The sequence below is a fragment of the Alosa alosa genome, chromosome 1, assembly GCF_017589495.1.
Source record: "Alosa alosa isolate M-15738 ecotype Scorff River chromosome 1, AALO_Geno_1.1, whole genome shotgun sequence".
NCBI classification, from domain to species: domain Eukaryota; kingdom Metazoa; phylum Chordata; class Actinopteri; order Clupeiformes; family Clupeidae; genus Alosa; species Alosa alosa.
Window position 1 is genome coordinate 29817525 of NC_063189.1, and position 71596 is coordinate 29889120.

Consider the following 71596-nt stretch of genomic DNA (forward strand, 5'->3'; position numbering starts at 1 on the left):
ACCTTCTGAAGATGGACGACTTGTCTACTCAGGGGAAATCTCCAAGTCTGTCCTTGGTTGGTATATCCTTACATTATTATGTCACTCATGAAATGTCCATATAGCTTTTAGCTCTGGGAAATTGAAAAGTCATACACTCAGTTTGGTCAGAGTAATCTATAGAGCACTTTGGTCATAATGTATTTCTCTGTCGACAGGTGTGAAGTTTTTTTCCTACTCCTGCAGCATGTTCAGTATCTGTGCCATGCCATATGTGTTGATGAAGACCGGCCTTGGTGTTCAGAGTTTGCCCTTACAGGTGGCATTCTGTGGAGTCATCGGTTTTTTCACCTTCATCACCCCTGTTCTCCTTCACTTGGTCACAAAAGGCTACGTTGTGCGCCTGTATCACAATGAGGGAACAGATTTGTATACAGCCGTCACATACAATGCTCTACTAGCAGAGAAAAAGACTGTGTTTCATCAGAGTGACGTAAAGGTACCGGAAATCAGCAAGATGTTCACCACTTTCTATGCAAAGAACCACTCCATGCTCGTGAACCCTGATTCCTTCACTTTGCCTCATGATTACAACCACCTAATGGGCTATGACCAACCTTTCACATTTGAAGTGGATGACCACAAACCAGATAAAAAATAGACCAAATGTTCAAAACTACAACATGTGTCCCCTTCAGGATGTAGTCGTACATTAAAGTTGAAGTTGAAGACATTGTTTTAATATGGGTAATTCATGACTAAAAGAAGGACTGTATAGTTAAGGCTGAAGAACTTTACTTTTCTGCATTTTAACGGTGTACCCTTTGCATTTGGCACAGCCTTCATTAAAAGAATCAATGGCCTCTCTTTTCTCCACCAGTCAAATGTTGGTGCTTAAAGACTTGGACTAGGTTTTTAACTAAAGGACAATTCAAACTACACCTGTTTCTGCTGTTGCTGACAGACAAGTAACTAAGGTATGACAGAAAAAGGAGGATGTACCCAGTCCATTTCCAGAAACCACAAAATTGGTATCTTACATCTATTAAAGTTAAAGCTGCAATATTGTTTTGAGGATGCTTTCACTGCTTTGAATCACATTTTTGTAAAGAGTTGGCTATGAAGTTATCTTATGCTGTAGCCTACGTGTTTGACTTCTGGGATGCATGGAATAAAATTGTTTATTAGGTTGTTGTTAACATGGTTTAGTTGTTGAATATCTACATGAGGTTTGCATGTCATGAAAAAGGAAAAAAAAACATGTTTAATAGAGGAAGTGACCCTCTGACTTCCTCTCTGAAAAATACCCACACTTCCCTTTTGGCACAAATGTCATATGTAACAATAGGTCTTTTCAGACATATGGAGGATGTTTGGAATCCAAAACACTGCACAAGTTAAGTCATAATTTGTTCACACTATGTGCACTATGTTACGAAAGGTGGCCATCTTGGTCTCATGTATCGCATATGTTTTTGGAAAGAAGTTGTTATGCTCTTCAGACTCTGTCACAATCTGGTATACCTATGAGGGTAAGTTAATTATCTGGTTATTACTTGACATTGATGCTTTGCCTGTATATCTTAGACCTTTGTCTGTGGGTTGACTGAATATTGTATGAAGTGTAGAGGAATACTGAGATTAATTGTTTTTTCAGGATCAGGAATTTAGTAGACAGGGATGGATAAAAATACATAAAAATGTATTTTAAAATAAATTGCCAAATACCTTCATTTTTAAATGTATTAGTATAATACAAAATACAGCTGCCATGCCATGTATCAAAATAAAATAGGCCTACTATATTTTTGTAGTTTGAAAATGCTCAGAATACTTTTTTCAAAAGAAGCCTGATAACCCTTTGCAAAACTAAATCTCAAAATTTCATTAAGGCTACATTTATACCAAAACGATTCAAAGTTCTACTAAAACAGGCAAACCTGTGTTTGAGCAAGTAACTGGATTGAGTGAGTGTGGGGAAGGGAGTGTATCTATGTGTGCCCATGGCCTTCACTGCAGGGGGCTTTTTAGCTTGATACCTTTTGAGCACAACCAACTTTTTGAAATGTCTGCCATCTAGATGTCGTCGATGAAGCCTGTTGATCAATCTAGCAAAATAAGGTGCTCTACTGGAGTAGAGCATGTGAGGATGGTGGTAAATTGTTGCCACATGGCAACAGTGTGCAATGTGGAAAATGTTGTAAAATCCATTTTTTCTTTTAAAACGTATTTTTATTCCATTAAAAGAAAGTGAAGGATCACTGCACACTGGTGGATTTTCTTTGCTGTTTTTTTTTCCAGTGAACAACGTGTTTCGCCAATGCTTCATCAGGTTCACTCTTAATCGTAATTAAAAGTATTTTTAATCCATTACAAGTCTTAAAATATGAACTTGGCTTGAATAGGTTTAAAACTATCAGAGCATGGCTTATGCTCTGATAGTTTTAAACCTATTCAACTGTATTTTGGGTGATATCATATTGTCGTGTAATTCGCCTTGGAAGAGAAATAGTATTCCTGAAGAGACGTAAAGTAATTGTTATCTTTGGAACAGGTAACCTCAAGCACCTTTTTGTGACCACCATCCTCACAAAGTATATATTTGGTGTCAGATATGATAATCTGGAAATCAAATCTTTTTTACAAGAACTTTGAGGCTGACACTGCAAAAAGCAAACAAGAACCTGAGCAATCAAATACATTTACTATATTTGATTTAGTGCATCTTAATGTGTCCTCATATTTCAGTGACTGAAAATGAAATGCATCCAAATTATTGAATATTTTTTCTTTATCTACAGGAGAGTTCATGGATGCTTTTTTGAGTGTATCACCGTGTTTATTAGGACAGAGTGAATATCATGTGATATTATCAGGAATCTTAAGTGAGATTAATCTTTCTTTTCAAATACACATATTTTTTCCCCTATAAATACACTCACTTTGAGTTCACAAATTTTTGCAAGGCTTTATCCCATTGACAGCTATATTTTAATGCTCTTGCTGTTTGCAGTGAGTCCTGTGAGTTCTATTGGAGCGACTGTGTCTGTGTGGTCTAAAGGTGTAAAGTGGTTTGAGGTCCATCACAGGACAGAGCCCTGTGAATACTTCAAAATATGCCAGCTCATCAAAGGGGGTAGGTGTAGTCTAGTGTTTCCCAACCTTTTTTCCTTGAAGACCCCCTTGCCTGTGTCTAAGACATGGCCTCCTACCCGCATACACACACAAAAAGTATAAAGTGATTAATTACAAACTTATAAGGTCAGAGGTAATAAATAGCTACATGAATTTAAATGTGGAACAAAAATATGTTTTAATTTGGATTATAGAGAATTTTGATTATCCAATCGGGTGTGTTATTGGGATTTTATACATTTAATGTGCGCAAATATAATTGTGGTAACCTTACAACGTCAGCCCTGGCAACATTGTGCGGACCCCCTGCAATCTCTGGTGACCCCTAGTGGGGTCCGTGGACCCCAGGTTGAGATCCACTGGTCTAGATGAACAGGATGCATGATGAAACATGATGAAAAACTCACATATGTTGTTGTTGTAACAGGAGCTACCTCATATTTGCAATGAGAAAATCTAAGTCACATCTAATAAAAACTAAATTATGTGTAAAAGTTTAGTGTTGACACTGGAATGTTAGTTTTAACAACACACTCGCTTCCCTTGTTCCAGCACCAAGGCATTAAAGATTTGTTACAGTTGTTAAACTTGAATGAATATTGAATGAATAATGTCAACTTTTTAATGTTTCCTTATATCCTCAGAGTCTTTCCGTGACACAATTCCTTTATACACCAAATCATTCCATCAACAACTAACTCCAGTAAGTATCTGGTAAAATATAGGCTACCAAAATACACCGAGCAGATTAAAGAAGTTTTGACTCTTGTCTTTTTTGCCCCATAGGGGACCTACTTGGTTTTTGTGAAGCTGTTTCGTCCAGAAACTTTTCTCCAGTTGAATATCACAGTGGACATAAAAGAAAAATAGTCTACAGCCCTTGTGCCATCTCTATTGAATTTCTCCTTGGGCTTGAATTTTCCCTTGGGGATCAATAAAGTATCTATCTATCTATCTATCTATCTATCTATCAATTCACCATCTATCTATTCACCATCATCCATCACTAAAAAGAGAAATGGAGTAATTAGCACAGCATTTAAAATCCACACCTAGGCTATCCTTTTTAATGTTAATTTTTGAATCAGTCACTGTGACAAGATTGAAGAACAATATGAGTTATAAGCAATTCTCCAGATAAAGAGACCTCTTGCTGAGTTCTGTCTTTGTATGTTAGATAATAGCCATATTTATTTGATCTGATTTATTTTCCTTCACAAATAATTGAAGTTTTCCTCGATTGTTTTGATCTGCTTAAAGAAACTGGTATCCACTTGACTTGGTCTTCATTAACACCTTCTTTGCACAGCATAAGTCAAACTCTTGCAAATGTGTTCACACCTTTTCATTGGGTTTACACATTTTTCACACCCTTTTGTAAAACAGTTAACAGATGTCATTCAAAGACCCCAAACTGTCTCACTTCAAACTCACTCAAATGAAAAATCTACACACACACACACACTAAAGGTAACAAAACCTTAAATTAAGTAGTCTATGGTAACCTATACCAGCAAATTTCGGAATGAATCGAGTCGAGTCGGCGTTTCTTTAATATCGAGGCTCCATAGTTTGTTTCTTGTATGATTGTTATACTGGTATAATTAAGCAATATAGCACGAGTGAAAGTGGGGTTGGTCATGGATATTCCCACGGGTGTTGTTCGGCCGTAGCCACGAGGCCGAGTGGCGCAGGCAACAACAGCCATGGGAATATCCATGACCAATCCCACGATCACGAGTGCTATATTGCTTTTATACAACAATTCTACCACAAACTAAATAATCTGAAAACACCCCATTATTGTTTAAAAATGTTAATTTCGACATCGTTCTTACGCATCAAAACATAGTTCCCTTTTCAATAGACAGCGTCTTGGTTGCTAGGTAACCAACATTCCAGATCCCTCGTTACGGTCTTTGTGGTTTAAATGTCTTCATGAAAGAAATGTTAAAAGTCGGGCTGAAATCACATTCATATCTAGGTTTGCTGCATGCATGTTACAAGGACACTGGGCCATGTCATGTAAGGGACATGGTACTGCAAAAAAACGGAAACATAGTCTACATTGCAGAACCACTCAACTTTATTAATTTATGGTGAATAAATGCACAGCCTGACGTGACGATGCTAGCACGTTAGCAGCGGTTAGCTAATTATGCTAACGTTATCTACAAGTCTCCTCCAAGTGACAATTATATTATACACAATGCTGGCAATGCTGAGAGCATCCTCGTTTATCTTACTTACATTGAGTTGACTGTGTGGCTTAATCCACAGATGTGGTGAAGCACTGTTTCGTTATGGTTTGCTAAGGAGTAACCCATTGCTTGAAATAGTGGAGAGCTGGGATGAGAACATTGTGTCATCGTCGCATTGTATCGCGGAGTGATTTATTATTAGCTGTGCAAAGTCTGAGTTGAAATGTCCAGGGATATTCCAACTCATGGAACGTCTCTCGGCCAATCAGAAACAAATAAATAGTTCCATAGAACCCAATTGTTGTATAAAATGAATTGCACTATCTGCCTGAAAAAGACGCGCTCTTTTCCCATGCAGTCAAAATTAATGGGAGTCTTCAGAACAGGCTCGTCCTAGTCATCAACCTGATATGACAGTGGATAGAGTTAATTAACCTATAATGTGAATGACATATTATTATTTTATTCAGGCTTTCTTTCTTTTTGCAAAAAAATAAAGTGCAAAGGCATTAATTAGTAGGTATAGCAGCATGTTGAAATTATGTGCCAAATTGCGTTTTTTATTACAATTATAAAAAATGGTCAAGTAAGGTGATGTTTGCCGATGTGCATTTTATGTAGTCTATTTATTTATTTTTGTCCCTACCGATCGGAGACGGAGTTCACTGCTGATATTCTGGGGATACAACATAGCCAAAAGGCTATACTATTAACTTTACTAGCCTTTAAATATCTTTGCTGCATTGGATCAGTCTCTTTTCTAGAACAAGCAAGAGCTTTAGCCTCGTGTCAGCGCTTTGCATTGCCCATAGACCTTAAAAAAACAGTGGATGGAGGGCGGAGGGGGATAACCCATCCAAACATTTCTAGTGTGTGTGTGCGTGTGCGTGCGTGCCTGCGTGCATGCGTTTATGTGTGTGTGTGTGTGTGCGTGCGTGCGTGTGTGCATGTGTGTGTTTGTGTGACCGTGTACACTTTTGTGTGTCTATACAAACTGGAGAGAAAATATATGTTGGTGACATCCCAATGCATATCAGCTTATGTTTATTTGTGTTTACGTGTGTGTGTGTGTGTGTACAAATTTGTGCACCTGTGTGCACTGCCAGTGTGTATGTGTGTGTGTGTGCATGTGTGGAAAAACTGCCAATGCAGGTAAGCGTCAGGTTTTCTGGACTAGATGCTCCACCAGCAGAGGCTGCTCTACAGCAAGCTATAGAAAGACTGAGCTATATAGACTGAGCTTTCTTACCACATCCCAACAAGCCATGTGGCTTTTTGCCTTGTCTTACTTAAGAATGTAGTGATTCCTTTGCCATCTGACTAATACCCAGTCATCTTAAAACTTTATAAGTACAAGTAAGTATATATACTTTTTTGATCCCGTGAGGGAAATTTGGTCTCTGCATTTATCCCAATCCGTGAATTAGTGAAACACACAGTGAGGTGAAGCAATCACTAATCCCGGCACAGTGAGCTGCCTGCAACAACAGTGGCGCACGTTGAGCAGTGAGGGGTTAGGTGCCTTGCTCAAGGGCACTTCAGCCATGCCTACTGGTCGGAGTTCGAACCGGCAACCCTCTGGATACACGTCCGAGGCGCTAACCAGTAGCCCCTTTAGATATTTTTAGGTCGAAACACTATGATTGATTACAGAAAGACGAATATGAGAATCATGTATACAATTTATTATTGCCTGTAAACATCCATCCTAATGTGTTCAAGGGAATGTCCTTACCAGGCGGAGTGTGAGCTGTGGTGGGGAAGGTAGAAAGCAGTAGCCCAATAGGAGGGAGCAGCCCTCTATACTCCTCTGGGCCAGTGCATTAGCCCAAAAGGAGGGAGCAGCCCTCTATACTCCTCGGGGACAGTGCATTAGCCCAATAGGAGGGAGCAGCCCTCTATACTCCTCTGGGCCAGTGCATTAGCCCAATAGGAGGGAGCAGCCCTCTATACTCCCGAGGGGGACAGTGCATTAGCCCAATAGGAGGGAGCAGCCCTCTATACTCCTCGGGGACAGTGCATTAGCCCAATAGGAGGGAGCAGCCCTCTATACTCCTCGGGGACAGTGCATTAGCCCAATAGGAGGGAGCAGCCCTCTATACTCCTCGGGGACAGTGCAGTAGCCCAATAGGAGGGAGCAGCCCTCTATACTCCTCGGGGACAGTGCAGTAGCCCAATAGGAGGGAGCAGCCCTCTATACTCCTCGGGACAGTGCAGTAGCCCAATAGGAGGGAGCAGCCCTCTATACTCCTCGGGGACAGTGCAGTAGCCCAATAGGAGGGAGCAGCCCTCTATACTCCTCGGGGACAGTGCAGTAGCCCAATAGGAGGGAGCAGCCCTCTATACCCTCGGGGGACAGTGCATTAGCCCAATAGGGAGGGAGCAGCCCTCTATACTCCTGAGGGGACAGTGCATTAGCCCAATAGGAGGGAGCAGCCCTCTATACTCCTCTGGGCCAGTGCATTAGCCCAATAGGAGGGAGCAGCCCTCTATACTCCTCGGGGACAGTGCAGTAGCCCAATAGGAGGGAGCAGCCCTCTATACTCCTTTGGGACAGTGCAGTAGCCCAATAGGAGGGAGCAGCCCTCTATACTCCTCGGGGACAGTGCAGTAGCCCAATAGGAGGGAGCAGCCCTCTATACTCCTCGGGGACAGTGCAGTAGCCCAATAGGGAGGGAGCAGCCCTCTATACTCCCTCGGGACAGTGCATTAGCCCAATAGGGAGGGAGCAGCCCTCTATACTCCTCGGGGACAGTGCAGTAGCCCAATAGGAGGGAGCAGCCCTCTATACTCCTCGGGGAGGGAGCAGCCCTCTATACTCCTCGGGGACAGTGCATTAGCCCAATAGGAGGGAGCAGTCCTCTACTCCTCTGGGCCAGTGTAGCATTTAGGATCTTGGCTCTGACTCACGGGCCAAGCACATCATCAGCTGCTGAGCATTGTCATTCATTGAGGAACTGGCGACGTATCTTATTTCTGTGCTTAAACAGGCCAGGGAAAGATGCTGCTCTTTGAAACCATAAGCCAACTCTCCATGTCATCCATGGGAACCAAGGTCTCTGCTTTCTGAGGGATTGTCTCCGACACAACCTGGGAGTACCGTATTAGAATTCTGTGTGTGTATGTGAGAGAGAGAGAGAGAGAAAGAGAGAGTTTTGTTGACACATATTCACTCATTTTTCTCCAATGGTTTTATCAAACCACTACTGTTCAAATAAGTTAGGGAAAGAAAATATTTTTTTATATGATGAACTAGAACACAGTAGTCAGACAGTAGTGGTAAGTGTCTTTGCTGTTGTTATTTTATTTGTAAATGAATAGCTTGATGACATGACATGAATTATTGATTTCAGGCCCACTGTCAAACACAGTTGCTTTATGAGCGACATAGTAGACTTTTTTAGGATTTTGTAGGATTTTTTTCACGCAATAGAAAAGGGAGGCATGCACAGCATGGGGGTTGAAGGTGCTGCTTGCTTTTTAATGAGCCACTTAGCATTACTGATTACAAGCTAGTGAATTAGAAACTGATTTTGTCACGTATTGTCACTTAAATAAGTGTCCACCAAGTTAACACCACCTGCTGACAAAATGTGCAAACTCAACTGTGAAACTACAAGACTACTGATATGCAAACTGCAAACTACATTTGTAACCTGAAGTAGGCTCGGTTAAGCTGTGCTTATGTGCAGATGTCGTGTATCCAAACGCCGAGTTGAGAGTTGCGCATGACTCATTTTTTATTCTTTGATATGGAGAGGAAATTCATTATTTTGGGGTGCTATATTACAAAGTTTGGCAGTGTGTGCATCCATGGCAAGCTGTTTGAACATTTAATGGCTAAACATCATAACATATGGCAAGCCATATGCAATTATGATTATGCCTAGAAGCAATGAAACTACAGAATATAGTTACATTTCATGTACAAATTTGTTTGTTCGACTTATCAATCGAAAAAAAAAGCTATTTAATGTTTTCAACCATTGGTTTGGGCATTTGGTTCCCTTTATTTTCTTCTGAGAGTATGCTTCATACATCAATTTGATGTCTCCATACCAGCTTATAGCCTACTGCCACTTTTTTCTCCACTGCACTGATTGCTCTGTAGCACTGATTACTCTGTATGTATGTTAAACATTTGTGCATTTGTTCTGTCTCTTGACACTTTATGCTGAGGCTATTGTACATACATACATCTTCACTGAGCCATGTTGTTAGTATAGAAGTATAGGTTCTTGATGACAGCGACTTTGCGATTGTTGCTTTGGGGTGTGGGTGGGGGGCCTTGAGTCTTGTTGCCCAGGGCACAGGAAATTATTAATCCGCTCCTGTCCCCCAGCCTCCCCATAGACACGTCCCTGATTCAGGGCATTGTATCCATACCACACACTGCCTGCATGACAACATTTACTGACATGGACATCACCGTAGGTTATTCGTGAATAAACCTGCCAAACAGGTTTTGTGTGTTTTTTTCTCTCTCAGAAATGCCAACACCCAAGGCCAACTGTAAATGTGTGTGGGGGGTTAGTTAGAATTTCATCCCATTCAAACCACTTATTTCTTAGGAATAACAAAACCTGTTTCAACACAGTTTTACAAAATGCTCTGACGCTAATGTTTTTTCTTCCTCTGAATTCCTCTGTAACAGTTTTTCTCGATTGCTTTTACCTCCTTAAGTAAACTGGAACCCACTTGGTCTTCATGACTACTTTCTTTGCACAGCAGAAGTCATCTCTTGCGAATGTGTTCACACATTTTCATTGGGTTCACACATTTCTCACACCCTTTTGCAAAACAGTTAGCAGAGGTGTCATTCAAAAGCCCCAAACTCTATTGGTTTTCCCATGCTAAACAAAAGGAAAACATCTTTTCACAGGTGGTATAGATTCCTTGCATAAGTCTGAATCTCTGATACACCTGTGTGAAACTCCTTTGCACAATTCTTCAATCAGCAATTATTCATTTTACATAAGAGATGTCTGTTTTGTGTTGCTATTTGCAAGTATGGATCTAATGCACATTTAGACAAAGTACTGTATTGCCTATTTGGTGGAGAAAACAGTACAAAAGGTGTTTACTGTAGGTCTATTTCGATGAAAGTTGTAGTTCAATGAAATGTACAGTACAGGTGTTTGCTGTATGTCTTACATGTCAATGACAGTTACATCTAGGGAGGAATGAATAAATTATTTTTTTATTCAGTACATTTTTTCTTTTCACAGTTTTTTTCTGATACCAGAAAAATGAAAAGTAATGGAACAGACATAGCAAAAATGCTCATTTTGAGAACTAGATTTTGCATTTTGTTGTCAAGTGTGTAATGATTGATTAAAGAGTGTTTTTGAATTGGCAACAAGTTGTAGTGTTTGAAGGCAAGATTTGCTTTTGCTGCATGTTTTAAGTGTTTTGAGAGAGTAACAGCCTTTTGCAAGCAAAATGTGTCATTTTGTCCAGAGTGCTTTTGTTCAGACACGGGTGTTAACTGTTTTGAGAACGTGATGTCAGAGTTGACACAGGTATCAAAACGATCGAGAAAAACTGTAATATTATTAAAGGTGCTCTTACACGGTTTCTAAGCTAAAACATTTTTTATCACACAACAAACATCTCCTTATGACCCACTAGCTGTCTGTCCTCTGAATACACTGGAACCGGAAAACGTGGTCTCTGTAGACAGCCCAGGCTCCAAAAACAAAACAGAACAACAATAAAAACAACCTGGTCCAGCCTGGACCATGAAACATAACAAACTGTTCCAGCTCATCACCGACGACATGCATGTTCATGTCAGTTTCAAATGCATGGGAGGGAGGGGTGAGCAAGCTCTCTGTTTTATTTGAAACGTCAACAGAAGTGGCATTACCCAACCATGCTTAGAGAACCTTTAAATACGAGTTGAACTGACAACGAAATCCGTTCATTTTGTACAGTTGCGTAGACTGTATAAATTAAGTAGTATTGGTATGGTATGGTGTTAGAACAATAAATGTCCCATCAACAATTGATGGAATTGGGAACATTAACGAATCCTACATTTACGTGATGCGCTGTTGGCTAGTTACTTAGACCTATAGAATTTATTCTAGTTAACAGTTGTTAAAGGTGCAGTCAGTGATTGTGCAGGAAGTCACATTTGTTTGTGTTTATATTTATGCAGACACTTTTGTCCAAAACAACGTAGGCCTACATTGTATTTGAACCAAGGACCAAACAAAACACGCCAGAGAGGAAGTTCACCCCAACCTTCAGTATTCCCATAGAAATTCCACGTAGAGTTTTGTTTTTGTTATGGAGACAGTCTGCCCCCACTTTGTTTGTTTCCAGTTTTTGGAGCCTGGGCTGCCTACAAAGACCGGGTTCTTTTTTCCAGTGTGCTCACGGAATGGACAGCTAGCGGTCGTGGGGAGATGAATGCTGAATGTGACAAAAAATTGTATGCGCTTGAAATTGCATAAATTCGCTGACTGTACCTCGGCAGGTCATTTGGGACAACGGTGAGGATAAGGGTATTTGGGGGAGATTACGGCCTTAGTAGTCACACTTAGCTCCATTCAGCAATGTAAATCACCCTCATTAAAAATATAAAAATAAAATAAAGATGTCTCCTGTTGTTGTGTCCTGAGCTCTAAGCCGGCAATCCCAGGAAGCAGGTCTTCCTCTGCTCTGAGGAGTTTTTAAACTGCTCTTTAAATCACCAGAGGCCTCAGCCATGGCAGGTGGACCCGCCGGCCTGGGGCAGTGTAACGGCAGCCCTTTGCCATAGTGTCATGCTTGCTATATATACACCATGGGCATGGGTGGAGCGTGGAGCGGAAAGACCCTGGGGGCTGGAGTGGCATCCGCCAGTGGGCACAGTGTTGCTGGGTTCCCTGACGAGAGGCAACAGGTGCCCACGGACAAGCCCATCTCTGAGCTCTGACCCTGGGGGCCTGTCAATCTAGCTCTAATGGCAAGGGGGGGGTGGGGGGGGGGGGGGGTTCGAGGGGTTAATCAAGGAGCCACTAGCATGTTCCAAAGGTGAATGGGGAGGCGTAGGTGCAGGGTGGGAGGATATGTCTGTGTGTGTCTGTATATGTGTGTCTATATGTGTGTGTGTGTCTGTGCGTGCTTCTAACATACTCCAAAGGTGAATGTGGAGGCATAGGTGCAGGGTGGGGGTTTGGGGGTGTTGGGCTAGGGGCCATTTGTACTATGTGTGTGTGTGTGCATGCATGTGTGTGTGTGTGCGCGCGCGCATATGATAATCCTGTTCAATTAGAGTTTGTAATGGACTTGAACATGTTTTCTGTGGTCTGGTTCTGCCAATATGAGTCCCTGAGTTTGGACAGGCATGAGATGCCTTTGAGTTTGTTAATGGGAGTGTCCTAGCCTGAATATTTATGATTGTTTACCTCTGTTCAGAGTCATGTGGTGGCTTTAACATTGATTAAAAATAAAAGAGACCATGCATGCATGTCCCACACATATTAACATTGGAAAATGGATATAACAGTTTCTATAAAGGGAGTGTGTCCGTTCTTTGGTCTGCAGGAAGGTGTCCAGTTGCCATGCATGGGGGAGCAGTAAACGTGGCTTGTATCTTCCCCAATGTTAGATTCCTTCCCTCTTCTTGTGAGGGGCCTTTTATATGAAAGAAGCTATGACCTGTGAAACATGAGATTGTGTATGTAGTCGGAGATGTTTGAGGTTTGTCGCTGTCTCGCATTCGCATGCCTCACATGGTCTGGTCACCAGTGTTGTCTGACCTTGGCCATTCCCCCAGAAATGTTTCTGAAACTGTTCAGCCTCTAAGTTTACCCCCCTTCCTCTCTGTTGGTTCAAAAGAACCTTTAAAAATAAATGCCATGTTTATTGTGAGATTTGAGAGAAATCAGATAGCTTGGTATTTGAAGTGACTGGCGGCGCATTTCGAGAGGGAAGGGGAGTAACTAATGTGAGGAGAGCAGTTATCAAGGGAAATACAACCAGCTCTGTGTGATTCTGTAATGGCACTGTAGATCTCCAGCTGCCTCTATATTTAAAGATGATGGCTCACTGTCATGGAAAACAGTTGGACAGCAAAACTACAATGACACTTTCTGTTTGGGTCCTCACCTTTCTGTCCCTTTGTGGTGCAGTTACATCAGCCCTATACAGTTGGCTCATTTCCCATGAGCTTCATTGGTACCTTTTACACATGCATATCCCATTACATCACACCAAAGGTTGAGTTTAATTAAATAGCAACTGTTTGAAAAGCCTTGATTAATTTGTTGCTAAAACAACGGCTCCACTTAATCTTGGCATGTCCCTTTGATTGATTAATGAGTTTTCTTTTTTGTTATATACACGTTATGAACACCTTATGAACTGAAAAACATATTTTTAACACAATTCATAGAATCTGTATAGAGAACAGACATGTGTTAGTCATGCAATAACCAGTTTTTTGCAGTATGTTCTTTTGCTCACTGTGATTGTTGTATGGGATTAAGCTATGGTAGCCCTGTGCTCATGGGAGGGTGGGGTGGGGTGGGGTTGGGTTGGGGAGGGGTAAAGTGTGTTGGGGACAGGGGGAGCTACACTCTCTGCTCTCAAATATGACACTCCCTGCCGCAGCTGTTGTTCACTATTTTGGTCACAGGATCACCACAGCAATCCTCCAGACAAGGGGGCAGTTTTGACACCCAAGTGTGTGTGGTAGGGTGAACTGCTCTTAAATAAAGCACCACATACCTGCTGCCATGGCTGGGGTGTAGGCTATAGCAAGGGGACTTCCCTTCCCAATCTGAACCTAGGTTTTGGTCCTGGTGTTGTTAAATGCTTTTGCATTTTAGCAGAATTAATACAGATGATGAGCATTTGCCAAGTGACATATTATACACACACATTAATTAAAAATATCTTAATGTCATAAAATCACATTTTTAATCATAATTTAACAGAAGCAATATTCCAAAAAATACAGACACAAGAGTATTAATCAAGGCTTGAGGGGTAGTGTGTATCAAAAATTTTATCAACACATTCTCATTGTTTTGTCAATTATTGAAATAGTACAATCACATCAACAGTTCAAAGTTTTGACTGCATCAGCACAAATTAATTTGACTGTAAAAAGTATAATATGCGTTACATTTTCTAACAACTTCGTTATGGCATACAATCAGTGTTGCTTCTTTTTAGAAAAATACCCAAACAAGTTCATTTATTGTGTGTAAAAATTACTAGAAACATGACATACGTTTGTTTATTGGCACATAAACATTACCAAAAAGGGGGTTTTACCTTTCAATAACAATATTTCTTTGGAGAAGGCCAGTGGGGTACGCTTAAAAAATAGCCATGTACATAGCCACAAATGGGTCTTGCACCCACAAAATTCCCACATTAAAAATAAAAGCCTTCACCTTGAAAAAGAGTTCATTTGAAAAAGAAAAAAGAACAAAACAAAAAAAAACATTCTTGTTGCCATTTCTCCCTCTGGGAAACTCCTCGGGTGATCCCCATCATTTTCCACATACCGCGGCAGTCAGTACAACCCTCTGTAAAATATGCCACCTTGCCGTTACTGCCCCTTAATTCTTCATCTACAGCCATTATCTCAAACACAACACTTCCTCCAGTCTATCAGTGTCAAAACAAGTTTATATGCAAACAAATGTCTCAAATCAAGTAGCTTCAGAGGTGTTAGCACGATTAATACCTTTTTAATGTCTAGCACTGAGCTAAATAGAACTCTGTAAAATATATAAAATATATATGTATATTATTCTGTCCCTGGTGCAAAAATAACAAGTTTTCTCTTTTAAATTTAAATTAAATAAAATCCAAATCCCTTGTGCTCTACCTAACAAAAAGATCAATGACACATTAAATAGTGATGGCAGATATAAATACAAATAAATAAATTCTTCTAATGATGAAAATTGTCTGGTAAGACAAAAACAAAAATGAAATGACTTCTGTAATTTTTCTGAGGTAAACACTGACAGTGGTTCATGATTTTTTAAGGCATCTGTCTCTGCATATTCTAGTCTCTCAGAATCAGGAGCTCTACCTGAATATTCTCAAAACAATACTCTCAAGCATTCTGAATGATGGCCATACACAACCCCACAACTCTAGGGGCATAAAAGGTGAGTGGGTAACTTTCAGCGATTAAAGAATTAAAGGTGCAAATTCAAATGCAACAGGTCATTCCCCAAACCAAAAAGAAGTAAATACACTAAAGAAAAAAATCCATGCAATACACCCTACTGTTATATTACAAGAACAAACAAGATCAAGTATTTGTTTTCTGAGACATGATGTTATATCACCTCTTACACCCATGTCAAAATGTTTTAAAACCAAACCACACTATTATTTCAGATACTGGTATAAATTAATTATTCACCAATTCATAACATCAACAAAAATAATTCAAAGGAGTCATTTCTACAACACTAAATGTACTTGGAAACATAATATCTTTGTTCGGTAAACAATGTCCTGTCTATTGGCTAGTGTTATTTTTGTGAAGATTATATTCATATCATATTTAGAGTTAGGATTTTTAAAAAATGAAACCAAATAAAACAAAACAAAAACAGCATGATTGTAAAGTTGTTGCTCACAACAGAATATGAACAGTAGTAAAAATAACATTAAAACAAAAAAATTTAAGAAACGGACACAATTCAGACACCGTCATAACTCCAGTCCTACGCGTGGCCATATCATGAGTGACCCTCCCCAAGTGTCAGCGGAGAGAGATGTAGGACAGGGCTGTCCATTTGCAGGTAATGGAATAAGACTGAGTGACTCTTATCTTTATAAATATGCCCAGCCTCTTCAACTCTGGGACGAGAAGGACACGGGCACACACACACAAACATACACACATACACACACACACACACACACACACACACACACACACACACACACACACACACACACACACACACACACACACAAATACATACACACACAAACACACACGCACACAAATACATACACACACACACACACACACACACACACACACAGAGAGAGAGAGACACATAGACAGACACACAAACACAAACTCACACAGACAGAGACAGACACACATAGACAGACACACAAACTCACACACACATTCATACACACACACTTACACATTCTGCCACAGAGAAATGGCAGTTAGCTCTGTTCACACACACTCACACACAGACACAGTCACACACATACATACACATACACACACACATATACACACACACACAGATACACGTGTGCACACACATACACACTCTGGCAGCTCAAGCGCCGCACATCTCCCTCCGCAAACGTCAGATGGCAAAATAGTAAGGCAGCTGTTAGCTTCTGTCATCTAAAAGTGCATCTCCGAACATACCCAGTTAAGCCCTTTCCCCTATCTCGCCCCCACCCCCTTCTCAAAGCGCCACTGGAGGGGCCATGCACGGAGGGGCCATGCATACTGGCTTGGATCAGCAGAATTCTCTTTTTTTCTCTCTTTTATTTACTTATGATTCTTTTTTTTTCATTTTTCTTTTTCTTTTTTTAATTATTATTTTTCATTTTTGGCTCTCCCCAACATCTGCTTCCTTCAGCTCTAGTGGGCACCAAGAGAGACACGAATCATAACCAGAGAGATTGTTGGGAAAATCTCTGGCCCAACAGCTCCAGGTGTCTTCTCTCTCTCTCTCTTTCTCACACACTTTTCCTTCTTTCTGTTTCGCTCTAAGTCCAGTCGTCCAGTTGCCTGAGTCTGCCTGCCGCCATTTTGTTTTTAAGGCCGTCGACGTAACTGCAGAGAATTAGGGGCCTATGCCACTAGTTTTCATGAGGTCACTAAGGGAGTCAAAACAGTTAGAGCGGTTATAGTCATTGAGTTGAATCACAGGCATTGCTTATTAAAGAGTATTGCTGTAATTGTTGTAATTATATACATTGCACAAAGCTCCCATGCTCAGTGTCTTACCTGTTTGATCTTCTGTCAGGTTAGGAAATGGACGAAAATAATAGCTAAACCAACATTTATAAGCATCACAAGGATAACCAGAACTGAATTAGGGCCCTGTAAAAAAAAAGAATAAAGATCAGTTCACTCATCCTCATCCTCTCCCTCTCCCTCTCACAGGAGACACATGGGTGCTCCAGCATGTGAGAGATATCAGAGAAAGTGTAGTAGGAAGACAACCAAGTATTTGGAGGGCACCTATAGCCTACACTTACCGATTCTTGTTCGACACTGTCGGTGGTAATCTCCAGGCTGGCTTTCTTGGTTTCAGATAGGCTCTTTGGCTTCAACGACTCCTGCTTCTTGAGTTTTGGCTCAGGTTTGCTCTCTCTGAGGGCCATGGGTTTGGGGGTGGGTGCTCTGTATTGCCTCATGGGGGGTGGTGTTGGGGGCTCCTCCACCTGCATCTCCATCTCCTCCTCTGGTGGGTCCGGTGGGATCATTACTTCGGCCTTGACCTTGTAGCCGTGGTACTCCGAGTGCAGCTCGCCGTTTCCGGGGCTGCTGTGGGCATTGGCGACCGGCGCCGCTAACTTGGCAGGCTTGGGTGGTGGAGCAACCTCCAGAGCTGTTTCCTGCTTTACTGATATCTTGGAGGCGGCCTTCGTGATGCCCGTGACTGCGGTCTCCGTAGTGGGCGTCTTATTGTCTTGTTTTCGACTGAAAAAGGACTTCTTTTTGGTGGGGGGAGGCGGGGAGGGGGGAGGCGTGGGTCCCGGGCTGTGAATTGGGGTGTGGGTGGGGGTTGTCCCTTTGCGGTAGAAGTGAGGGCTTCCCGACGGGGACTTCTCCTTCTTCTCCTCTGGGACCTCCTTAATCTCCACTGGCTCATTAAACCTCTGTTTGATGTAGTCAGGGCCTTGACAAGAACAGAGACACACAGACAACAACACTTATATATGATGTATGCTACGCTAAAAAGAAATCCCCATGCACAGCCAATATGCAGTTGCTGGTTGGTAGCAGGAACATATCAATTAAATAAGACCAACCACCACACACTGTGTGTTTACTATCTTTTGGTCTCGATAAAAAGTGGTTAATACACAGTGGTTGGTCTTGGTTTTCATTCATATGATATGGTGTTTCTCTAGTCCAGTTCTCTATTACAAAACAAGGAAAATCTGGACAAGACAAAAAGTATTGCACATTTATTTTACCCGCTGACAAAAAAATAAAATGTTGGCAGAACACAGGATTTTGCACTATTATCCCACCAGTGGTGGATGAGCGGGCTCTAAAAATCAGTTGGTTTACGACTGCCGTGTGAGGTTCCAGGCATTCCCTGCATTCTCCTGACCACCACTAATGCAAAGTGCTCCCCCAGCTGACACCCACACACTCTCCAGAACCCTGAGACGACGCTCCAATGAGCCAGTTGGGCCCTTAGCCATCACCAGCTCTGTAAATCTGCCTGTGGAGCGACGATCCCGTGCTATCGCTTCTGCAGTACAACGTGCTGTGTCCAGGAGCAGTTTAATATCACCTCCTCCCATTAAAACAAACTCATTTCACATGGCCATGGGATTTCAGACTGATACTGGAAGCCGTTAGCGCTAATCTTGCAAGACCATCTTCCCTTAAACAAGAAACCTGAAGAATCCATAATGACAATGAGCACAACACATTTCCAGTCCAGTAGTATGTGAGCTCATCAGAATATTGAGCTTCTAGAACACTACTGAAATGTGTGAATGTTTCTCTAACCAAAACATGCCTTCATCAGCAGGTGATGCAATCAAAAGTGTAGACAAAGCCACTGAGTTAATTTATTAAAAATGGATCAATCCTTCTGTGATGCATGTCAAGGTATTCTCAGTAAACTGTTAACGGTCATGGAAAGTCATGTCCTGGTTTGAACTGTAAAAGACACATCTCATAATCAAACTATGAGATGATTTTAGCCCCTTGGGTTCTCTGCTACAAAACTGCTGAATAAATAAAGATAAAGATAAATAGATTCAATAAGAGTTAACTCTCTATTCTTGTTAGTCAGACATATCGTTAGGAGATGCCGGTACGTGGAGTAGGGAGGCCAGGAACAGAACAGGTTCTAGAGTTCACTGCCTGGGGCTGTTATCTAGACAACAGCACTGTTGTTAGGTCAAGCACCAACGGGTTAGCATAGCTTTAGGCCCTATATCTAGGTATTTACGCAGAGCCACTTGGGCTGATTCAGAAAATAGAGTTCATGATATCAACTTGGATCGTCTGTGTGTGTGTGTGTGTGTATCTGTGAGTAAATATGCATGCAAGCTCATTGTGTAAGGTTGTGTAAGGTAGTGTATAGAGAGGCATGTTAAAGAGGAGAATTGCAAATGTAGCTCGCTAGTAATTAGAACATTTTGTTCAAGGCATATACTTGTAAATTTACTTCATTTCCTTTGATCTGTAGCTCTCATTTGTAGGAGAAAACAAATAAAAAAAATACAAAGTGAACTTAAGAACACAAAAACATTCTGGGCCCTAAACTCTCTGTTCTACGGTATCAGTATGGAAACACGAAACCTTGAAATGTTTGACAGGATCATGGGATAAATTATGATAATCATATTCATCCTATTCAAAGCTCATTTACATGCACAGCTGCTCTACTTTCTTTGGGTGGAAAAAATACATGAAAAAGGGAGACATTCAAGCCAGACACAAAGAGAGGGACACAAAGGGCGGGTTATTCAGAGGGAGGGGGCACGTATCAGTGGTACATACAGGGCCAGAGTGTGTGTGTGTGTGTGTGTGTGTGTGTGTGTGTGTGTGTGTGTGTGTGTGCAGGTGTGTGTGTGTGTGTGTGTGTGTGTTTGTGTGTGTGTTTGTATGTGTGTGTGTGTGTGTGTGTATCTGTATGTGTGTGTGTGTGTGTGTGTGTGTGTGTGTGTGTGTGTGTGTGTATGTATCTGTGTGTGTGTATGTGTATGTGTGTGTGTGTGTGTGTGTGTGTGTGTGTGTGTGTGTGTGTGTGTGTGTGTGTGTGTGTGTGTGTGTGTGTGTGTGTGTGTGTGTGTGTGTGTGTGTGTGTGTGTGTGTGTGTGTGTGTGTGTGTGTGTGTGTGTGTGTGTGTGTGTGTGTGTGTGTGTGTGTGTGTGTGTGTCTGTGTGTCTGTGTGTCTGTGTGTACTGTAGGGAGTTGAGGTATGTACCTGGTTGATGGAAGTTGGGGGACAGCTCGCGAGCCACTGCCCGGGCAATGTCTGAGTCCTGGTTGGCCAGCAGTGCAGCCTGGTCAGCAGCCTCAGCCTTGGCCCTGGCATGTGCCGTCCTGAAAGGAGGAGAGAGAAAGAGAGACAGACAGAGAGAGAGGGACAGAGGGATGGAGGGAGAGAGAGAGTGAGTGAATGGAGGGGGGTGGGGTTGGGGTAAGACAAGGGGATGGCACTGCCAGATACTGAGCGAGGAGAGGAGCTTGAACATGAGATAAGCTGCTCTGCAGATCCCCTCTCCGGGCTCAAAATCAATAGCTTGACACCAAGAGGTTTGGGGTGGCATGTCCTGCAGAAATAATAAAGTCCTTCTTTAACAGATGGTATTATCCTCAAGTGACTTACTCTTTTTTTCTTTAAAAAAGCTAGCATAAAAGACTGCCAGAGAGGTGGGGCATAGCTTGTACATGTCACTCTAATTTTAGCCCTTTCTAACATTTCATCCCTTCAGTATGATCTGTTGTCTGGTTATTCATGCCCATCTGTGCCCAATCACCTTGTGGACTACTCCAGAAAGTCTAATGCCTTTGAATCCACTTGGGAGTATGCTGGTTCCCTGACACTGCCTTATCTATATTGGAAAAACTCTTCCAATTCAATGAAGCTTTATATAGTCTGTCTCATACAGACCATCAAGGCTAAAAGAAACATCCAAGATAGAGTGTGTATCAATCATTTCACTGTCCTCAGGAGCACTAAGCTTGCTTTTAAAGGATTACAGGCCTTTCCCCTTGTGATAAGCTTTGTAAGACACAAGACAAACTGTCCTTAGACATTAAAGTGAATTGAAAGTGAATGCGTAAATTCAGAGATCATCAGAGATCCGTTTTGTTTTGGAAGAACATAGAGATTATTTCCTATAAACAATATCATATATTCTATCCATAAACATATTTCTTTACACAACGTAATTCTATTACTAGTGTGTTTTTGCATACATTAGTTATGGATTATGAACCTATGAACTATCTGTCAGACCACCCTGGGATCATTAACGAGGCTATATGAAGCATGGCACTGTTGTGCTAATTACCAGTTATCTTGATCACTGTAATTATTACAGAACAGCTCAAGTATATTTTCTCTGCTGTGCTTGATACACCCGCATAGATGGATGCATCCATCTCTCTGGACTCCAGAGGATTTCCCAAAGAGATTGTGTCAGTGACATTACTCATTTGATCACCACCACCACCGCCATTCAGTATTACCTAACCAGCATCACATCTGTTTCTTGCTCGTCCTCATTACATAAGAATCTCTTGCCCACACAAATGGAGAATTCCAGTCTATCTTGGGTGATAGCTTGATAAGCTGTGCAGCGTAACAGCTCCCCTACTCAATCTATTCCCATTCAGTGCTATGGCACTCAGTATGCATTTGGACTGACAAGTCATCTCAAGCGTCCGTTTTAAAGCATTGCTTGTGCTCTATAAAAGCTCGGTAGTGATTGTGGTATGAAGTACACTGAGCCATGGACCATCTCCTTGGTGACAGAAGGAGCACTTGCAGATATTCTGAGGTTTTCATTTGGCAGCCGTCATCTCTCCCACCTCCACCTCCACCTCCACCTCCACCTCCACCCACTCGTTCCAACTAGCTCACACAAGAGCTCCGATAAAGATGTCAAGACCAGCACATCCTGCCTTCCACAGAGGAACACACACACACACACACACACACACACACACACACACACACACACACACACACACACACACACACACACACACAGTCCCTTTATGTTATCCGTTCTACCATTCATCCCAAGGTAAGTGGTGGAGTACAAGGGTTTGTGAAATTATTCTGTTGTAATTCATTCAATCATTATGACTCATTCGCACGCAGGGCGATGTGTGGAGCATGTTGCAAATATTTTACCAGGTGATAATAACTCCTTAGAGGGGAAAAGATTCCTTAGGATCTCCATCCCGAAATAATGCATTAGTCAACAGTCATCATATTCCATTTGCCCCTTAAACACACCAAATATAGAGAAGGGCATTAGTTTACACTTAATTGAGTATTGAAGTCATTAAGCAGTGGCCATGGTGAGATATTCAACAGACAGGATGTTTAAAAACTCCACTGGGGCTTCATTTGAGAATGTTGTTCCAAAAGTGATATAACCAGATGGTTATATCACTTTTCTCACCTTATGAACCAAGCTTCATCTACTCCATGAAATGGAATGTTTCATTTTATTACTGGACATTCCATTGCTTAGGGTTCCTTTTGATAATCAGCTCTCTTGTTGCCCTTCTTTGACATACAGTGCCAGTCATGGCTTGTTCAGTTCCCTTTCTCAGGCCTACACATCTGTTCTTAACTGTGACGTGAGACAGCCTAGACACTGATGACTGAACAAGAATGACTGTTTTGCAGACATAAACTACAAACATGTATTGTGAAACCATACTGCACCAGTAAACTAACGATGAAGTTCTGAGTCATCTCAGTTGCAGGTCAAATAGACACAATCTCTCTCTCTCTCTCTCTATCTCTCTCTCTCTATCTGTCTGTGTCTCTCTCCCTCTCTTTCTCTGAGTACTCAAGCAGATGATAGCAGTGGCACAGATGGAGCCGCCACTACAGAGCTGTACTCCTGTCTTGCCTTATTTAGTCAGGCCCTGGTGCTGACACACTGGAGACAGAACCCACGTGTGAGAACACCGCCGCCAGTACCAGGAACTGCCCTCTTCCCCTCTCACCTCGGTCTCTCCCTCTCTCTCCCTCTCTCCCTCCCTCCCTCCCTCTCTCTCTCTCTCTCTATCTCTCTCTCTCTCTCTCTCTCTCTCCCAGGCCTCCAGTCAAGCGACAGAAGTCACTGACGCAAGCCAAAGCCCCTCTCCAACTCTCTGCACATTCTCCAGCATCTCGGCCGCGCTTATCACTCCTCTCCATAACAATCTTCAAAGGCACGGCCAGATATTTCATTCATTATGCTGCTCTGGGACACATTACTATTTCATTAACTACACGGGTTGCGTAAGGCCTCATTATTAGAGCTTGCATTAAAATTCATAGGCTTGGCGATCGACTGTGTGCGAAGCACATGTTAATCAGGTGTTTCTTTTACAGATCCAACAATGTAACCAACAGGCAAGAGTGGCCAGATTCAGGAGAGAAGACAGCCTCAGAGATAAGAAAGGGTTAGTGGGACAAATCAAGAGGAATGCCTGAAAGCTCTTAAACAGGTCAAAGGCATGTCTAATGTGACATGTCATGACTACATGTTTAATTACACCGATCCTAAAAAAACATGAGGAGGCCTAATGTCTGATCACGTCTGAACATGAAGCTAATTCTGAATGCGTCAGAGAGCATGGTACAATAAACAAAGCCAAGGGAGGCTTTTCTTGTTACCTAGCCATGCCTCTTGTCTTTTAAAAAACATGTCTGACAGGGATAGTAGATAGTCAACAGCAAAGCGTTCACTGGACAAATACATGTCTCAATCATTACTCATGCAGCTGAGTATGTTTTTTCTTGAGGTGTGGAAGTGTTTCATGAGAAGACTCATCTTTCATAATGTTTCACTGAGACGTGGCTCAGCCATCCCAGACCTACAAGGTGCTAGGGTCAGTTAGCCTCCCCACATGTCCCAACATGAACTTCTGAATGCAACATGAATCTCGGGTCATGTGACTACATCATTGGGTTGCATGAATGTTTTAGTCATTAATGCATTAAAGCAATTGAAATTAAGGAAATAAACAGGCAATCAACTGGGATTTCAACAATCAATAACTGAAGTACAGCATAGCAGTTGTAGTGTAGAAGATCTGTGATTTATTTCACAACTATGCACAGTGCAGTGCAATAATTACAATGTTTTGGCACTGAATAAACAGCATTAATATATTAAATAAATAGGCATAAATAAAAAGAACACGTGCATCAACTAGCCAATGTGTAGTTACATAACCTCTCTATCAGCGAGATGTTCCCAGATGAACACAGAGATGTTCAGTTCCCCTGCTGATTGCACCCACTCACCCTCACCCTATCACTTTCTGGAGGAGACAAGACGTCCATAAAGGGTCAAACAGCTGACCGCACCACAAACCGCACTATCTATCATTTAACACATGGTCCCCTCTCTCTCAGGTCCCCATCCCACCAAAGCCTGACCCCTACCCTATGCACTCTTCTGGATCAGTATCGATCAGCTGATCAGCATTAGAGAATGGCTGGCGGCCATGCGACAGCCCCCATGCACTCCAGCTACTCCGCCTGGCTGCTACGTAACATTAGCACTGGCCTGTATATCAGAAATATCAATATATTCAATGCTATTTTATACAACACTTACCATATTCAGAATATTGAGTATGGTATGTGTAATATTGTGCTATGCAGGCTATCATCTGTGTGCATTTAAAACTGACCACATTTTAACAAGGAAGAATGCTGCAGCTCCCTCTCTCTCTCCCACACACACAAACACATACACAATCCTCTGGAACCACCCGGAGTGTAGGAAATTAGTCTGTCAGATGCATCATAGTACCATCCTATCAAATTCTTCAATTGTGAGGAGAGTGTAATATATGAGAATTGTCCATGGCTAAAGCCCTTTCTGGGATTGTTTGATTATCAGTAAATGTTAGCAAACTGCCAAACAAGCAATTCATTTAGCTGGAGCAGTACTAATCTTGCATAGTAGCCGGTTGTTACTTGAGTAGTGGTGAGCTAAACTGATTCAACTTGCTTTCACCCCTCACTGCTTTATGATATATGGTGTTTAGGCCTACAGTTGTCTTTGCCTGAACAAATGGTGTTGTTCTTTATCCAGAATTGTGTTTCATGCTCTGTACAGCCAAACTTAGTTTGGTAGTCTTTGATAGCTATGCTGTGTGTGCGATTTGCTTTTATCTTGAACAACTATTTTGGGCAGTATGCTGTGTCTGCTTTTTTGGTAAAAAAAATGCTGATACTTACACATTATAGTTGTTCTTTATTATTATATCATATTCTATCACACTGTATATTGCCATTCTCCTCAGCATGTTGAACTTCTTCCATATAAGCCATATGGCTCAGCCCTGGCTGTCTGGCTATATCCTCTGCTTGCATGACAAGACAGGACAGCTTCCAGGGCCACACTCCTTCATGCTGAACTCAGCAGGGCTGCACTCATGATAATTAAGGCAATCTATGGGCTCATTTTTAGGGATCATATCGCTGCCCCAGTCGTGATCCTCCACCATGGGACACCCGACCCCCAAAAAGCTATAACGCCCCACAGTTTAAAGCACACAGCGCGCTCACGCAACATGAGTGTGTATTTTGGTGGAGGACGGGTAGGGCTGGCAGGCGTGAGATCTACAGGATGGAGAATTTAGATTATAATTCTGTGCAGAGTCTGAGATATGTGTGCTTTGGTACTGCTTTGGTGTTGTGGATTTTTGTTCACATGGCTGTGTGTGTGTGTGTTTGTGTGTGTTTGTGTGTGTGTGTGTGTGTGTGTGTGTGTGTTTGTGTTTGTGTGTGTTTGTGTGTGTGTGTGTGTGTATATGTGTGTGAGCTAATTTTACCTTGAGGTGGCTATTTCCACTTTAGTCCTGGCGATGGCAGCTGCCCGGATGGCTCCCTCCACGGCGCGGTCGACCTTCTGCCTCGTCTTGGTGTTCTTGAGTGGAATGAGCTGCTTCTTGATGCCCCGCACCAGAACGTTATTTTTGTACTTCCCTTCCTCCTTGGTGCCGTCGGGGAATATCGTGCACCCGTAGCCGTGACGCTTGTTGTTCGTCCACTCGCCCTCATACTTCATGCCGTTGGAGCGCTCGCTGACGCCGAAGCCATTGCGCTTGTCGCTCTTCCACTCGCCCATGTAGGCCTCGGTGGTGGTGGCGTCAACGTGGTCCTCAGATGGCAGGTAGTCGTCGGCTACGTCACCTTCGCCGAAGCTGATGGTGGAGTTGGCGTCGCTGGAGCTGATGCGGCTCATGGTGGCGTCGCTGCGCGCCGAGCTGCGCTTGCTGGAGATGGACGAGCGCGAGTCAGACTTGCGCAGCTGCCGCAGGCTGCCGAAGAGCGAGCCGCGCCGGAACAGGCCCTTCTTCTTGCCCGAGCCGCCCAGCTCGCTGTCGCTGTGGAAGTTGAGGACGAAGCCGCCGCGCGTCCCCGCCGGGCTGTCGGAGAGCTGCTCGTGGAGCACCGAGCCGTTGCTCTGTTCGCTGCGCAGCGAGGCCAGGGATGTCCGCAGCGGCGAGCGGATCACCGTGGCCATGCCGTAAGGCACGCTCTGCCGCACGCCGTAGCCATGACGCATGCCGCCCATCCACTGGCCCTGGAACGTCCCTGCCGTGATCATAAAACACAGCCGTTAGGGAGAGGTTACAGAGGCCCTGTCTAGGGTCATTTACTGAGGCCTTGCCTATAGGGTCATGGCATCCCTGTTCAAAGTAAATAGTTGTGGTCAATTTGGCTATTGAGAGGGTCACTTGAATTCATGAGGCTGAATGTCATTCTTCAGTTCTCAGTGGACCCTATAAAATGAGATCTCAAAACAAGAGCTATTTCCATTTTTCCCTCTTCATATCGTTCATAACTCTGGCTGCAAGGAAAAATCAAGTCAAGTAACCTGACCTACACACTAACCAAAAGTGTATGGTTCTGTAAGAAATGATGGTTGTGTATCTAAGTGGATACACAAACAAAGTCAGGCGACATAGTATTCAGTTTGAATCAGGCAGCACAGTATTCTTAAGCTTTCATATCTTAGGATAAATGGATTTAAACTCTTTCAAATTCATCAGATTATAACGTGAATGCTGACAATCCAATAAACTTTGTATGGCTGAATGACTGCTTTGTTTTCTGTCAGAGAGGAAATCACATGGGATGTCTATTTATACCTTCCACTCTTTAACACTGCCCATCTGGGGAATGGTAATTGTTGAAATGTTTAAGGAGAATATCATAGCAGGCCATTAATGTCAATACACTGCTTACACTTGATTCAGTGGTTCTGCTCCGCTAAATAATAGAGCTCATTATTTCTATTTGTGTCTCTTTCAGACATTGGCTATATCCAAATTCTGCCACTGACCCTAACACCCAATCTTTTCAATCTTTATGTTACTTCCCACTAGTGTTGGCAGGAAAAACAGATCATTAAATGGCCACATGGACAATCGGGAGTGATAGAGAGAATGATCAGATCTCTCTCTATCTTTCTACTCTTCGGCCTGTCCTTCTTTCTCCATCTGTGTCAATATATCATTGTCCATTACCGTGTGCCTGTGCCACATCTTTGCAGGAACTGATGCTCTTATGAGAGCATGAGAGTGTGAGAGAGAGGGGGACGGTGCGAAGGAAAGTGAGAGAAAGATAGAGAGAAATTGGCACGATCTGTGGATATGTGTCTAATTTATGAAACAGTCACACACATAGGGTTTCTAGCAGCCAGCTGTCCCGCCAGTTGGCTTGAGGTTCTGCCAGAGGAATTAAAAAGAAATATGACACGTTGTGAACTATTGGTGTACAACTAGTGAACAAAAATCAATCTCCAGGTTACTTTGGAGAACTCTGCACCTGCTCAAAGCCATGGAGTAAGCAACTCTGTTTATGACAGATATATTTAGGACCTTTAAGAGAACTACCCTTTTGAACAATTATTTGCACGTTTTCTTCCAAGTTTATTTTCCCCTCATGACCACTAACTCCATTTATGTCAATTTTATTGAATCTCCATGCCAGAATAAGACTAGTAGGGTATATCAGAACAAATTAACACAATCGTATACTGATTGTTGGGAAACAAACATAGCAACCGTATGTGTGTGAATTCTGATAACCTGACACGTTTATCATAGATTTATGTGTTTTTTATTATCACTCGCACCCTCCTATTTTATGTAGGGGCAATGATAGCCGCATGTGTAACCCAAGCCTGGTCATGACGACAGCATGACGAGGTGTGCGGCTCTCCTCTCTATATCTCACCAGCTTGTCTGCCCAGTCTGACAGCGCCAGGCCAGGAGGCACAGCTATTTTAAAACATGGAAGTCATCTAAGATATTGTAAAGTTTGTGGCAGTAACCCCTCTAAACCATTTTGTTTTTTACAGTTATCATTCAAAGGAAGTTTGGCTTGAACAGGACATGACAGCAATAAATGAAATTCTTTCTTTTGAACATGTAAAATGTTCGCTTGACTTTTTATTTTCTTTGAATGGCTTTCAGAGTTCTGTACACAATTAAAGCCCAAAGCCTATCTGGACAGGCAAGTTACAATATTTCCATAGACATATTCCAGTAACTGACTTGACACAGGTGTGCTAGAAACAGAAACCAAATATTATCCGGGGCTCCGAATAAACCCATCCAGCATTCACGTCCCATGTCATGTCCCACTCCCTGCTCTCAATTCAGTGTGGAAGTGTTACACAAAATGCATTGATTAACATAAAAAATGCATTTAGGCAAACTCTAACAACATGACTGGATAGTACAAATAGACACACTCTAACACACATACACTTACTCGCACATGCATGCACGCACACACACACACACACACAAACCAGTAATTCCATAGTGAAAGAGATCAATACAGCTCTTCATGTCGGTGCTGGTTAAAAAGGGCTTTGATTTGAAGTGTTGCAGATGTTTCTATTATTAGCCATGACCTCTATGGAAGCCCAATGCTGACCAGTCCAATCTCGGGCCATGTAGCCTATCAATACAGCTCAGTGTAGAAGCCATTCACTGACTGTTTTGCACTGATAATGTATCTACTACATCCATTTTCTGACAGTTTAGAGGAACAGAAAATGCACTGGCCTGATTTTTGCTGTGCATTTGAGGTTTATTTTTAAGAAGCAGCAACTCCTAAAGGAATAATCCTAGTAAGACTAACAAATGTAAGGGACTGGCCATCTAACTTGTGAACAATGTTACATTTTATTTTAAAAATGACATGAATTGTTTGTGTTTCATTAAAACTTGAACAAACAAGCTTCAACTCTATATAATCGATCATGAGAAGTAACAACTTACCACCATCACCGTAGGTCTCAACCCCATATCCATCCTGCAGACCATTACTCCATGTGCCTTCATATCTAGCAGGTGTATTTAGGCTTTGTCTGACCCCGTATCGCCCCTTAAATCCATGAGCCCACTCTCCACGATAGAGCCACCTCCCTTTCGACTCAACGCCAAGCCCGTGGCGTTTCCCTTGCGCCCAGTAGCCCTGATACGTATTTCCACTTGGCCAGGTGTACACGCCAACTACCTCGAAGCCGTTAGACCAGGACCCGGAGTATTCGCCCTGGCCCTTGGGGCCCGTGCAGATACCGTGTCCGTGGGCTTTTCCATCCTCCCAACCACCGCAATATGTGCCGCCATCGTCGAAGTCAAACCGTCCGCCCGTCATTCAGATCAGGTTCGAAAAATTAAAACTCGTTGCAGAAGCTTGATGGTGAATTATCTGTGGCTTTGTCCAGGATCAAAGTAGACAAGAGACGCGAGACCCGCTATAAAAGAAACCTGGAAAACAACGCTGCGTGGCGATGCGGTCTCGCGGGGAGATGGGTGAGTGCGTGCATTGGTGTGGATGTTGGCGGTGAGTGAGAGGGAGGATAGCGCACAGGCGCCGGAGCTGCACGCTGTCACTGTCGCTGTTCCAGGCTTGTTTTATGACTCTCTCCCCCTGCTCACTACACAGGGAGGCATACAGGGGGAGAGAAGTCCAAAGCCGGGAAAGAGACGGCTAATTACTGACGTCAGTACTATAGCGCCGCCCGGCCTCCCTTCTCTTCGGGGTTATTTGGGGAGTAATTCAGATGTGCTCCGGTTACCTGAAAATGTGTCATATGCAACAAAGCACTTTCCGCGATCAAACACGGAAATAAAGCTGATTAAAGTCCAGGCACATTCGGTTCAAACGTATGGGCATTTTTATTTGGTAGGCTATGATTCAGCTCGGCTTAGAGCCTAGAAAAGCTGGCTGTTTTTGTCAAGGTGTTACAGTGGACTGGCCCCTATACTTCACACAGCAGTAGGCCTAGGCCTACAATAGTAACGGGACAGGCCAACATAGTTACATACCAACACTGTAGGCAGACGGACATACAATCTTTATTGTGCCACGTTTTCATCAATCATGCTGACTATAATAAAGATAGACAATTGTCCCCAAATTAATATAGCTATAGTCACACTGACAGTCAGCATAGGCAAGGTGCCTCTGGCTTTTGGCATGTAAGAGCTGGTCCAGACTGAGATTTGCAGAAGTACAGTTCATGTCAGACAGTTGTTGAAAGATGGTTCAACTTGTGTCGTGCAAAAGGTGACAAAGAACGTCACCATTTCCCAGAATAGCAAGCCTGATCCATTAGGACATGGTGGTTATTCCACCACGCTAAAACAACGAGCACACGGCACACGCGCTTTCAAAGAGCCGCCGCGTCATGCAGACAATATTCACACCTCTTGGAGTGGGAAGGCCGTTACGAAACACGATAGACTACTGTGGATAATTTCTATCAAGCATGCCATGAATCAAGTTCTGGTGGTTTAGGATAATGCAAGATAATAGCCTAGATACACGATATAACCTACTTCTAGACTACCGAGTTTCATTAAGCTAGTTGCCTAGGCTACTGTGTAGGAATTCAGCTCCTACATGTTGTCGCAGACAGAAGAGTTGTATTTAGGCTAGGAATGTGCTATCATTTAACAATGAATTAAACAGGCTTAGTCTACTTAATTGTCGTATATGAACAATATCTTCTTCAAGAGGATATATTGAAGTCTATTACACCTACAGGTGTCATGCTCCAGTTACGTAATTCACCACCAGGTGTCAGGATAGGCAAGCATTTTACCCAGTCATACTTGCTGGAGTAGCCTATGCATGCATCTGTTTTTTTTTTTACTGTTGCTCAGCCACAGAGTAACTACAACGGTGCCATGACAACATAGCCAATAAAGACCAGTTTCTCCTGCTATTTTCAAGTCTTGTCATTATCACATGCTGTTTGGATAAGTGTGTCCTGATATTGACCAGTTGCACAGTTTGACAGAGAATAATGTTGCAGTTATTTGCATATTTCTCACAATGGTCAAACTCAAATTTCTATTTACTTAGTCGTTACAGATTTAAATGTTGTAAACATTTGACATTTACAAGCATTATCTATCTATAAATACTAAGTAGGCTATGTGGTGGCAAATGTATGTAGATATCTAGAGACTATCTAGAGATGGTAAAGATCTAGCTACACAATCTGTAGCCTACTTCAAAAACACTGAAATAGTCACATTTCAGTTTTTTTTTATATCACTGCAAAATATGTGACTTGAGATGTTATTTATCCTAGCGTATAAATTGATAAACATCCATGTTAACCTATATTCTGGAGGCATTAGATAGAAATATGTCCTGGCCATTACCAACAGTAAGCAAGTGACACACACACATGCACACACACACACACAACCTTATATGTTTTGGTGTTCAGGTGGCCTTTCAACACTGTAATTCCACAAGGCGGTCGACAGAGTGTAGCAGAGTGAAGAAGAACAACAACTCACAACATACTGCAGCACCCTGTGACCCAAAACACCAAAAGACCACAAAAAAGTGAAAACGTAACCCTGCGAAGTAGTTTATAGACACAGGGCCAAAATAACCACTAGTTTCATTAGGACTCATCCAATGTGCTGCTCTCTTGGAGAGTTACTTTGATATATTTGTTTCTTATCTTCCCCCTTCTATTGGCTTGAATAAACACAAGTGGATTGCATCATCCTCTTTTATAGAAACAATGATTTCAGCAAAGGCAACATGAGTCCTTGCCATTATGTCACATGTTATTGTTAAAGCAGAACCTTTTTTCCAATACAGAGTAGCCTGATACCCTACCCCTTATGTTTGAGTATGCTTTCTTCACACTACTCTTTCCTATTATTTTATACTGCAATAATCTTTTTTTAACTAATAAAAAGGGTATCTAGTACATTGGGAACAGATGTGCATGGAGTGCAACAGAGTGCAAGCCTGTGCTAGTTTGAGTGTGTGTTTTTAATTGTTGATGATGATGGTCTTTCAGTATTTCGATTTATTCCTCAAACACTTAAAACAGGCTGCTAGTTTTCATTGGCAGTGTTCACTCGTTTAGCGACCTTTCCCTGCTTTCTGCTCAAAGATAACAGTCTATATATGGTGCTGCACAGCACTCCCCACACACACACCAAGAGCGAATCATTACCCACTGTGTGAAAGGATATAAATAAATAAAAACAGAGTTTGCAAAGCACAAAATATGGCAAAATCCTCTAGACTTAAGCAGTATGTTATGCAAATCTCTTGGGTATAAATTCTGCGGTGTTCAATATTTATACCCACTGAACACTACTATGATCACTTCGAAAAGGCAGCAAAGTCTTGAAAGATTCTGATTCTGAAAATAAACGGCCAAAAAAAGGCCCTACCACTGACTCTGAAAATAGAAACCAAATCATAAGTTAGCTGCTCATGGTATGCAGTGATGTCATAAAACCCGACTTAACATTGGGTAAAGATTAGACCTACCCAGAAATCAAATTTTACATCACTCCCGTCTCTCAACAGCCACGCCCCCCCTCCGCCAGTGGACCCTGCACCAGAGAAATCCCATCCGCAGGACTGTATAGAGCTTCCTGTCCCCCCTGACAGGGCTGGCCAGACTGTGAGTGTGGTCACAGAAGCTTCCTGCCCAGTCCAGACAGCTGACCAGCCAAGTCCGCCACCGCCGGTACTGTAATCATTTCCCTGCCGTCTATATGCAGGATACTAAAACTAGGACCTCCAACACACAATGTTCATGTTAAATCTGCACCACACAGTCTCACTTTGGCCAAAGTTCATTTTGATGACAACTGTGCTAACTTACAAGAAAGAAACGAGACTAAGTGACAAAGATAGAGACATGCAGATGGAGAGGAAGAGAGATAAAGTGAAAAAGAGAGAAAGTGAGAGAAAAAGAAAGTCTACCTTTTAAGAGAAGCAGGCCTTAAGTTGTAAATCCACTTTGGTAATTGTCTAAATGAGGCTAGAATGTCTTGACCTAACCCAGTGCCAGGAGAAGATTTCCCAAGCTTCTGGCTCCATGTTTATGAAGATAAATTTATGATGATGGCTCACTGCTATACACAGCATTTTGTCTGTAAATCAAATATTGGTTCCCACACATAGTTCTATAAACTATGTGGATTGTGGAATTAAAAGACAAAAATGGTGGGACACATAGTTGGTTATTCTCCCTGAAGGATATAAGGTACCAGGGGCACTGCTAGAAATGTTGGGCCCTATCAAAGTAGCTACTCTTCTATAAATGAACTCAATCAACTCAATAACCAAAAATCAATAATCAATGATCATTTTGCCAACAATGACGTATAACCATGGATTTGTTTAGTTTATAACACGTTTGGTTTATATCTCAAACAAACACTAAGTTATAATTTTGACTACATTATTTAGCTTACTTGATGACATATACAGTAAGTGTTCTCTAGGGGCCCCTTGTTAGTGCTGGGCCCTTAGAATCATCCTAAGGCCAACAGCAGCCCTGTAAGGTACTGACCAAAACACAACAACATGTTTGACAAATAATAGTAAACAAAACTACAATTACAACTTTCACACTCCCTTTGGGAGACTGAGCAAGTGTTTTGGCAAGGCATCTCAATCCAGAGCAGCTCTGAAGTGCCAATACTAAGCCGGCTTTTTGGTGTGTTGTACACTCACTTACACATACATGACGCAAGGCTTGTAGCTTGTCTCATGAGTGGAATCTCCACTAGCAGTTCCAAGTAGAAATGGAACCATGTGTTACACTATATTCTGGCCACTAACTGGAAGAGCTGGTGCGTGATGTTTGTTTGGGACTCTGCAGAGGTAATCATGTAGTGCCTTTAATTACCCTATCATTCTCATTTCACTTTCAAATGATAGCTTGGCCTGTGAGAGCGATGTCATGTTTGGGACTTCATTTCAGGGGACACCTACTCCTTTGTCTAATCGTTTCATCACACACACACACACACACTCAGATACATGCATGTCTGTAATTTGTTTTGTCCTAAAATATTAAGCCATTGTGGGGGCCCATCCACCGAGCAGGGAGGGAAGCAGTGGAAACAAGAAAAAAAGCTAGGCCTTATCTAAATGCAAGCATGTGCTCCTACGGGCCTCACAGCGCTGAGGCAACACCATGATGTCAGAGGGGATTTCAGGGGGATGTTGTTGGTGCTGCTCTCTCTAACACCATGGGCAGATGGGACTAGGCAGATGTTTAGCTCCAGCTGGGCTGAGGTGTGTTGGCCTGTGCCCACAGTGTGTGCGTATACGTGCGTGCATACATGTGTGTGTGTGTCCAGTGACTTGTAATGTTTTTGTTCACATGATTGTCCCCACCTGTTCAGAGATAGTTCTGCAATATTTATCATAAGTCATAAGTGATTGTATGGTCTTTACAAAGAAAAAAAGAAAAGAAACACTAAAAGATGCAGATGCTGCAAGTAGGTTTAATGTGTCTTTTTATTCTGTTTTTTTAGAAACCCAACCCACACACACACACCATATAAAATCCGTTATCGCATTTACAGTAATATTTCAACTTTATCCAAATTAGATTTCCTGCTTGGCCACATACCCTGTGTCCCTCGAGCTCAAGTGACTGACCAGTTCAGTGTAGGGGTCTGAGGCAACACCAGGCTAAAATCTGAAACAACATTCTCATCGTCATCATCTTTGGTCAATGGCCAACTCGCTGCATGTTCCCTTCCAAGCTCCAAATGGATCTGCCTGCCAGACAGCACTGTATGAAAGAGGCCAAACTTTGGTCTAGTTCCTTGTGGAAAACGCAGCATGCAAAACAAACAACAGAGTAGAATGTGCATGCAATCAAACAACTTTCACATGGAAATATAGATATGATTTGGTCAAATGACCGCAGAGTAGCAGTCAGGGGAGTGCGGGACAGTTGTGTGGGACTTTGTAGATTTATGGGCTCTGTTTCTGTTGGACGGGCCACTGGGGAAGTGAAGCCAATCTGCTGCTGAGGCAGAACACTGAGCAGTACCACTTGCTAAGATATACTACTACACCGTCGCTGCATGGTGTGCAAGTGAACATCTGGCCATGCTGGGAAAAAGCTGCCCTCTCTGTCCTCCCTACTGGACAAATGGCCACAGAAGGGACTCCTCCACCCCACTAAACTGTGTCATTCGAACATCTGATATGGACACAGACAAACCAAATAGGCCATTTTGTTCCTCTTAAAAAATTTAGATAATCCATACATTATTGCAAGCTTATGCACTCTCTATAACAAAAAAATGATTCTGTGACCCCAGCATTGCTATATTATTGCTCTATGCGCTGATCAGAGGATGGGGAAACACACTATCCTCACACTCCCGGCTCAGTGAGCTGCCTGCAACAACAGCGGCATTCAGGGAGCAGTGAGGGGTTAGGTGCCTTGCTCAAGGGCACTTCAGCCGTGCCTACTGGCTGGGGTTCGAACCTGCAACCCTCTGGTCACAAGTCCGAAGCGCTAACCAGCAGGCCACGGCTGCCCCCTGCCCCTTGGTGACCAGCTGGAGGATGTTAGTGATGGATCACATCCATGAGTTTAAATGTCATTTACTAAGCTCCACTACAAGTGGAGCTTGACCATGAACATGCGGCTTAGCAAGCAAATGGCATCAGATAGTCTACATGAAATGTCCACATTTGCAATGGTGTTGAACCAATGTGAAAATGCCATCTGAGCATGGCACATGGAAATGTGACAACAGGAAATTGTGCCCTCGTTTAATCTTAGTTAGTCTGGTCACTGCATGAAAGCATCCTATACACAGTTACAGCACAAACATTGAGATGAATAACAAATTAAACATTATTCAGTTTTACAACTTTACAATCTCAGATATACTTGAGCAAAAAGTATGGTGTGTTTTGACCAGTGCATCGTCTTAGGCTTCCATGTGAAAAAAGATTCTCACTTCCAGTAAGTTCACAGATGACTAAGGGATCTGTCAAAATGACTCCATTTTCCTAAGACCTTTGTAATTGTAATAGTGGAGTAAGTAACTTGGCCTCGTCTGAAGGACTGCATCTTGTGTGGCGTGTGTGCCCAACGGTTCTTTTTCTTTTTAGCCATTTAAAATGGATATCCAGGCTTTGTATATACTTTAGTCAACTGTGGCATTTTCACCATTGCAAAGGCTTCATATTTCAGACATAATAAACATTGAATCTATAAATACATAAATAAACAATGGGTAAAAATAAAAGCATTTCATTGAAGTAATTATAGGTTGGTCCTTTGGCTGTTTTACAGGGATTGGGAGTGTAGGCTAAGGCTATTTACTTCCTAGCTGAGGAGAGCAGTGAAAGGACTGTGTGCAATGCTGTGACTTTGCCCTGCCAATTTGTAAGGACATCACTGGGTGGAGTGCACTACTGCTAAAGCTAGCAAAAAGTGGCCCTGGGCCCTGAATCAGGATAAATTAAAGATGAAAACATATGGGCCTTGTATTAAAGGTTTTGTATGCAGAAACAATACATTCATTGCACACTCGTAAAAAAACTCAAATCCAAGCAGATGTAAGGTGATCTTTGGCACTTCGAGTGGCTCTTGATCCATAACTGCCATTGTCCCCGACACACACACACTGTTAAATTAATTTCCTTGGAGGGGAAAAGTGGTGAGTCTACCATTAAGAGTAAGATCCAGTGGAGAGGAGGAATACAAGTCATTGAAGTTCATAGCAGGGTATAAATCAAATAACTGTTTTATGCGATGGGGCTCTTGGGCTTCACTTTATAATTTCCTTACCTTTTCCTAAGCACCAGAATGTGAATAGCATCATATTTCCAATAACATTTCTTATCCAGCGAGGTCATTAGGTTTCAAATGATTCATTATGCTCTGTAATTACTAAATAATTTAAATTACTCTGTGTAAATATCTGTGTTATTTCTTAAGCCAACTGACTTCATTGACTCTACTGCAGTTTAGGAAATATCATTGAAGTGTCAGACTCAACAAAAATTTCTTTCTGAGCCCATTGTCACAGCCTATAATACAGTAATACAGCCTATTACCAGTGGCAGATACGTTTATGTGTGGTTTTCCTTGCGGTTATGCACGTGCATCCAAATATCTGACTGGCGCAATGATATACTAACCTACCTTAAACTCGCTTCTCATTAGAAAAAAACCCCAAAACGAAATGGTGGGTCTAGATAAAACTCGTGCAGTTTGCAGCCAACCGACTGTCAAAGTCTGAAATCATCCAGGGGCTCATCATTTACAAAAACATTGGCACAGTCTCTGCTCACAGAATGGGAGAGGGCAGTATTCCGTGTCACGTTGCTGCCATCACTCCACCTGCCAAAGAAAATGACGGGGCTGTCGAAGGCACCTTTTAGCAGTTTTGCAATATTTAGCCATACAAAGGTCTTGAAAAAAATCATCTTGCACAAGTGTAATCTTTTCAGTGCAATAAATGACAGCAAAAATAAACCAGAAAAAAATACTTCTCCCGGCAACGGTGCCTCTCTATCCCTGCTAAACAAACACCAACCAGGTACAATATGAAATATGAGGCAATTTGGCTCAACTTCAGCCTTCCCTCCTCAGCATTACTCAAGGCAGCTCTGAATCACAGTCTCTTACATCTTTGACAAAATGGTAAAAGGCAGTTGTGTACCATCTCTTATTTCTTTGAATAAATCAAGAGATCTCAAAAGAACACTTGAGTATTAATATGAATTTATTATCTCAAGGGTGCTGAGCCATAGAGCACGTGGGCGATGCTTCCTTTCGTCATGTTTCAGGTGGCAGGGAGGGGCCGTCTGCACCTTCCCACAGCAAGCGTTTCCAGGGTCGTAAGTCAGAATATAAACCGGACGGCATACAATGCAATAATTACAAGACGGATACAAGTGGAACTAAAAACTACCCAGTCCTGTAAAATGGCATTGTTTTAAATCGTAATCGTGCCATACATTCTTTGTTGGGTAAGCAATCGTTCACAACACTGGAGTGCATCTCTCTACGCATACGCTGAGTTGAGTGTTGTCGTACTGTGTGAACATCTGAATATTAGGCTATCTCCCAGCAAGTTTAACTCAGGCGATATTCAGTGGGGACAGGTTCACGCAGCCTCTCCTTGTATGCTTTTTTGATTTCAGACCCCGCGTTGCCCAGTGAAGTGTTCGACAGGATGGACAAAATGAAGAATCCCCGCTTTTCAAACTATGTCGTTTTGTTCTTCATCGCCAGTGGGGCAGGTGCTGTGGTTGTGAACTCGACCACGTCGTCCACAGATAAATCGAACATCACTTTGCTAAAGGAATCTTCTCGGGACCAATTATCAGCGTTTGCACCAAAGTCAAGACGAAAGCGCTATATATCACATAACGACATGATTTCCATTTTAGACTACCACAACAAAGTTAGAGCGAATGTCTTTCCACCTGCAGCCAACATGGAATACATGGTAAGTTTTTCTCTTCAACGAATCCTGCCAACCAACCAAACATTTACTTGAGCCAAATAGCCTTTTGAGTTTCAAATGACATGTTTATTACCTCTGTCGAAAATGTATGATTTCGGTTCTCAATATCCTTGACATGTTTTAAATTAATCAATAGCGGAGAAGTTATGGTGCTTCTTGGCGCAGCCTGGTAGAGCTTTCCTTTGATGGAGCTGATAAGGTCATTGTGGTTAGCCTATTTCTTGCGTCGCTTTTTCGTCAACCTTGCCTGGTTTGACCGGGAAGAGATGTTAAATAGTCAAGATAAGGATAGTCGACATCGACCACTGAATGTTGACATCATGTATCATGGGTCACCTTAACGCACGTTTCTCACTGCAGAGTGGACTGAAATACCAGCTACAGCTTTTACACAACGCACTGTAGGCTATTTCAACTTTGCATATGTATGGACAAGAATGGACAGACTTTGTGCAGCAAAACAATTGAGATAGATAAATAGCCTCTGGCGAGGAATAGTGGCCAAAGTATACCCTGAACGCTGTAGGCTACTCAAGCACTATCTAAAAAGTATGTACACCCATCGCTTTATTAAATTGATCTCATCCGGCCTTATACTCACACTAAGAAGCGTGTTTATATAATAAACATTACCTACTTCTAATAATAAACCTCCACTGAATTCTGAGTTGGGATCAAACGCGTCACAGCTATCCTTTTTGAACTTTTTTTGTATTATTTGAGAAACGTGAATAATTCCTCTGTCGGATGTCGGGTTTATGCATGGAAGCTTGAAGATTGCCTTGAACTGTTGTTGGATAGAGTGAGATTAAGGCTGCTGCAGCATCTCAACCCCCCCCTTCCCTTACACTACAGTTATTTCGCACACAAGTGTAAAGCCGTTATTGTGAGGATGCAGTTCCGCTACCTGCTCCTGTGTTGCACTGTGGCATTGTTGCCTAAGGAGGGCAGTAGTGACAAACCCTGCTCATGGTGACTGATTGACTGTACAAGGGAAATGTCCTCTCCTCTGAGAGGCAAAGTAAATGTCGGGGTTATGTCTTTCCTTGCTGAGAAAAAGTATGCATTATGTCATGCACGCTGACACGTCTTTGTTTTGTCCAGCTTTGGGATGATGGTCTGGCCAGATCTGCTGAGGCCTGGGCTGCCACCTGTATCTGGGACCATGGACCACAGTACCTCCTGAGATACCTGGGTCAGAATCTCTCTGTCAGAACTGGCAAGTAAGTGGTAAAGACTTGAGTAGGAGCATGTAGTGCACACAGAATATCTCTCTCTCTCTCTCTCTTTATTACATTTTCAGATTTTATCTACTGCTCAATTTCCTCTCAAACAGAACAAATGTTGATGTCTGTTGTCTGATTTCATTGACTCCCACCTGATAAGCATCTGGTTTAATTAAAGGAGAATTCTGGCGATTTTTCGCATAGATCTGTTTCTTGAGGTTACAGAGTACTGTATGAAAAAAACGAAAACAATCTGTTCTACCTAGCTTGAGTTGCTGCAGCCAACAGCTAGAGCCTCCAGGCAGCTACAGTGCTACACTCTGGGGACATGAACATGTGGGCTCATGACCATGCCCACAGAGTGTAGCAGTTTTTTACGTACCAACAGTATTTGGTGTCCTCGAGGCCTCTATGTGAAAAATCGTCGAAATTCTCCTTTAACTCTATGCTTTGCAAAACTCTTGCACAGTTATCCATCCGTATGAAATCTCTTTGGGGGTGTTCCATAATGTAATCCATGTATTTATATTGTCATCAGCTACAGGTCTATCCTCCAGCTTGTAAAACCTTGGTATGATGAGGTGAATGACTACGTCTTTCCCTACCCCCGGGACTGCAACCCCAGGTGTCCTTTGCGATGCTATGGGCCTATGTGCACTCATTACACACAGGTATGTGAACTTCTGTGATTTCAAAATGCACAGACCAAATCACCTCAACCAAGTTCTACACTGACTGCTGTCTGTTCATACTTCAAAGATGGTGTGGGCCACATCAAACAGAGTTGGCTGTGCTATTCAAACTTGTTATAACATGCTGGTATGGGGTGCCGTATGGAGACAAGCAACGTACCTGGTCTGCAATTATTCACCAAAGTAAGCTCTCTCTGATTATGTTCATGGCATTTAACAAATCAAATTATATAATATATATAATAAAAACACAAACACCAGGCTGCCACTAACTGATGCTTCACCCTCCAGGGGGAATTGGATTGGTGAGGCTCCATACAGGGTGGGGGTGCCCTGCTCAGCGTGTCCTCCCAGCTATGGAGGAGCGTGCAGCAACAACCAGTGCTACCCAGGTGTGAGCTCAAACTACCTTTATTGGTTCAAGTAAACGGAAAAGGAAACGTTTAAAATATTATTTAAGTGCTGCCCATGAGCATCAACGCATTGATGCTGCCTTACTCAACGCATTGATCTTGCTTCTCCACTGTCAATACACTTAGGATTTCAGTTCAAAATCTGTTTAATATTGTTTACATTATGTCAGTTTTTCAAAGGTGCTAATATGTTACGTATACGTAAAAGGCACTCATTCATTACATTACTGTGTTTTGACCATTCTAGCAATACACGACTCAAGGTCAGGTTGATGTCATTGTCCTTGTTGTCTGGAGTAGCTTACATTACATTCAAACTGTGATACTCATGTATATCATTTCAGGGTGTTCTGACGGTGCTCAAATATTACATACACCAAATCACTGATAGTTGCTCAGAATGGCAAAATATTCAAAGGGGAGTTTGACATTTGCTCCAAAATCTGTGATGGAGCATGTGCGGTATCCCCATGATATCTCTGGCTTGATCAATGGCATACTTAAGTAAAATATGAGTGCTTTGTGTATGTTGGCTGCCTAGTACCTCTGTCATGCTGTGTAGATCCGGGAAGGGAAGAATTTGGAAATGAGTTAGAAATAGGACCAAGAGGAGTGTTATGTCACATGAAAAGGGGTGTACAACTGCTTATTGGATAGCTACTTTTCTTCCTCAATTATGCACATTGTATAGCACATATTGTTATTGCAGATTTTTTGTGGTTTTATTGTTTTTCAGAAATACCAAAACATTTTATTATAAGCTGATTGTCAGCTATAAGCTAATGAAAGATCTTATAAGCTAATTAAAACATGATTGAATGTTACCTGTCCTAAAATTCAAAGGTGAAAACTCTACAAGCTTTCATAGCCTTCAACCAGCAAAACTGATCATGTTTATCGAACAGGGTAACATATTTCTTTGATTGGCTTACAATCTTTAACAAACCTCCCATCAATTGGGAGCAGAATACTATCTTTAAATATTTGAAGGCACTGGGCAAAAGTGTATAGAAAAATGGCATATCCTTGATATTGTATTCAAATTAACTCATTAAATTATGAAAGATACCCATGTAATGACACATTACATGCACTGACAGACATTCTACTGCATACTGTGTACCAAGGCTAATAACAGATTATATTTATATTTTGTGATGTAACTTGCTAGTTGTGTAAGCATCAACCTCTACATAATGCCATTGTGTAGAATGAAGTTGAATAAAGGGACTCATTACTTGTATTTTGAGGTTGTTGTCATCAATATGAGATGTCTTGGTTTCTCTCTCCAGTTCCACAGCATCATTTTTTAATAATTGTATACTTACATGGAAGGAAAACGTCCTTGTTACATTGACATTGTTTATCAAATCCAGTCATCAGAGTGCATGGCCTGTGGTGTTTTGTCCGCACCACGAGAGCAAATACTGTGTCAAGTTGCAGGAGTGCATGCCTGATGACATGCGTTTAGGTTTAGGAGACAGAAGGGATGAATTTACCCTTAATCTACAGAAGAGCCCCACTCATTCAAAATGTCTGTTATAATCAGAAGGCCCCCTCTTTACTTGGTTGTTACATTCGACAAACTGTCAGCGTGCATTTGCTCACACTTGATCTGCCAACTATTCCTGGCTCACTCCTCCTCAAAGTATATTACACAGCACAGCGGAAGTGTGAGTCTGTGTTTCCACTCTAGCAGCTGAGCTTTTCCTGGAAACCTCTTCATGGTCACACCCTTCACTTGCCCTTCCCTTTACCCTCTCATCCTCTCCCTTCACCCTTTCATCCTTTCATCCTCTCCCTTCACTCTCATCTTTTCACCCTCTCATCCTTTCATCCTCTCCCTTCACCCTCTCATCCTCTCTTTCTTTCCCTTCACCCTCTCGTCCTCTCCCTTCACTCGCATCTTTTCACCCTCTCATCCTTTCATCCTCTCCCTTCACCCTCTCATCCTCTCATTCTTTCCCTTCACCCTCTCATTCTTTCCCTTCACCCTCTCATCCTCTCCCTTCACTCTCATCTTTTCACCCTCTCATCCTTTCATCCTCTCCCTTCACCCTCTCATCCTTTCATCCTCTCCCTTCACCCTCTCATTCTTTCCCTTCACCCTCTCATCCTTTCATCCTCTCATCCTCTCCCTTTACCCTCTCATCCTCTCCCTTCATCCTCTCATCCTCCCCTGTCCATCCCTCCCCCTACAAATGCCTTTTCTTCACTTGTTGTTTACCCAGGACAATTAAAGGCGCTCTAAGCGATGCTGGGTAACGTCACTTCTGTTGATGTTCAAACAAAACAGAAAGCTAGCTCGCTACTTCCTCCCCCCCTCCCTCCCGTGCAATTGAAACTCTCCTAAATGCGCATCTCGTCAGTGATTTTCTGGAACAGTTTGTTATATTTTTATGGGCAAGGTTTGCCCAAATTGTTTTGTGGCCGTTTTTGGAGCCTGGGTTGTCAACAGAGATTGCATTTTTTACAGTGTATTCAGGACACAAGCAGCTAGCAGATGGTGAGGTGATGTTTGCTGTAAGTGACAAATAATGTTTTAGCCTAAAAAAACGTATGACATCACTTAGAGCGCATTTAATGATGTTATACCACAGCCAGTATTCCCCGCCAAAGGCTTCAAAGTGAGATGGTAAAGATCTTGGGATAATGTGTTCTGTACTTCAGGGTGCTCCTCGTAGTGGACCCTGAGAGGGTTAGCCAGGAGTATGTTTGTTCTGGCTGACACAAGTCCTCTTATTGTTGTAGTTCTGTGGACAACCAGTTTTGGCAAAACATCTAAAGCAACTTGATCTGAGAAAACAAACTCTGATGAATAAACATATATATTAGCTTGGAAATCCCAGCAAAATGTTGGTCAAATATTTGCAGGAATAATGAAAGGCTATAGCTAAAATTACAGTAACAATAAGATATGTGGTAGGCTACCATTTTACTATGAACAAGATAGATAGGTAGACAGATAGACTGTTTGATGGCTTAAAACTATTGACACAGCCCTCTAGTGTGACTGTTCTATCTTTTTCAAACCTCAAATATGAGCCTGCTCTGTCAAGAGGTAAATCAAGTTTTTTTTTCTATTAAAGAAAACATTAAATACATAAAGACATTTTGCACAGACACGAGAGGACGTTAGTCCTCACAGGCCAGGGAGGATCTTAAAATCATTGGATTAGTTGAAATTGTGTAATTTTGTTATGTGACGTTTTGTATAATATCTGTTACGAGGCAAAATGAACACTAGGGGGCGAGCCTACAACACTGCTTTGTCTACAAGCCCTGACATTACTTGGGCATCCTGTACTTGAGATTAATGCAACACATCCTTTTTAGCTGAAACGTTACAAGAAACTTTTTTGGGCGGGGGCAAGCAAACTTTGTTTCTGGGTTATCTGTTGAGGTCTTGAGATATCTGACAAATTGATTAAACCTCCATCCCCATAATACATATATACTAATACACAACTGACTATTTATAATAACTGATGTATTTTCTTCATCACTATAAACTGTATCTGCCATTGTAGATATGTGAACTGCTTCCCTGTTAAACCAGTATTGAACTTGGTCCCTTATGTTTCTCTGACATATCTAATATCCTCTGTGCACATTGTACTGCTATGATGCAGCGGGTCATCATTATATATCCTTTAACTTCACCAAGAGATAGTCAAGGCCCAATGGCTGACTGCCACAAAAGATGTAGGAATAATACTTCCTTTTAAAGGCAGTATAGTTGATTTTTGGTCATTTCCTACTCTATTGCCCGACACATATTTTTCTTATGTTTTTACAAGGTGTTCAATGTTTTAAGATGGCCATATGTGGTAGTACAAAAAGTAGCCTACAGCACTGATTCCTGATCGCATAAGTTATACTGGAGTCATCTCTAAATGTTGAGCTAACCTGCTTTAAACAACCAGTTCCCTCATTTCTGGTTTAACTTTGATACAGCAGCTTGTCATCACCCAATCATCATTGCAGAAGAAAAGCAGGATTTGCCAACACACTCATTATGAATTGCAATTAGTGTAATCTATCAATCTCTAAATAAGTAGCATGTGGCAGCCATTACCATGCATTATATCATGTGGATCGACCAGCCTACACACTTGTTACATCACTGCAATGATCTATTTTATGAGGAAAACATTGCATTCACCCAACCTAACAACCTACAGCGCTGGTGTAAGGAAAATATGACTTAACCAAAAGAAACTTGGCATTCATTATATCGCTTAACTAAAGCCAAGTCTGAACGTGTGGGCTGCACGTTGGTTGCACCAAAATTCATCTTGGACAGTACTCTCAAAGACCTTAGGGAGAGGAGTGGTTATAAACGTCACGCTCTGTTGAACCTACATTTTTGGATATAAGCGCGGTGGGCGCCCACACCTAGGCTACTTGAGAATGGTCGAAATCGGTGAGACATCGGTAACAAGCGTAAAATAGTTTTTTTTGTGTCATCAGTCCATCTGAAACGCATTGACTTGGACACTCATCGACTCCATCAGTCCCTGCGTCCTGTCTTCATGCTATCATCCTTTTAACCAAGGCGACTTAGAATGTGGAATATGCACATCTGAAGCATTTATATTTGCCATAACGTAGAGGAACCGCACACATCGTCAAAAGGTAATTTCACCTTAACCGTTGTACGCCGATCTTTTTTTGTCTCATCTAGTCTTTACTCCTGGTTGATGGACTCTGCATCATCTGATGCTTCCGGCATTCTCGTGACAACCGAGTGTGTTAACGCTTTGCAATATTGTTATTGCCTGGACCATATAATGGCGTGACATAATGAAGTTAACTGTTCTAGGTAGCTATTCTGGGTAGCTGTAGAATAACACATAGGCTAATGACACTTCAACATGTGTTTAAAAGCAGCCTACCCCCTCCCCAATAGGTGTCAAGTTATGAAATATTGCGTGTGCATGACAGATATTGCACGACAAAATCATCCTGAAGTTTGTTCCTTGTTGGAAATTGGCCTACTTTTCAACGTAGTGATGAAAAATGTGCAGCTGCTCAAATGATCATATTCAGCTTGCACAGACTTGTTTAATGAATGCCATCAAGGTGGAAAATTATTATGGCTCATCAGCAGGAAATTGTCAAATTAATAAATAAATAGTTGTATAGGCTACCACATATCTAAACTATCAAGCCTACACATTGTACCTCTGGGTCATGCATCTGTTTGTTTAAAACCTCTCTGAAATGTAAATAATTTACTCTTAATATAATTCTTTCTTTCTTTCTTTCTTTCTTTCTTTCTTTCTTTCAAGAGAGTGGGTTGAATCAAATATATTATAGCTTTAAAATGAATGTGTAGAGTAATGCTCATAAGTTTCATGTCAACTTTCATTTGCTTAACTGCAGGTACACTTTGTCCTGTCAGACACTGATCTAACCCTGCTACCCTTACTGATGTGTTTCCCTGCTCCCTCACATGTTAACCGAAGCCTTTGAACCTTTAAGGAGGGTGCCTCAGTCGTGGAGTCTGTCAGCCATGAGACTCGGTGTGCAGGATCTGCTGAGAGGTGTAGCGTTGCTGCTGATTGTCCAAACAGTGGTTTCCATGGTGATCCCAAATGCCACACAATTGGAAGACATGCTAGAAAAGTACCTGGACTTGAATGAGAGTTCATGGAAGCCCAACGCAAGGGGAAAGAGAGCCATTTCACAGAGTGATATGCAGCTCATCCTTGACCTTCACAACAAGCTGAGGGGCCAGGTTTACCCTCCTGCATCGAATATGGAGTATATGGTAAGTATACACTCATATCACTGCAGTTGTTCAACACGCACACATTTGTTTGCTTTATACAAGACAGGGTAATTATTTTTGTCCTTGGGTTAAATAAAATCCAGTGTCACAGGATTGAACTATTTTAAGGTTTTCTTGTGCAAACTGACAGCAGTCACTCCAGTGCTTGAGATATCGTCCATGAAAAGGTTTATGCTATGATTTGTAGAGTGTATACTGCACAAATGGATTTGTAAACACCCAACTACAGACAGGTCTGTGGTCTAGTGCAAACAACTTAGTTCATCAGCCAAACCAGAAGGACCTCCCTCAGTCTCCCCCACTGGCCACAAACCCAGGCTCACTTTGTGCATGGCAGGCAGCCAGTACTCCCTTCTTGTGGTAGTGAGCAGCCTTTAGTTTAGCCAAATAAATGACTTAACTTATCAGAGATCTTCAAGGCCAATTTCACCTTACAGCCCCACTGCTGCTGCCAGCATTGGAATCTACCATTAAAGGTTGTTCGAAATTAAAAGTTGAGCGTCAGCATTTGCACAATGCAAAAGTAGAGTCTCACAAGCTGTTTCTCTCTGGGCCTGTCCTAAGTGCAAAATGTTGCTGACCGTGTAGCCCAAGTCAGTGCATTTCCATTTATAATATCTTCTTGCTAGTGCAATCATTGTTGTGAGTGTACAGCAAACTAAGGCAACCATTAGTCCGCCACAGGACCATGCTGTGACTTTACAGGGTTTACAAGAGTTAACAGCAGTTTCAGAAAGCAAACAGATGAAATGTGTGAATGTCATTGCCTGCTCCTCGTGCTCTGTGCAGAGCCTCCCCGTTCGGGCCATAGGATACTGTAAAAATCATTTATGTGTAATATTTCAGACTTCAAACAACCACATCCTCAATGGAGGCGAAACAGTGGCTGCCTTTGTGTGCACGAGCTTGCTAAGGGACAGTGACCACCTCCATTCACAGTCACTCTCTCCTCTGCCTAAGTTCTGGGGGTAATTACTAGGGGCAGGAAGCCGGGAGGTCACAGAGGATTCATATCTCCCCTGGAATGTGCCCAGATGGTTGGCATAACCGCAAATGAGGTGTTAAAGCAAATAAACAACTACCAGGTGGAATTCTGAGGCCAGTTTTGTCCTCCCCGTGTAGCTGGGTGAGAGTGTGAGAGCGCCTGCTGTGTTCTGTGAGCTGAGCCTGTGGCGCTCCCCTGAAAGATTGACTGTTAGCTGCCACGGAGTAGACAGAAGTAGGCCACCTTTATTCTGAGTCATGTATTAATGTCAGCAAATCAAAAACCAGCAGAGTTGGAGTTTAGAGAGTTCTTTTTTTCCCAGGCTCTACTCACAGGTACCACTCAAAAGTCCAATCCCAAATCCGTTCCCACAGTTCTTACATTTGTATTCTTCGCCATTCCCACTCCTCCTTATTTCATGTGAATTCGTGTGTGTCATGAGGTAAAAATGAACGTTGTGTATGTAAGTGGGTGAATGTGAGTCAGGTTATTTAAGAGTGGAAGTATCATTTTGCGCCCTTGAGTCAGCACTGAGGCTCTGACAGACAGCAGGAAGCAGTGGGCTGCCTGCACTAACATGTGGAAGGAGTTCTCTGTGGCCAGCCACCTTTACATTTGGGTTTTCCAATGACGCCTGATCCCTGTCTGAAACACGCCAAACTCGGCAAAGCAGCGCTGCTACATACTGCTACTTTTCTTTTATCACTCGGCTATTATACAACTGTTTTGGGTAAAAGCAAAACAGCTGTATGTTGCCGTTTTTAAGGCATTCTTTGTTAGAACTAAGTCATCCGTAAATGAATAGCAGTGGTTAACCTGCAGTTTATGCAGTGCATAGCTCTTATCTGATTGCCCTGAATGACCTATAGCCATTAATTGACGCACAGAGGGTAAACGTTGTTTTTTGCATCAAAGAATTTGGGCACACTTAGCTAGAATTCCAACTGCAAGAGTATTATCTAACATTAGTTTACTAGCATTAGTAAGTCTTGACTGGAATTCACACATAATTTGGCACCGTTTTTAAGTCAATTAGACACTTTCCATGGGCTTTTGCCCTTCTACTCACACACACACACACACACACACACACACACACACACACACACACACACACACACACACACACACACACAGACACACATACACACACACACACACACACAACCCTCTGGATCAGTGAGTGCACCAGTTCCAAGTCACAAGCTAAGATTGGGTCATTTTGTTGTGAAGGTTTGGGACACAGAGCTGGAGAGGAGTGCAGAGGACTGGGCGCATACGTGTCTGTGGGAACATGGACCGTCCCATCTACTGACCCAGATCGGCCAGAACCTAGGAGCCCACTGGGGAAGGTATGGGGCTCTGTGGGGGAAAGGTGGGGGAGGAATGGAGAGAGAGAGGTGGAGAGAGAGAAAGAGAAAGAGAGAAATGAGATGGGGGCAGAGAGAGAGAAAGATGAGGGATGGAGAAAGAAAGACAAAAGAAAGAGGGGTGGGGGTAGAGAGAGCGAGGGAGGGAAGGAAAGAGAGAGACAGGGAGAAAGACAGAGAGATAAATGGGGAGAGAGAGAGCTTCATGATGTTTACACAAGGACAGAGACAGGGACATAGTGTACTGGGCCTGACAGGTTAAATGGACCCTCATACAGACTTGATTTGTAGAAATATCTAAATGCTGACACAGTACTTGAATGAGTACTTGAACTCTTCCATGACGAGCCATGCTGTGTGGATCAAACGTTTCTGTTCTATTGCACTAATGCCTCCACAGGGATAGACCTCCAACGTTCCATGTCCAGGCGTGGTATGACGAGGTCCGAGACTTCAGTTACCCCTATGCCCAGGACTGCAACCCACACTGCCCATACCACTGTTCAGGGCCTGTCTGCACCCATTACACTCAGGTAAGCGCTGAGCACAGGTGATGTCCACACGCAGTGCAAATGGACGCTTTAATGGGGCGATCCGTGGAACCACATTATATTTGGCTGGAGTGGGAGGACTGAGCCCAGGCTGTTTGTTTGCCTTTGGAAACCAAATATATGTGTGTTGACATCATCTGCCCCGAGTGCTCCATAGACTCCTCTACAAAGACTCTTTCACATTTTATTTATTTTGCAGCTGGTCTGGGCAACAAGCAGTCGAATCGGCTGCGCCATCAACGTGTGCTACAACATGAATGTATGGGGCATGATCTGGACCAAAGCCGTCTATCTGGTGTGCAACTACTCGCCACCGTAAGTCAACGTTCCTTCCTGCAACTCGGTCGGTCCATCTGGACATTATTAATATACATGCTTGTAATTGAATTGAATGTAATTGAATTATGTAAGTGAATCTTGACTGCAGTTGATGCTACTCCAGGTGCCTTTATTTTCTTTGGCCTTCTCAGGGGTAACTGGTGGGGACACGCACCATACAAATATGGCAGCCCCTGCTCTGCCTGTCCATCCAGCTATGGAGGAGGCTGCAGAAACAACCTCTGTTACAAAGGTACCATGAAGATGTCTTTGGAGACATCAGTTCCGCTCACCTCACGTGTGTACCCGTGTGCTGATACCTGCCAACAAAATGGTGTTTTTTTCTGCCTAGTGACAATAAAGAAGTACCTGGCTTACTTACAAAAGTCGAAAGTTTTCCTCTGGCCACTGGTCAAAAAGCTGCTTTTTGTGTTGTTCCAGACGATGGCACGGACAGGCATTATGTGCCTGAGCCAGAAGAGACCAACTACATCGAGCCGGAAGCGCCGTTGGCTCAAGAGCCCCGCCCAAGAGCACAGTCCCCAAGCCCATCGCCCAATGAGAATGTGGAGAGGAATGAGGTCACCAGCACAGAACAGATGTGTAAGAAGGCTCTGCATGTTTCAATCACTGTAATCTGGAGATGAAGATGATCCACTGCAACACACACGTGTGCGTTTTACGTGTGTGTGTGTGTGTGTGTGTGTGTGTGTGTGTGTGTGTGTGTGTGTGTGTGTGTGTGTGTGTGTGTGTGTGTGTGTGTGTGTGTGTGTGTGTGTGTGTGTGTGTGATTGTGCTCTTTGGGGCAGCCGTGGCCTACTGGTTAGCGCTTCGGACTTGTAACCGGAGGGTTGGCGGTTTGAACCCCGACCAGTAGGAACAGCTGAAGTGCCCTTGAGCAAGGTACCTAACTCCACACTGCTCCCGGAGCTCCGCTGTTGTTGCAGGCAGCTCACTGCGCCGGGATTAGTGTGTGCTTCACCTCACTGTGTGTTCACTGTGTGCTGAGTGTGTTTCACTAGTTCACGGATTGGGATAAATGCAGAGACCAAATTTCCCTCACGGGATCAAAAGTACTTTGGTTGTTCCTGGTTCATGTTCAAGAGATTTAGGGTGAAGTGTATTTGACATGGCTGTCTTGTGTTTCTCTAAGCCCCACATGTGGGTTCAGCCATGGCTAGACTTAGCAGAAGAAAAGGGTTTCTTTCTCTCTAAGAGGCCCTGCTTGAAATCAAGGTCAGGCCTAACTGATGGCCTCCCCAATTATAGATTGCATTCTTCAAAATGTTCACCGTTTAAGTTTCATACTTACATGGATACTTACTCCGAACTACTTCTAAGTTGTGTTATGACAAGAGAGATTCCGTTAGACCACTAAGATGCCTGGCTGTGTCAATGCCTTCCCCACCCTAATCAAAAGAATGTTTACAACACTTCATCCATTATACAGCGCAGCAAGTCGAATGTGACACAAAGCTGAGGGATCAGTGCAAAGGAACAACTTGTAATAGGTGAGGGCTATTTCACATTTGTCTGTTTTACTGTAACATTAGTGGTTTTTTTGTACACAGAAGTGTGTATTTGTTCACTGTATTGCAGTGTTATTTTTGCACAAGCGTGTGTATTCATACATTTAACATGTTCTGCTTGATGCCCCAGGTATGAGTGCCCACCTGGTTGTCTTTACACCAGTGGGAAGGTCATTGGGACAGGATATTATGACATGGTGAGGACAACCAAGACGTGTACAGTTACTGATTGCTCACAGAGGCAATGAATTAGAGTTGGACAATTCGCCAAAATTTTATTGAATCCGACATTTAGAATGTCTTCTTGACTTGTCTTGATTTTGTCAATTTATCAGTTCACCCTTTCCTCAGTGCATGACTTCATGAGCTGTCTCCTTCAAAAATTACAGTTTCAACTAACGTCAGTCTGAGTTCACTCAGGCAAGCTGGTGGTGTATATGACAAGTGAGCAAACTCTGACTCAGCAAGTCTCAACCCCTGCAGTTTAGACCTAAACAAATGCTGTGTCAGCTGTTTTGTTTTATAACAGTACCTTGTCAGAGAACCAAAGGGATAAATAGTTCAATCATTCACTAATCGTAAAAGGTTTGAAATAATAGTGATGTTGATTTGAGGTCATCCGTGTATCACCCTTTACACTGTTACATTGTACCAGCTGTGTTATTCATGTCTTCCCATTTGTCAGCAATCCAGTGTGTGTGGAGCTGCCCTGCATGCAGGGATCATAGATAATGATGGAGGCTGGCTGGATATCACCAGGCAGGGCAGGAAGGAGCGCTTCTCAAAGTCCAATAAAAACGGAATTCAGACCCATGGGTGAGGCCTCGTGCCATCTTTCACACACACACACACACACACACACACACACACACACACACACACACACACACCTCTGTGTTGCTTTTATTGCCATTGCCCCACATGACATCTTAAATTTCACACCTTCAGGAAAAATCAGAGTGCCAATGCCTTCACCGTATCAAAAGTGCCAGGTGCGTGCTATTTATTATCTGCCTGGGAATTCTGGTGTGTTGAGCAGAGCCAGACTTCTGTGATCTAAGCATCTCTCTCTCTCTCTCTCTCTCTCTCTCTCTCTCTCTCTCTCTCTCCTTCTAGTGAAAGCAGTTTCATGTGAGACCACAGTGGCACAGTTTTGCCCATTCAAAAAGCCTGTTAGGCATTGCCCAAGGTAAATATTGAAGGTAATAATATGAATTTCGCTCCGCCTAGCTCCACTCATCCATCTGGAACTGATCCATTGAAGTGTTGCTTCAGAAGGCTGGGCCTAATCAAAAAATGCTTGCATATGATTGAATAAGCCACTTGTCCGTCATCTATTGGCGTGCTACTTCAACCACTCACATCGAAGCCAACCCGTCACGCTGATAACAGTCTCACAGTCGCTTCTACGCTATGTCACATCTATGAAACTCCCGCCCTGCGTCCTGATTGGCTGTACCATAAAATTGGTTGCAGAAATCACTCTCAATGAAAGAGGTCCCAGATGGATGTGAGTGAAGTTAGGCGGAGCTAAGCGGAACGAAATTCATCTGGCTAGGGTCAGGTTAAGTCAAAAGGGCCATGTTTAAGATTTTTAGACTAAAACGTTCAGAGATGACCTAGAGCTTGCACCAGAATGTGAGGAAATAACCACTGATGTAATGTCAAAAATGCCTATGCTCTTAGTTGCTAAGATATCTACAAATGTTGGCATACCAACCAGCTAGCTTCAAGTCATACTGTCTCATACCACTTTGCACCTCAAGAGGCACTGTATCAAATACACACAATTCAAATTCTATACATGGCCCCTTTAATGCTATGCAGTCTGATGCTGTTAGAAATGCCTTATATGCCAAGTAAATGGATGGACATGTCAAATCATACTCAAATTCTACGTCATACAGGTTGTACTGCCCACGCAACTGCTTGCACAGCAGCTACGCCAGGGTCGTAGGATCCCGCTATTATGCTGACGTAAGCTCTCACCCTTATGCACCCTTATCCACCCACCAAACACCAAACTTCAAACTTGATTGTGTTAATGCAAGGCATATTATAGACGCAAGACCTATAGATAGTCTCCCATATTGTTCCAGAAATCCAGCATATGCCGCGCTGCCATCCATGCTGGGGTGATCCAGAGTGAGTCAGGAGGCTACCTGGACGTCATGCCCGTGGACCGGAGGAGACAGTACAGCGGTTCCTACCAGAATGGGATCACTTCCGAGAGGTAGGCTGCAAAAAGGAAGCCTGAGAGATGCTTGGGAAACGAGGGGGCTCTGTTTTGTGGGCTATTAGGGGGTATTAACTGTTCAGCGAGCTGGGTATGACAAACGGCCTTTGGGTTTTAGGCCACCCTTGACGTTTTGGCCGGCGAGGGTCATGGCATGTGCAGCACAGTGCGTAATGTGTTTCTCTTTACCCACTAATATGGGCCATTCTTCTTCATCTTCTTCTTCCCCCTCTCTCTCTCAGCCTGAGGAATCCCACAGGAGGAAAAGCTTTCAGAGTGTTTGCGGTCATTTGAAGCCCTGCTCCAAGGACGAGCAATGAAATAGAGCACTTGGTTACAACCAGCCTGTAATTACGGTGTGTTTGGTTTTTCGGCTCACACTGAGCTGTGCTTGAGGCCAACGCTGTCACGACAGGTCTTCTCAGCGGAGGAAAAAGTGCTGGCCTTGGTCCTGTCAAGCATGTGAAATATGGGGTCTTAACCTGTATCAACAAGCTATTTTGTGTAACTGTACATTTGGTGTATATACAATTTTACTCTGTAAATATATTAATGCTTTATTTGTTGTCTCTCATCTTTTTTATGGATAAGGTAAGCAACAGGAAAAATCTGGTCATCTTAAGGCAAGCACATAAAGATCCTTATTATAATGATATGGAAATAGTCCTGAGCCTGCACAAACAAATCTTCATTTGGTATTCTCAGAGCTCAAGACAGTATGCAATGGTTATATTTTTATATGTTGTAGGTACCTAAAGGTCAAAATGCTGCTGGTGAATATGTTGTATTTCATAGTTACATTTTTTTCTATTTTAATTTTTGTTTGGAATTTGATACTGTAAGTACCTGGCAGGCCAGGAAATCATGAAATGTTCCAGAAAGGGGAAAAAAATGAGAAAAGCTCCACAGGTTACTAGAAATGCATGTTGAGAGTGTTTAAGCATCCCTAAAATGTGCTATTTATTATTACAAACCAAAACCAATAAATAAACTGTATCAGTGGAACACACTGGGACTGATTACTACATGTGTTCTGTATGCAGTCTTTTTGTTTTCACTTTAACCATGTTCCCATGGTGGATTTCAGACATGAGGCCCATGTAATTTATCTTTGACGACTTGCTTTTGGTTTACGTTTTTAGTTTAGTTAAGTTTCTTACTTGGACTTCAGTATGTTTTTAGTTAGAAGTTTTCTAAAGATTGCTTTAATAGAGGCCTCTGGCTGGACGACTTTGAAAGGCACCAACATCCACTTCCTATAAGGGAGAAATGAAAGCTGAACTCACCTCATGTTAAAGCACTCAAGGCTGGCACCGCTGCAGCAGCAGACAAAGGAACACAGTGTGTGTGTGTGTGTGTGTGTTTAGATTTTCATCTTGCTTCCCTCTGTTGTATTTCCTCCACAGGCTTGGCACAGATGTGGTGGATGCATTTCTAGCAAACTCTGTCAATATCAATTGGTGTTTTATACAGTGATTTACCAGACTACTCTGGATATTTAAAACACTCTTAACTGAATACCCATGAACCAAGCCTAAAACAGAATTGGCTGCCTGTCCAACAGTTTCAGTATTTCGTTTAAATGACCAATCAAGTTTCCAAAGTTGTTTTGATTTTCCCCATACAATCAGAAAATGTTACATTTCCAACCAACACTGTACAAGATATAGCTTTAGCAACTTGGCTGACACCAGGGTTTCAAAAACTCTTTATTTGAACAGTACAGTATTAGTGGATGACCTATCGCCAAGAGAGGTCACATATCAAGAGCCTGGGTTGGGTGGGTGGGCTCTGCGGTACTCCCTAAAGGGAAGAGGCATGCATCAGAGTACTGTCAGAATTCACACGGGAGTGCCACAGTGGGATATGGAGAGGAGACATAAGGATATGAGTGTCCAGCCTCCTCTATGTGCTGCATCAGGAGATATGCTGGACATGCAGGACTGATGAACTTGGCTCAGAGGAGGCATTGTGGTAACTGCAGACAAAAATGGCGCCAGGAGAACACTACGGGTCACACATGTTAGACGCTGTGGGGGAAATGTGGAGGGTTTTTTGATGGATTTCGGATTTCGGCTTGAAACTCAGTTTGAGTGAGATCAAGCGAGGTTCACATTGACCTGGTGAATATACAGTATATGTTAACCTTCTGGCACAGTGTTTTCACTTCATGCACATGCAATGACAGCAGATCCAGGGCTGTTTTTGAGCCATCAGTTGAAGAGGAGCCTATACAAGCTCTGATAACATGTCTATTGCCTTTGAAAAGGTGCATACTGAGGGAGTGTTGTGGCACATCTGGCTACATCTCCCATACCACATTCGGCTCCATGTGCCCACGGGGATCCGGGTTTGAATCCGACGCAGGTCATTTCCCGATGCATCCCATCCCTATCACCCACTAGCTTTCAGTCACTCTTCACTGTTCTACTGGATTAGGGGCATAACAAACCCAAAAATATAAAAAGAAAAGAAAGCATGCAGGTTAAATTAATTCTTTGTCACATCAGAGTGCTTTATCAGCACCAACCCACTGTAGAACAAGTGCATGGTATTGTGGCTTTGGCCGAGTCTACTCCCATGTGCAACAGGACAGAAGTCGAACTCTAATAGTGAGCCACGCCAATGCTCTGATTCTCCCATGATGATTCCCGTTTGCCCTCCATCTGTGGCTCTATAAATACTGTGCCCACGCAAAACCTCCAGTTTCTGATTACACGGTTGCTGAAAAATGTTGGAAATTTCTGGCCTGCCAACCACCGTCTGTGTCACTATTAGTATGTGAGCAACTGGTCGTCTTTAAATATGTTTTTACTGTTTTGGTGTATGTTCAGGAGTGGGATTGCTGGGTGGATGTACAATATATATGGCTTATGTATGGACCACCAAACACCATGTTCCCAGGCACAGAAGCCCTCACTTTATTTGTTTTTGCTACCGCCGAGATTTAATCATTATTATTCTAACATACTTACTCAGTCACAGTAAGGCCATGTTTGAGTTTTCGGTTGTTTAATGATAATGGGATATTTTAGGCATAAACATAAATATCTTTACGTGCAAGATCCCAGACCACACAAAAGCAGGTTTATGTATAGATTTGGAGGTTTGTCTAAATATGTTCTTATTTGAATATGAGAAGTCAGGGGAATTTGTCAGGAGAATGGGCAACAGACATTGCAACAAAGCATTCTGAATTTGCAAGATGAAGTTACAGTGAACTACAGTTTGAGCAGTGATGCAAATTGCAGTGATGTAATTCAAATCTGAACTAGAGAGAGAGTCAGACTTTATTGGCCAAGTATGTTCGCACATACACAAAATGTAATTCTGGTCGTTGGTGTCACTCTAACAATGTACACAATAGGCAATGATCGAAACAGATGATGCATACAGTATACAGACAATGCACATAAAGACATGAGACCCATCAAACAAGCAACATACAGACTATATGCTCTTGAATACAAACACTGTCCATGCATATGTACCCTGTACTCCTGCTCATCCTATGTATGTCTGTGTAATGTGCCCTGATATTGAAGGTTTACTTTTATTTATGTTTTTATGTTCTTATGACTATTGGTCCAATGTGTTTTTCTGTATTATTTGTCTTAGTCTTTATCTTTAGTTATCTGCTGTACAGCACTTTGGTCAGTTTATGGTGTGTTTAAATGTGCTTTATAAATTAAACTTACTTAGTTACTTACTTACATATCAAGTAGTGTAGAAGGACAGTGTAACATTATGTGTATGGTAGTCTGTAGCCTACAGTCTGAACTGTCTGACACATATTTATACTAAGTAGAGGCTCATAAAAGAGCTTTACAACGGACAATTTTCATTTCACCAACACTCTAATTCAAACCAGAAACAAGAAAATCCAGTTTGATAAACAATGACTCAAAATCATTTTCCGCCTTGAAATATTTCACATGAACATGCATTTTAATAGTGCAGCACATAATCATTAAATAGAAATATACAGGTATGAAAGAGCTATCAATCTCTAAGTGTGGTTTGTGCTGACCAGCCCACACATGGTCTCCCTCCCACCTCTCTCTCTCTATCTCTCTCCTCCCTCCCTCCCCCTCTCTCTCTATCATTCCCTCTCTCTCTCTCTCTCTCACACTCTTTCAGTCTCTCTGTGTGTCTTTCTCATTCACCTAGCTGTGATGTTGGCAGCCTGGTCCAGTTCGTGCTGGCCCCTCCACTGGTTGTGTTTGTTGGGATCCCACACAGGGCCGGCCCATGCCAGTGCGGTAAGTGTGTAATCCCCCCACCCTGGCCCAGAGCTCACACCGCTGTAGTAAACCATGCTGCTCTTTTCATGGACTCATCGTATGTCCCCAAAGAACCTGGGGGGAAATTTTCCGCAGCAACAGAAATAGTACCTGGAGAAAGCTGGCAAAGGCCCCTGGTGCCCCTATGTCGCTAACCGGACGAGAGCACACACACACACACACACACACACACACACACACACACACACACACACACACACACGTAGACACAGCCACACACATGAACACACACATAAATACACAACCAATGGTACTATTTTCATCGCAATATATATAAAATTCATTAAGCAGTCTATTTCCCAGGGCTGAAAGTACACTCTGTGTTTTGAAATCACCGCAGCATTCAATTTAGATTGCTTACGTAAAACTGACCTCCACAACCAGCGCCCACCTCCTCAGCCCGTTTTATTTTGACCACACCGATGGACTGGCACTGATGAAAGTGCACACACATGTGCCATGCCAAACACCAAACGCATTCAGCATTAGTGCTTATGTACACCCTTCAGCGTTTATTTGGTCCCTTGCATAAACCAGGCGTCCTAAACACAGGAAAATGCCTTGTAATCAGAAAGAAACATGCATGTGATGCATGTCTTTGAGGTGTACTGTATATATACTATATATCAGCATTCTAAAGTTTTGCATTTTGCAATTATAGATAATCTTTTGCATTCATATAATACCATACATCCTCTGTACAACTGACAGTAATCTGTAAGCAAAGTACTTTTATGGTGTATATGGTGTATATGTGTATATGAAGGTCAAGGTTGACAAATATTGCTGCAGAAATTAAACTTTAGAAAAGATGGAAATATTACATTCTCGCTCTGTCCTCTTGAAGAGTAGACTGTGGCAACTCAGCAACACTGAATGTTTGTTCAGATCACATTCACAAAAGTAGCTTTTTTGCTGACCTGCAAATACTGCCAAATATATATTTGTGCTGTCTACATATGTGTGGTATATGTATGCGTGCGCATGCATGCACATGTGTGAATGTCCAATCAAGCAATCACTCCTTTAATCTAAACCCACTTGTTTTAAAAGCAAGAGAGCTGTTGTGGATGCAAACACCAGTCTGCATATGTTGCCTCTCAGTAACTTTGAGAGCATCGACCGCAATGCAAATTGGCACAGAAATACTACTGTAGTGACATAAGATTTCATCCAAGCCTCCCGTGTTTATTTAGGAACTGGGGTTTCTTGCGTCGAGTGTAAACAACAGCAGGAGCTACTTATAGAACTGGGCCACTCAAAGTAATAATGTAGCCATCAGGGGGGCTGGGCCTCGGAGCCTACGTCATCTCTGACCTTTCTCTGTTTGGACAAGGTATTTGATTTCCCCTATTTTTTACAGCATTCACACATAAGCCATTGTGGGATGCGCGTGGGTATGAAATGGTGGCTTAGTCCTGATCCAGTGATGGTAGATTGGGCCGGTGGGTTCGCAGCCAAGCCGTGAAAGAATGGCACAGGACCAGCAGAGCCTCCACAGTCACACACACTCCTCAGCTGGGATATATTAAGGGCTGTCAGATTAAATCAAATGGGCATTAACATTCATTTGATAAAGCATTTTCAGGTGTATGCATTTCCCCTCTGGAGCCTGTCACCGGGTTAGGAGTTATGAAAGAGCATGCGGAGTGACAGCTGTGTGAATACAGGGCAAAACTGTTTCAAATTACTAGTTGCTCTTTTTCTATTTCAACACCTAAAAACGTGTGAAACATTCTTACGAATGTGTTTTTCCATTAATGACTTTTACTTGGTTTGCTTTTTTGCCGATGAGTGCTGTAAAAGAGCAACTTACAGGTATGAAGTAACTCTTTGGATGTGTTCAATCCCTAAGCTAGTTCCCATTTCTCATTACAATTTGAGTCTTGGCATCTGTAAGATCAACTTGGAGCTCGTCAACTACAAATTGAAATGACACCTCTGCAACTATAAACAGTGAAAATATAGACACACACACACACACACACTGGCTTTCCAATACCAAACTGAAGTATCTTTGCTGGACACTCAGAACTGATAGGCTACTGTACAGTCCAACATAGCACTGCCCCCCGCAGGCCCACAATGGCAGTTCTGGTCAGCACGGTCACTCAAGGCCTCCCCACGGCAGATGACCTTTTGAAGAAATGTGATGATGGAGCAGCCCAACCCAATGTATCACACCGATAACAGATAAACAGACAGAAATGTGCTTGCATTGCTGACCCGGATTCATCACAGGCAATTAACAGTGGATATATACTGTATGGCATCAATAAAATATTTTGTTATTCCTGTATTGTCCTTGTTATGCCCTGACAGCACAGTCACTGCATGGTTTCAAGCTGTACGTACAACGGTTTTGTAAGGATAGACCAATCTTCAAGCATAAAAAGTATTTTGCACTTTGCAGAAATAATTGACGTTGGAATATCTCCAGGCGCTTTTTTTTTTTCGGTCGCCTTCTTGTTTAATCACATTCACGCCTGCTTCCACAATGGAATGTGATGCAAGAGGTTAATTTTTTTCTGCTTCTATTACATGCTTCAGTAAACATTATTTTCTTTCTTGCTGCTTTTTTCGATTCCTGTTTTTCAGCATTTTAAATTCAGTCTCATCAAGTCTGGGATAACAAGGGACCCCTTCATAAGGGGACACAAGGGGACCAGTCAAAGCAGGGGTACGTGGAAGAAGCCCAAATTTTGTCTCGCTTCAGGGAAGTTTGGCACAATTTATAATGCTTTCTTCCTGATTATCAAAGAAACAGCCAATGCAGCAGAACCGCGCGCGCGCATGTGTGTGTGTGTAGACCACAGGGAACTGCTGGAGTTCAGCTAAGCAGAAAGAAAATAAACCCAAAATTCATCACACTGGACTTGTTTGGCCCTGTGCTCTCTCTGTGGCGCTTTCCCATCTTCTCCTTGAAGAAGTTTGTCGGCTATTTCAGTTTTTTTCCAAAACCTGAGGCAATTTGTCATGTGTGATCAAGATAAGTAAACAGATCCAGTTCATATTGTGTTCCTGGGCTGTCTGTGTACACTGCTTATCTCTTTGTTGATCTTGATTCTTTTCCCTAAAACTAACTTTTAACAGTTTTTAGCACTCAGGCTTCACTCAATACACCCCCATACATGCATATGGTTCACTGCTGTTTTAGTTTTATTGGAATGTTCACACTATTTATCATTATTTAGCTCTCATTTTTCTGCATCTTACACATACAGTACAAAGGTATTTTACAAGGTTACTTTGAATTCCTTGAATGGAATTACAGTCCATTAAATGTGGTTAATGTAATCACATGTGCCCTTGCAGTGACTGCAGGAGGAAATGTGAGACCCTGAGGCCTGCTGCTCTTTGCCAGCGTGCCCCATGAACCTGGGGAAAACCTCGGGAGAGAGGCCCACGTTATGTGATCGACATGTTTTCCTCCAACTCAGAGGCTGAATGGACGCCAACACTAGCAAAACCCAACCTGAACACACTTCCTGTACACATCAAAGTCTATGTTAATCAACTTCTCAGTATGTACTCCACAATAGCATGCATGTTGCCTTGGCCTAAAAAACAAAAGAAAAATTGAGTTCCTTTGTTGTTTCAATTCTAACGGAATCTTGAAACCCTCAAGGCTTGGGTGGGAACAGTAGAAAGATTAACATTTCCTGAAAATTATTTTCAAGAACTTGGAAAAAATATATAATTATATTCACTAAACTGTACAGTAGATAAGCTGTAAATGGCTCACAAAATAGGAACAATTTTAAAAGTTGGGTGGTGGCATGATCTAGAGCAAAACGTATTGCATGCTTCTCACATGGCTTAGCTCACACGCAGAGATGCAATCAGACCTCTGGATGGCAGCATCTACTTTCCCCGGATGCTCCGCTCTACCAGTGGGAGACCGGCCTGACCAGCGTGCCGCCCCAGTCACCAGGAAGCGGATGCATGAGTGGGGGCAAAAAAAGCAAACAAACTGTGACTGGCAGAGGAAGCTGTGAGGCTGACTTTCAACAAAGCCCCCCCTCCAAAGCATTTCAAAGCGTCCCAATTAACACTGACCACAGCGGGGGGACTTCAGCATGGAGAAAGAGAAGGGGAGGGAGGCAGCGCAGAGCAGACAGCTGAGAAGGGCTTGGGAGAGGGCTGTGGGAGTTGTAAGAAGAGATCCTCATCCCACCATGATATGGAGAGTGGAGATAGGAAAAGGGAAGCACCTTTTAGGTGCTAAAGAAACCAAGATATCAGGAAAAAGGAGAACCTGCAGAGTTATTGGGCGGGGGATGTGATTTTCCTATTGGCTGGTGTTAAGTTCATGACCTGTCAACCTAGGTTGTAAAAGGTGAAACCTACCTTGTAGAAGGTTTGAATGCTTAGCCCTGAAGACGACCAGTTTGGTGGAAACATGTTGGCTTTGTAATCTGTATGTAGCCATTACAATGAAGGCTTTTTAAACGCATCCTTCCTCATCCTCACCCAGTTTGGTGTGTCTGGATTGCTCTTCTTCATGGAAGTATTGGGTGGGGGATTTGGCAATGTGTCCTCGGTGCAAAGGCATGGAAGGGTGGTTCATACGCCCATGACAGATGACTTCTATTTCAGCTGCATCTACAGTAGACTGCTAATGCATGGAAATGTATTCTACCACAGCCTCAACAAAATAAACACCAAAATGCATAGAAAGTGAACACATCTTTCATATTACAATGCTTCAGCTGGCCTTGGGGATCTTGTGTGGAGTGTGGAGATACAAAATTGTATCGTCGTCACGGTTCCTGTGGATGGCACCGCTAAAGCCTGCATCCTTGTGTGTGGGTCCCATGAGATGCTGTAATACAGACACAAACTCTTCTGCTTTAGATCTTCTCTTCAGGCATCACAACTCTGGCAGACTAAAATATAAAAAAAGATTGATGTTGCAGATCTAAATGCTGACCAATATGAAAGGCTGCAGTGTGTTTAACTGAAAACATGGGTAGAGCACTGGCTTAGATCTTTGGTGTCCTCTGATAGAGGCAGTGTTGGGAAGTTATGTATTACTCAGTAATAGATAGTAATATAACATGATATCTATCAGTAAGTTGGGGGTCACAGGGCTTTGAAAAGTGCAATGATAATATTATGTTCTAAAGTGTGCGGATGTGAGGGTTATACTGTATACTGGATGCATATATTATATTATTAATGATCTAAAAAGAAGAGGGTGTGAAAGTAAGGTAGTAACATAATTTGCAATGTAACTTCTTGATACCAAGAAATAAGTAAAGAAATAAGATTACTTTTAAAAGGAGTAATAAGTAATCAGCAATGTATTATTTCTCCTGAGAAACACTGGACAGTAAATTGGTTAATTTCTCCACTTCCCAATCAATGTAAGGCCAATGATCAGATGCTCCTCTACAAAAATGTTTTTCTTTTCTTTTTCTTTTTCGAAGGGCATTGATGTGGCATTCATTTGGTGAGCATGATTCTCAAAATCTGTTAAATCTCACCTAGGACTCCACTGTCAGGGTCAGGCTGAGACATTGTTGGGCATCACCAGACAAGAGCTCCAATGTTCCCCTTGGAGACTTCCAGGACAAAGTATGAAGTCTACTCTGACAATCAGGCATGATTGACCATACTTGGTAGCTGCCACTTATGTCATGAGCAGGAACCATCTGTCTGGTCCAAAAACAGCTTGTCGTGTGAGTCACCCCGATGGGCTCTGGGCCTGGGGCTCGGCTCTCCCCAAGTCACCCTCTTATGTCCATCAAGCCCTCGCCTCCTGTGCACACCTGTTAAATGTGTGGTGTCGTGGACGACCTGTCATAACCGAGATACGACCTCTGGGCGGTGGTATGCCGTTAGTCGCTCGTGACGGCCATTGTCCATCTGGCCTGACCGTTTGATGAGGCTGAGAGAGAACATGCATCAGGTGAGCTGTGAGCCCCACACGGAAGGAGATGTGATGATGTGCCTGTTCAACAGGACTTCATCAATTACGCTAAATTTAGATTGTCTCTTTTAACATTTTTACGTTGTTCAGAGTGATATTTTACACCATATTTTACAGCCATAAGTGTCACTCTAACAAGAGCTGCTTCAGTTGATGATTGCCATTATTTTAAAGTGATGGCACATTTAATCTAAAATTGGAATGCATAATTGATTCTTTTAAAACGTAATAACAAGTATGTGGTCAGCAACAGTCATTCCAACGAATGTGTATGTTACCTGTGCTTTGGGTGCTGATTTTGATCAGGTTGTAACATTGAAATAGTAGATACACGCTGGCAACTTTCATCTACACATTCACTGTTTTGTTTAGTTCAAAACAGATGTTCGTGAGTAATTTTACTGGATGTGCCATGAGGCCAGACAGGACCATTAGCAGGTTTGTTGTCTCCGAGGCCTATGAAAAGGCAAACTGATCAGCTTTAATTGGTAAGGCTAATTAATGTCTCTTCACAGAACTCCTGCTCTCATGCAGCATTCAGGAATCCACACCGCAACAGGCTCAGACACACAGACAAACACAAACACACACACAGACAGAGAGAGAGAGAGAAAGATAGAGAGAACAATAAGAATAGTTTATGACACTGATTAGGCAATGCTAGGGACAATTATCCACTTTATCCTGACATAAAATATTTCAGAATGAGGTGCTTGTTCGACAAAAGTTGATGTTAACTAGATGTACCGCATAGCGGTACAAAATATGACCGCCGCTCAGTCCTGTACATCCGTTCCGCGAAAATAAATCACACTTCAATTTGTCTCCATATTTTACTCCATCCCCCACTCTTGAAACTTTTGTGTATGCTTGTTTGGCATGCCTGAGTGTGTGTGTGCGGCTGCACAGAAAGTACCCTACTGGTGCTGAAAAGGTGAATAGATTGTAGAATAGCCAAAGAAGATGTAGAATTGTTATAAAACCTTTAAAATCTCTAAACAATCACAAGTAGGGCAGTTCATCACAGTTCATCCATTGCAACTGGATTGATGAAAGGTCACTTACACCTGTAGGCTACATTGTATTTGGGAAAAGCAAAAGGTATCAGCATAATGTTATTTATTTATTTATTTTTTATGTATTTATAAACAAAAACATCTCTGTCAGTTCCATGCCGTTTTCAAAAAAAAAAAAAAACAAAGGTCATTTTTGGATGGATGGATTTTTTGTGAATGTTTCTTCTTCTACATAAGATTTTAGTCATCTTTAGTTCATGTAATAATTTTATTGTCAATGCACAAATTAAGTAACAGTAGTCTGAAACGTTATTGTTAATGCACAAATTAAGTAACAGTAGCCTAGTCTGAAACGAAATGCTGTTTTACATCTAACCAGTGGTGCAAATAACTGACATGTCCAAATGGGCCTTGATGAAATGCGCCGCTAGACTGTTCATACACATTTTAACGGGCCAAAGTTGAAAAGCTTTTGTCCGTTATTGTTAGTGCAAATATAGGCTGATTCATGTTCCCTTGCATTGTTTAACTGAGGTCCATGGCTAGTCTGGCTTTCATCAGACCAAGCTCAATCTTTTAAGAAATCAAAAATAAATAGCGGGCAGATCAGGCTGGGTTCACCCAGCCTAGTCCATAGGCACCGATATTGTTTAATTTTCCGATTGAGATATACACGCTCTGGCTATTCTAAATGCAAAAATGCATCAGGGAGTTATGACAAAACGGTAACTAACAAACTAGATCCTAATAGAAAGTTGTTAGCTTCCCTAAGCTACAGGTAGGATTATAAGGTAGGCCTATTGACAACATAAATTGTCAATAGGCTATGCTGGCGACACAAATAAAATCTCCTTTGGAAACCAATGGCTTACGCCTTACAGTATCAAGCGGACTTAAACTGTCATATCGTGGCGAAAAGTTGTAATAACATTCACGCAGCTCCATGAGTCAAGGAAAGCGCGAATGAAGTAGCCACTTCTAAATGGGACCCACTACACAGTAGCTTAAGGTGATTTGCTAAAGCAGCCATAATGAAATGAAGGTGTCATTGTTTGGATACTTCACACACACGTGCTTTTTAATTTCACAGACTACAACTACCAAGCTGTAATCAAAGCACATCGATTCCCCTCTCACACCCTGCACGCACTAAAACAAAATAAACAGGCGTCTCAGTCTCACGCATGTATAGGCAAAACTGTATCAGACCGGTGTAACGTTGGTAAATCTTCCATTGCACAGAATGATTTTGTAGCACGTGCAATAAATGACAGTCGAAAGATACAAACAGTGCTGCTATCAATTTGCTTGGTATAACTGCATTTATAGTTTTCTACAAATGCAATCAATCAAATGCCTCCATCACTCAACCAACGCTTAACGGTAACATTACCTAGGTCCTTATTGATATTACAAGATTAACGTACCTGCAGTAAAACCAAGCATGTCCGAGAAACATCCTTAGATTTATTTCGCTTCAAGAAGAAATGGGAATTACACTTCATGTGAACATCGCCCTATCCTTATTAGATGTTCGCCGCGTGTAAATTACAGTCCTTGTATGAAGGCCCATTGTTTTTTTCCAACCCACTTTTAACTTCCAACAAAATTACGCCTCACTGCAACGATGCGCCATCTAGTGGACAAACGACTACTTCTCGCCAATACTGAAAATGCAGCCATGATGATGATGATGAATATTTATTTTGGCTTTCTTTTAATCCTACTGATTTTCATTTTTTACCGGGGCAAATCACAAATGAGTGATTATGAGCCAGGTTGATGTGGGCCCTTGAGACCAACATACCATAAAAGATTCACAGAGAACTGTGTCTGCCCTACCCTCCTTTCGGGGGTCCAGTCCAGCGGGGGCTGCAGATGAAAACGAAAAATGACGGTTCCATGCTATCCATGTGGGGGTACATGCTCACCAAGTTTTGTGTACCCGGTCTTTCAGTGTCCCGAATCCTTGTTGGTGTACGCCACTAAATGTACACATAAATTATTTTATTGTAAGGCCCCCATGAACGAAAGTACAAAACTTGGCATGCATTCAGAGGGTGTCATAATGATCCTACTCTTTAATTTCGTGCAGTTTTGACCTTGTCAGCCAGAGATATTGAGATGAAAACACCTCATTTTTGCTTTTAATTTTTAACTAGGTGGCGCTATACATGAAATAAGTGGTAATGGGATGGGTTGACATGCCCCCTTAAGACCAACATACAAAAAAAAAGGTGGACCTCCTAGGCCCTACGGTTCTCGAGATATTCACAGAAAACTGTCTCCGGCCACCTACAGGCCAGTTGGTGTATAGTAACATAAATTAATTTATTGTGTGGCCCCCATGAACGGAATTCCACAAAACTTGGCGTGCATACATAGGGTGTCATAATGATCCTACACTTCCAATTTTGTGCAGTTTTGACTATGTTAGGTCACAGATACCTTCAATTACACCACCTCATTTTTACTTTTTTGTGTTTAACTAGGTGGCGCTATACATGAAATGAGTGGTTATGGAATGGGTTGACATGGCCCCTTGAGATCAACATACAAAAAAAAAATGGTCCTCCTAAACCCTACGGTTTTCGAGATATTCACAGAAAACTGTGTCTGCCCTACCCTCCTTTTCGGGGTCCAATTCAGCGGAGGGGCTACAGATCAAAACGAAAAACGATGGTTCCATGCTATCCATGTGGGGTTACATGTCCACCAAGTTTCGTGTACCCCGGTCTTTCAGTGTCCCGGGAATCATTGACGGAAATTTGGGCATGCGAAAAATAAAAAAATAAAAAAATAAAAGAAAAAAAAGAAAAAAAAGAAAAAAATCTGACTAAACCTATATGACCGCCGCTTCGCTGTGCGGCGGTCATAATTATGAGTCCCTATTATGAGTCCCAATTTCTCAAGGAACAAAAAATAACAGACCATTATGGTTGATGTGTATGTGTATTTATTCAGGTAACCATGACATTGTTTTCCCACTGTGCTATGGCTCTAAAAGTCCAAGATTCACAATATCACAACAGTACAGTTCTGATTACAACTAAAGTGTAGCAAAACAGAACTGGACCTATGACTGGTTTGACGAACGTACCACTGCACATAGGCCTAGGCACCCAGTGTGGAGGCCCAAGGCTATAGATGATATGAACAGGTGGACTCAGAATATCAAACTCTAATGTGGGGACAAGGAAACCGAGGATTAGGTGAAGGCTTCAAAAAAGCCATTTAGGCTTCCTGCCACTATACTCTTGACTTTGCATTTTAACCCTCCTGTTGTGTTTCATGTTTACTAGTTGTGTTGTGATAGACCTCTGTATTAGGCTACGTTTATACGGTGACGATGAAAAGAGAAGACGCAGAAGTGGCGTCTCGTCTTAATTTTTTTATTCGCGTTTAGACGAGCATTCTCAGGGGGAAATCTTTGTTTATATGAAGACGCAAGAGTATGTGATATTCGATTGATATGCATTCCAGACCGCTGGGTGGTGGTGTGATAGAACCCCGCACGTCAATGGCGCAGACATTCTAATTTGACAGTTTAGCCAGAGAGGTAATCAAGGATCTTTGGTTTAGCCGTTTAGACGGAGACACAACCCGGGTCGTCTTCAAAACTCTGAGTCTTCAGATTTTTGCGTCTTCAAGCCCTGATGGCGGGGTCGCCATGTAAACGAAAGGCACTTATGATAAAATATTTTGTCGTCTTCCTTCGCAATCGTTCTCGTATAAACGGCCCCTTAGAGTTTGAATACACCTTCTGGTGCTACTTGGACACGTCATCAGTCAAGAACCCGGGGTCATAGGGTGTTTCGGGTCTTTAATCTTTATACACCCTCACCCGGGTGACCCAGCCGGGGGTGATCAGTCCCCGGCTTGTGTCCAAGTGGCATCTTGCTCCACGGATCCCCCCGCCCTCTCTGCGGCCTCTAAGATGTTTGTGGTGGCTTTTTTCAATTGTAGTCCTTTCACTCCAAGGAGTTTGAGGGTTCGCAGCAGTGAGCGGCCAGCGAAGCCTCGGCACCCGACCTCGACTGGCTCACAGCGAGCTTTCCAGCCGTTGTTCCGGCACTCCGACCTGAGCTCTGCATACTTAGCCCTCTTGCGCTCGTGGGCCTCTTCAATACGGTCTTCCCAGGGGACAGTCAGTTCCAGGATAACCACTTGCTTGGTAGACTCAGATGTTAGCACCATGTCTGGGCGGAGAGAAGTGGCTGTGATGTTGCCTGGGAACTTGAGGACTTGAGATGTCTTCCTAGGTCGACTTGAAGCTGCCAGTCACGGGCGGTGGTGAGGAGCCCCCCTGTAGAGCTAGGCCGGTGGTGTTGTTCCTTCTGCCCAGCTCTAATGAAGGTGATTGATTGTTTGGGGGCTGCCTGGGTCTTGCTGTGCTGGATCGCTGAGCAGATGGAGTCCGCCAAAGCCTTTAGCACCTGGTCGTGGCGCCAGCGGTACCGCCCCTCCCCTAGCGCTTTTGAGCAGCTGCTAAGATGTGCTCCAGGGTGCCCCTCTTCTGGCACAGCTTGCACTCAGGAGTGTCTGCCAGGCCCCAGGTGTTGCAGGTTGGCTGGGCTTGGGAGGACGTCATAGACGGATTGGACAAGAAACTTGATCCGAAGTGGCTCGGCTTTCCAGAGCTGCCCAGGTGATTCTGCGGGGATCTGCATGTTCCCACCTGGTCCACGCTCCTTGTTTGGACATGCCGGCCATTTTGGTGTAACATTCTTTCTTCCACCTCTGCTCGTATTTCATCTTGAATCAGTCTGTACCTCTCTTTTCCATGAGCCAGATCGTAACGTGGCTTGGGAAAACAACCAAGACCTGCCCGTCCCGTTGCCACGGAGCCCACCAGCTTTTTGTGCCTTAGTCGCGGCTCAGCTCTAGTGACAGCTTCTTGCGCCTGCCACTTCCTCCCGGTCTTCACGAGGATTCCTGCTGCTGCAACTTTTGTGTCTCTGGAGTCCCTGTACATTAACACCTCTCTGGAGCGGGTGACTTTGAACTCCTCTGTTAGTCCACTCAAAGGAAGATGCAGCTTGGTGGAATGGCCGTACAGGGTAATGCTGCTCAAGGACCGAGGGAGCCCCAGCCATTTCCTGAGGAGCTGGCTGATAGACTTCTCTAGAGCCTCGACTGTTGATGTTGGTACCTCGTAGACTAACAGGGGCCAGAGTATTCTTGGCAAGACTCCGTGCTGGTAGATCCAGGCTTTCAATTTCCCAAGGAGGCCAGATCTGTCAATCGCTATGAGCCACGACGTCAGGTCGCGCTTGGTTTGTTTTATGGCAGCTGAGTCCTTCAGGGAGCTATCAAAGATCTTCCCCAGGCTCTTGACCAGTTTTTCAGTCACCGATGGAATTATGGTCTTTCCCAGGGCAAAGCGGAAACGATCGGACACTTTACCCTTCTTTAGGACCAGAGACCTGGACTTAGCAGGTTTGAAGCTCATCCTTGCCCAGGAGATGAGCCGATGGCGCCCCTGAGGAGCCACCTGCACCCTGGAACAGATGTTGTCATCACTGTTAAGTCATCCATGAAGGCTCTTATGGGGGGCTGACGGGTCCCAGATCTTGACTTGGGCCCTCTGCATTCCACCTCGGCCGACTTCACAATCATGTTCATGGCCAGTGAGAACGTATGTTCTATTAGATATAACAAGTTTTGAACTTCCAAGTTCCATTTGCTATTTATGGCCTGCAGGCCTCATTGACCTGAGCTCATGCAAATCAGAAAGGGGAAGATTTTATTGGGGAAAGGTTCAGTGGGGCTGGCATAAAAGCAAAGATGGGGAGTGAGGGTGTGTTTGTGTGTGTGTTTAAAATGTACAGAAGCACACAGTCAAAAAAAGGACAAAAAAAACCTATACCTAACCTGATAGCAGATATGCATGTGGCTTAATCAATCTGACAACAGTTCCAACAATGGGTTGATTAGCCTACTTCATCCTCATCCAGCAATGGATTGATTAGCAGCCTATCCTCAGGTTTGTTATATTTCACAATGATTCAAGGTAGCCCTACACACCTATAAAAGGCTAGCCTACATGTGTCAACTCAATTCATGGCATTTGGAAAATAGCCTATGCTGGTATCGGGGCAGGATGCTGATAGGCTATTATTTGAATCTGATGTCCACAATGTTTTGGTGAACTGGAAAAAAAAGGTTAGGCTAAGGTTCAGACTGAT

At 42.8% G+C, this 71596-nt stretch overlaps 4 protein-coding genes and 1 pseudogene across 6 annotated transcripts in view; 3 read left to right on the forward strand and 2 right to left on the reverse strand.

Annotated features, from left to right (window-relative positions):
• tmem70 (transmembrane protein 70) overlaps positions 1–842 on the forward strand; it is a 1365-nt gene extending 523 nt beyond the window's left edge. The window contains exons 2-3 of the mRNA XM_048252443.1: positions 1–56; positions 198–842. The exon at positions 1–56 is cut by the window's left edge and continues 41 nt beyond it. Of these exons, the coding sequence (XP_048108400.1) occupies positions 1–56; positions 198–640 (499 nt within the window). The 3' untranslated portion in view covers positions 641–842. The remainder of the gene's footprint in view (positions 57–197) is intronic.
• A 15485-nt stretch (positions 843–16327) lies between these two features.
• jph1b (junctophilin 1b) lies at positions 16328–30191 on the reverse strand. Its single transcript, XM_048261727.1, has 6 exons — positions 29515–30191; positions 26047–26812; positions 20447–20565; positions 17526–18169; positions 17272–17367; positions 16328–17141 (listed from the first exon to the last, which is right to left on the reverse strand). The coding sequence occupies exons 1-5, from the start codon at positions 29891–29893 to the stop codon at positions 17287–17289; spliced, it is 1989 nt and encodes a 662-aa protein (XP_048117684.1). The 5' UTR covers positions 29894–30191; the 3' UTR covers positions 16328–17141; positions 17272–17286.
• Positions 30192–33246: 3055 nt separating this feature from the next.
• pi15b (peptidase inhibitor 15b) lies at positions 33247–42589 on the forward strand. 2 transcript variants are annotated; one of them, XM_048254355.1, is made up of 7 exons: positions 33247–33257; positions 38711–39018; positions 40141–40259; positions 40801–40933; positions 41022–41137; positions 41246–41346; positions 41712–42589. In XM_048254355.1, the coding sequence occupies exons 2-7, from the start codon at positions 38743–38745 to the stop codon at positions 41753–41755; spliced, it is 789 nt and encodes a 262-aa protein (XP_048110312.1). In that variant the 5' UTR covers positions 33247–33257; positions 38711–38742; the 3' UTR covers positions 41756–42589. The 2 variants fall into 2 exon arrangements, with proteins under 2 accessions (XP_048110312.1, XP_048110321.1); XM_048254364.1 differs by lacking the exon at positions 33247–33257 and having other exon boundaries at positions 38420–39018; positions 41246–42589.
• A 3034-nt stretch (positions 42590–45623) lies between these two features.
• crispld1b (cysteine-rich secretory protein LCCL domain containing 1b) lies at positions 45624–55180 on the forward strand. Of its 2 annotated transcripts, none has more exons than XM_048249176.1 (15): positions 45624–46005; positions 46839–47143; positions 49383–49501; positions 49920–50052; positions 50270–50385; positions 50541–50641; positions 50830–50991; positions 51839–51899; positions 52048–52114; positions 52603–52733; positions 52866–52909; positions 53034–53106; positions 53825–53894; positions 54017–54150; positions 54396–55180. In XM_048249176.1, exons 2-15 carry the CDS (start codon positions 46886–46888, stop codon positions 54445–54447), a joined length of 1521 nt encoding a protein of 506 aa, XP_048105133.1. In that variant the 5' UTR covers positions 45624–46005; positions 46839–46885; the 3' UTR covers positions 54448–55180. The 2 variants fall into 2 exon arrangements, with proteins under 2 accessions (XP_048105133.1, XP_048105124.1); XM_048249167.1 differs by having other exon boundaries at positions 46855–47143.
• Positions 55181–69238: 14058 nt separating this feature from the next.
• LOC125298546 overlaps positions 69239–71596 on the reverse strand; it is a 2603-nt pseudogene continuing 245 nt past the window's right edge.

Bases quoted from the DNA above. Each gene is read 5' to 3' on its own strand.
- jph1b (XM_048261727.1), bottom strand. From the start codon at position 29,893: ATGACGGGCGGACGGTTTGACTTCGACGATGGCGGCACATATTGCGGT. The intron at 26,813-29,514 runs GTAAGTTGTTAC...TGATCACGGCAG, and splicing joins TGAGACCTACGGTGATGGTG to GGACGTTCCAGGGCCAGTGG. The intron at 17,368-17,525 runs GTAAGTGTAGGC...TTTTTTTTACAG, and splicing joins ACAGTGTCGAACAAGAATCG to GGCCCTAATTCAGTTCTGGT.
- pi15b (XM_048254355.1), top strand. From the start codon at position 38,743: ATGGACAAAATGAAGAATCCCCGCTTTTCAAACTATGTCGTTTTGTTC. The intron at 40,260-40,800 runs GTAAGTGGTAAA...TATTGTCATCAG, and splicing joins CTCTCTGTCAGAACTGGCAA to CTACAGGTCTATCCTCCAGC. The intron at 41,138-41,245 runs GTAAGCTCTCTC...TTCACCCTCCAG, and splicing joins GTCTGCAATTATTCACCAAA to GGGGAATTGGATTGGTGAGG.
- crispld1b (XM_048249176.1), top strand. From the start codon at position 46,886: ATGAGACTCGGTGTGCAGGATCTGCTGAGAGGTGTAGCGTTGCTGCTG. The intron at 50,642-50,829 runs GTACCATGAAGA...GTGTTGTTCCAG, and splicing joins AAACAACCTCTGTTACAAAG to ACGATGGCACGGACAGGCAT. The intron at 52,115-52,602 runs GTGAGGACAACC...CCCATTTGTCAG, and splicing joins GGACAGGATATTATGACATG to CAATCCAGTGTGTGTGGAGC.